The 70792-nt window shown below is 43.1% G+C and overlaps 3 protein-coding genes and 1 pseudogene across 4 annotated transcripts; all 4 read right to left on the minus strand.

Annotated features, from left to right (window-relative positions):
- Positions 1-12200: 12200 nt before the first annotated feature.
- Positions 12201-14623, minus strand: LOC133928833 (uncharacterized). Its single transcript, XM_062375330.1, has one exon. It carries the CDS (start codon positions 14447-14449, stop codon positions 12725-12727), a length of 1725 nt encoding a protein of 574 aa, XP_062231314.1. The 5' UTR covers positions 14450-14623; the 3' UTR covers positions 12201-12724.
- An 8774-nt stretch (positions 14624-23397) lies between these two features.
- On the minus strand, positions 23398-26259 carry LOC133928836 (uncharacterized). The gene is made up of 2 exons (XM_062375333.1): positions 26111-26259; positions 23398-24102 (listed from the first exon to the last, which is right to left on the minus strand). Exons 1-2 carry the CDS (start codon positions 26246-26248, stop codon positions 23803-23805), a joined length of 438 nt encoding a protein of 145 aa, XP_062231317.1. The 5' UTR covers positions 26249-26259; the 3' UTR covers positions 23398-23802.
- Positions 26260-26473: 214 nt separating this feature from the next.
- On the minus strand, positions 26474-31960 carry LOC133928834 (probable E3 ubiquitin-protein ligase LUL4). Of its 2 annotated transcripts, XM_062375332.1 has the most exons (4): positions 31286-31960; positions 29651-30137; positions 29442-29569; positions 26474-26610 (listed from the first exon to the last, which is right to left on the minus strand). In XM_062375332.1, exons 1-3 carry the CDS (start codon positions 31756-31758, stop codon positions 29456-29458), a joined length of 1074 nt encoding a protein of 357 aa, XP_062231316.1. In that variant the 5' UTR covers positions 31759-31960; the 3' UTR covers positions 26474-26610; positions 29442-29455. The 2 variants fall into 2 exon arrangements, with proteins under 2 accessions (XP_062231316.1, XP_062231315.1); XM_062375331.1 differs by lacking the exon at positions 26474-26610 and having other exon boundaries at positions 29174-29569.
- A 1018-nt stretch (positions 31961-32978) lies between these two features.
- LOC133928076 (preprotein translocase subunit SCY2, chloroplastic-like) lies at positions 32979-45440 on the minus strand (annotated as a pseudogene).
- Positions 45441-70792: the final 25352 nt, after the last annotated feature.

Below are 70792 nucleotides of genomic sequence, written 5' to 3' on the forward strand. Positions count from 1 at the left end.
ATTAGCATACATGATTCAGAATTGAAATATATGTGTGACGCACTTATGAGTCTAGGGACAACAAACATACAGGGAAAGATGTATAAAGTAGCATCAAAGGAAAAGGTGTAGTGAGATATATACAGTTCCAATAGGTGTAGTTGAAAGAAGTCGGGCAAGTTGAAGTGGCAGCAATCCAGGCCGACACATATCTGACAAGTATTTGTTTCCACCTTAGGAATTAGCTTGCATAAATCAGAACTGAAGTATATATATGACACACTTATGAGGCTAGGGATAACAACCATATAGGGAAAGATGCATGATGCAGCATCAAATGAATACAATCAACAATTTTGAGTGTCCAAGACCTATATTGCTTAGATCATAGTTAATGAAAGTTAAGATAATTTCAGTTGATATAGTGAGATACATACAGTTCCAATATGTGCAGTTGAAGAGACTCGGATGGGATTGAAGTGGCAACAATTCAAGCCTTACACATATCTGATAAACATTTGTGTCCACGCTAGAAATTAGCATACATGATTTAGAATTCAAGTATATGTGTGACACACTTATGAGGCTAGGGAGAACGATGGGGAAAGATCCATAATGCAGCATCAAACAAATACAATCATCACTTCTAAGTGTCTAAGACATCTAATGTTTAGATCATAATTTATAAAAGTCAAAATAATTCTAGCTGGTGTAGTGAGATACATACAGTCCCAATAGGTACAATTGAAGAGACTCGGGTAGGGTTGAAGTGGTATCAATCCAAACCTTACTCATATCTGACAAATATCTTTGTCCACCTTAAGAATCAACAACGGGATTGAGAATCGAAATATATGTGGAACACACTTAGAGGGAAAGAAGACAGAATATGCAAGGAAAGCTGCATGATCTAGCCTCAAACGAAAACACTCTAGTGCTTAAAAAACAGTCCCCGAAAGTGCCACAAGATTTTGTGGTTAATTGACATGTAAAAATGGCAAACAAAAATCATCTCGTTACATAAAGTACGTAGCTACTACCAGGAGAATGAAAACTAATAAGGATGCACTTTTTACTTTTCGTTTCCTAGTAACATCACTGATACGATCTCTCACCAACCGGTCTAGAAATTCCCACGCAGAAAACGACCAAAATATTAAATTAATCAGGCAATTTAATTCTGTAACTGAACAAGTATGCAAGTCGAAATTCGCAAATGTTCTAATTATATAGCTTTTCATTCGTGGCCATCATTTTATTCATAGAACTTCTTTTACCGTACTTTCTTCTATCCGCCTAGCTAGCATGTGATTCAATCCTCTGTTTCTAATAGCTTCCTCCCTCACAAGTTGGCACTATATTTGCCTTATGAATAAGGCACCGTACAACAATGGTGCAAGTTTTTACTTGTATGCTACTGTGTTTTCCTTAGCTGATTTTTACACAACATTGCTACATGGTCATACATAATGGGGCGTCACACATACTCAAACCAAAGAAAGAAATGTACAGAACACATCGATCATCTTTTGTATCTTGTAACATTCATGTACTGTAAGAGTGGATTCTGTGGAATTACTCATATAGTTTAACTAAATCATCACAAAACTATACTCACAAGGTACACGTTCTTTGACATAACTATCAAAATAAAACATGGGAATAGGTAAAGCTAGCCCCTTCAGCTTTAACGCACATGGGATTCTAGCTGAAGCTTGGTGCTGCAACGTAGTAAATGATACAAGGTTCGACGAGTACAACCAGAACAGTGTGATAGATTGGATGCATAAGAATGGATATGAAACACCATTACATATGTCCAAACTCGGAGATGAAATCCCAAGATCAAGAGGAAGGGGGAGTTGTTCTTCAATTGTTTTGAACTCGATTCCCATTACGAAAGAATACCTTTCGTAGACAAGGTATAGTACGTAGTTCTAATAGCAAGCAAGCTCTCGTGTGGCCCCAGTAGCTAGTCTTGGGCTTAAAGAGATAAGTAGAGACCCGCTCCCCAACACCTTGGCAAATAGGAATTGACGTCAAGAACAAATCTGTTTGCATAATGCAGCAACGGTATATATCTAGTAGGATGTTGGTAGTCAACGCGAGCAAAGAAATGAATTGATGCGACAACTAATTAGGTTAAAGATACACACTTTGGTAAACACAAATTCAAGTGTTCAGCACACACATATGTGAAAGTTGTAACCAATGTGGGTCTAGCACACAGTCCACACACTTTACGCATGTTTCTTGGTTGCCTATATTTGATGAGCTACCTCCTGTTTAAGTGCTGCCATAATCAAGGTCTTGAGATTTGCTTGCCTAAATATAATGTTCCTACACACATCCATTAACTGGGGCCTCTCATCAGCTGTGCTTCCGTGTGTCGACTGTCCGCAGAGCACTGCACCGCAGACTCAACGAACGGGTGAATCAGATGGACCGTGGCCGTGCCCCCGCCTGGGCCACGAGCACTTGTGTGCTTCCTGGCACCTACATGGGCTGGATGAGAGCTGCAGCCTTGTGAACGAACCCGGCGTTGAAGGGGTAATTAGGCCCACGGACCTGTAAATGTTCCTAGAAAAACAACAGTCTGTCTCAAAAAAACAGTCTGTTAATTATCTAACGAAATACTTTCACAGCTTCTCCTAGACAAATCACTCCAATTTTACTTGTTTCACCGGAAAGCATACTCCAATAGATTGTATAACAAGTACTCCATACAATCGTAAATATATGTCATTTTGAAAAAGTCTAGATCAAATTTTTAAAACTTTGATTAACAATAGTTTTTAAATTATTTAGTTTGAAATCTTAAAATCATATGTATAGATTTATCTTGAAAAATTCTTTCATAATATTACAAATTTAATAAATTTTATAAATATATTTCAATATAAATGATCACATCTATACATCAGAGATCATATTTTATCCAAAACAAAATATATATTTATAATTGGAGAGAGAGTGATACTCCAAAACTTAATGATAGGACAGCGCTGCGAGCTGGGGCAAAACGATTTGCAGGAAACACCACGTGCACATGCAGATAACTGTTGTATATTTTGGAAATTTCAATGTGTTCATGCCTTGGGCCGACGTATAAGCTGCTGGACCGAGCTGCTTCCTTTGCTTTCGGCCTAGTTCCGTGAAGAGTAGCTTTTAGTCGGCAGATAGGGTTGGATGAGGAGGATTTTTCTCGGAGCTAGGGGTTTCGATCTCTTCCTAGGTGCTAGCGGCGGCTCAACGGCCTGAGGCCGCATCTTCAGTGCGCCTCCAGGGCGGGTGCTGGCGGCGGAAAATCGGCCTGTGACCGCATCTTTAGCACCTCGAGGGAGGATTGAGCTCCTGGGTGCCTTGGCCGGCTGCTTCGGTTCCTGGAGCCGTCGGATCGAAGGTGGCCGCGGGAGATTCAGAGGTATAGCTATGGCCGGATGCCTGCCATGGGGCCGAACTCATATATATATATATATATATATATATATATATATATATATATATATATATATATATATATATATATATATATATATATATATATATATATATATATATATATGAGTATAATATGTAGCTAGCTATAATATAGGTTATTCTGCAGCTAGGGTACGGGACGCGTTCCGCGCCATTGCCCATGGCGCGGACCCCAGGGCTCGGAACTGGAGGGGAAGGTGGGTCCGCGTCATGGACCATGGCGCGGTGTTGGTCGTGTTCGCGCGCCAACATCCGCGCCATTGTCCATGGCGCGGACCCTAAAGGCTCGGAACTGGAGGTGACAGTATGGGTCCGCGCCATGGACAATGGCGCGGGTGTTGGCCGTGTTCGCGCTACAATATCCGCGTCATTGTCCATAGCGCGGACCCCAGGGCTCGTAACTGGAGGTGAAGGTAGGGGTCCGTGCCATGAACAATGGCGCGGATGTTGGCCATGTTCGCGCTACAATATCCGCGCCATTGTCCATGGCGCGGACCCCGCGGGTCGAAACTGTAGATCAAAATAAAAAAAAACTCACAATTTGAGCATATGGGTTGGATCGGGTCATTCGGCTTGGGTCGAATGTGTGAGTTGAGTCCGGCCATAGAATAGGATATTCTATAGCTAGTTATATATAAATACATCTATATATATATATATATATATATATATATATATATATATATATATATATATATATATATATATATATATATATATATATATATATATATATATCCTCTCCTCTCCCTCACATTGTTTTTTAGATGAGTTTGATTCACTTTTGCTTGTCTCCCCTGTGATTTCCCCTCTGGTGCATTGGTGTGTTTGAGTCCGAGTTCAACTCGTGCTTGTGAGTCGGTGCTCAGTTCGAGGGAAGATCTGTTGGTGTCCGGAGCTGCACTGTCGAGGCTCGCCCATACTGCAATGGCTATGCGGTAGAGATCTTGTATCTTCGTCATCCTTCACACCGGCAAAAACGGCAGGTTGTTGGATTTCTGGGTCAGCGGCATTTGAGCCGTGCCTTACCTCGATTATCAGTTCTCTTCAACAAGTTGCACTGTGAGCCTTTCTTCTCCCTTCTGATCTGATTGTATGGATCCCTGATTTATATGCTCTGTGATGATCAATTCTATTGAAATTGAATTAGAATAGTGAGTACAATAGAATCGGTCTTGATACTCTGATTATTAAAGCATATGCAGTGCTCTGTTTTGTGATTTGTTGAGTGGAGTTCAGCGTGCTATTTAGCTGATGGTGAATCCTTACTTTTCAGTCACTGCCTATTGTATGCAACACCTGGACATGAGACTTGATTATTGTTCTCGGTACATTCTGTGATCTTGGTTTGATATTCAGTAAGCCTTACCTGAGGTTCAGTTGTCCTGTTGTTCTTTGTGCAGAGGACTCTAGCTGTACTGAGTCTCTTTTCAGTATAGTTTTAATCTATAGCTCTGTCCAGGTTTTTGTAGCTTTCAGAGTATTGTATATCAAGATCGTTTTCTAGGTGTGATCTCATATTCTAGTTTAATTAGTGATATTTCTAAAGGACCAGTTTGGGAGTAGATCTTCAAGATTTGGGGCCAACTGATGTGAATGATCTGAGAGCCATTTTCATATAACATCATGTTCAGTACTGTTTCAGATACTTGCTAAATAATTTATGTAGTTATTTTCTAGTAGCCATTTGTATTATGATCATGTTTCTAACATTTGTATCATGCTGCTCTTGTTATATTTCCCTTGGGATATGTATATATATGCTCATATTATCGCAAATACTACAACAATCCAGAAATCCAAGTGCTTCTGTGATGGCTAGCTCTGGCTCCTCTGCCCTACCACCGTCGTCCTCGGACGCGATTAAGCCTGAGAGCTTTGACGGAACCGGCTTTAAGCACTGGCAAGCCCGGATGAGGCTATGGTTGATGGAGCTCGGATTATTCTGGGTCCTCACTGAAGAACCGTTCGCCCCTCAGGGGGAAACTGTACTAGACGAGGTCGAAAGAACGTGTCTCGACGCGTTAAGGGCCCGTTGGGAGAAGGCAAATACCTCAGCCCTAGCACGTCTCTTGGCCGTCCTGTCGAACAGGCTATTCGACATCTACGTGGGCTTCGGGGAAGCGTGGAAGGTGTGGACGGAGCTGTATGACAAGTATGCTGAAAGCGACAACGACAACGAGTCCTTCATGGTGGCAAGCTACTTGAACTTTCACATGGGAGATGGCAGATCAGTCATGGAACAAATCCATGAGTTACAGCTGATCGTGCGGGACTTAGGCTAGTACGGCTGTGTCCTCCTTGAGAACTTTCAGGTTAATGCCATTCTGGCCAAGCTACCTACTTCTTGGCGTGACTTTGTCACTGCACGTCGACACTTAAAGCAGTGATTGACTCTTAATGAGCTTATTGCCACTATAAATGTCAAGGAGAAGTCAAAGGCAGGCTATGGTGGGGTGAAGGCGCCCGCTCAAACTAACCTTGTCGAGCACAAGAACCATCCTGGGAAGAATGTGAAGAAAGAGAAGGCCAAACCTGGTTATTCTGGATCAAAGGCTAATGCTATGAAGAAGAAGAAGAAGCCTGAAATTGTCTACTACGTCTGCGGCGGGTTGGATCACAAAGCCAACAGATGCCGCGGCCGTAAGGGCAAGGGGCCAACACCTGACCAGCAGAAGGTTGCTAAAGCCCAAGTGCATGTGGCAATTGCAACAGTCGATGATACCAGCAAAGGCGACTCCACTAGTGGGTATGTACCTGTGGCCTTTATGGCAAATTCACTAGTAAGTTGGTGAGTTGATACAGGTGCTACAAGGTATATTTGTGCTGATCAGACATGTTTTACTTCTCTCTAGGGCGCAGACGGTGGATCCGTACTGATGGGGAATGGGGTCTCGGCAGCAGTGCGCGGAGTAGGACAAGTGAGCCTGAAGCTAACTTCCGGCAAAACTCTTGTCCGGAAGGATGTACTATTTGTGCCTGCCATGACCCGCAATCTACTCAGTGGATCGATGCTATGTCGGCGAGGAATAAAATTAGTCTTCGAGTCGAATAAAGTAGTGATGACCAGGTGTGGGTCGTTTGTAGGGAAAGGCTATGATTGCTGAGGCATGTTCCGCATTTCTATTCTTGATAGCTCTGCAAACATTTTCTATTCTTCATATTCTAATAAGAACATTGATATTTGGCATTCTCGCTTATGTCATGTTAATAATGAAGTAATTGTGCGTTTGAGCAAGATGGATCTTATTCCTTCATATAAGTATGATAAGAGCCATAAGTGCGAGGTGTGTGTGCAAGAAAAGCAGCCCCGTAAACCGTTTCATACGGTCGAGGGGAGAAGCACCTCGCCACTTTCCATTCTGATCTTTGTGAGATGAATGGAATATTAACCAAGGGTGGCAAGAGATACTTCTTTACTCTCATAGATGATGCCACTAGGTTCTGCTATATCTATTTGCTGAGAACAAAGGATGAAGCATTAGAATACTTTAAGATTTATAAGGCCGAGGTGGAAAACTAGCTGGGGAAGACAATAAAGAGACTGAGGTCTGACAGAGGTGGGAAATATATTCCCAAGGATGTCTCCGAATGCTGTGAAAAAGTGGCATAATCCATGAATTTACGCCACCATACTCACCACAGGCCAACGGAGTAGCCGAAAGAAAGAACCGAACAATTTGTGACTTGGTTAACACCTTGTTACAAAGTTCTGGTATGACTAACTCATGGTGGGGTGAGGCTGTTCTCACAGTTAACTATGTCCTGAACAGGGTTGTTCCTCGGAATCGCAAGGTAACCCCTTATGAAGGATGGAAGGGGAGGAAACTGAATCTGTCCTTTCTTCGCACATGGGGCTGTTTAGCTAAAGTACATGTTCCCCTACCCAAGAAAAGAAAATTAGGACCAAAGACTGTCGACTGTGTCTTCCTAGGGTATGCACACCAGAGCACAGCCTATAGATTCCTAGTGGTCCATTCTGAGGTCTCAGACATTGCCGTTAACTCGATAATGGAGTCTTGGGATGCGACATTCTTTGAACACATCTTTCCTATGCGAGTGAAGGAGACTGTTTCCTATGATCTTTTAGTTGATGACCATGTTCCTCAGAGTGCTGATGACACGGTTCCTGATCTGGAACTTAGGAGGAGCAAGAGGCAAAGAACTGGTAAATCATTGGGAGATGATTTTGTCACCTATATCGTGGATGATGAACCACGAAACCTTTCAGAGGCATACGCTTCTCCAGAAGTGGAGTACTGGAAGGAAGCAGTCCGTAGTGAGATGGATTCGATTATCACTAACGGGATCTGGGAGTTAGCAGACCTCCCAATTGGCTGCAAGCCGGTCGGCCGCAAATGGATCTTCAAGAGAAAGCGCAGACCCAATGGTACTATAGAAAAGTACAAGGCACGATTAGTGGCTAAGGGTTTTACGCAAAAGGAAGGAGAAGACTATTTCGATACTTATTCTCCTGTGGCCAGATTACCCACTATCCGTGTGCTCTTAGCACTGGCAGCCTCGCATAATCTCCTTGTGCATCAGATGGATGTCAAGACCGCTTTCCTTAATGGAGAGCTGGATGAGCAGATTTATATGCAACAGCTAGATGGATTTGTGGTAACAGGACAGGAGCGTAAAGTATACAGGCTAATCAAATCCATGTATGATTTCAAACAGGCCCCTAAGCAATGGCATGAAAAGTTTGATACTACATTGACTTCGGTCGGCTTCTGTGTTAATGAAGCCGATAAGTGCATGTACTATCGCTATGGTGGGGGTCAAGGTGTTATTCTATGTTTATACGTGGATGACATATTGCTGTTTGGGATAGACCTAGAAATGATTAACCAGACCAAGTCTTTTCTATCTCAGAACTTCGATATGAAGGATCTGGGAGAAGCTGATGTAATTCTAAACATCAAGCTCCTAAAGGACGAGAATGGGATAACACTCAGTCAATCCCATTATGTGGATAAGGTGCTTACACGTTTTGGTATGATAGATTGTAAGCCTGTAGCCACGCCCTATGATCCAAATGCTAAGCTGAAGAAAAATGTAGGCCATGAAAAAGACCAGTTAAAGTATTCATAGGTGATAGGTTCCCTCATGTACTTGGCTAGTGCAACTAGGCCTGACATCTCATATGCAGTATGCAGGTTGAGTCGTTATACATCCAACCCAGGAGATTATCATTGGATAGCACTGGAGAGGATACTCAAGTATCTAAAGGGGACAAAGAACCTTGCGATTCACTATTCTGGCATCCTGCAGTTATAGAGGGATTCAGTGATTCCAACTGGATCAGTGACTCGGATGATATGAAGGCTACGAGTGGATATGTTTTCACTCTAGCAGGCGGAGCAGTGTCTTGGAGGTCATCTAAGCAAACCATCCTTACTCGCTCCACGATGGAGGCTGAGCTAGTGGCGCTAGACTCAGCAGCCGTAGAGGCAGAATGGATTAGAGAACTCCTTTATGACCTGTCGATATTGGATAAACCAATTCCGGCTGTTCTCACCTACTGCGATAACCAAACTGTTCTGGTTAAGGTGAAGAGAAGGAAGGACAATATGAAGTCTTCGAAGCACATAAAATGGCGACTCAAGTCGCTAAGGCATGCACTAGAGACGGGTATAATCGTTGTGGATTATATTCAGTCTGAAAAGAACCTTGCGGACCCTTTCACAAAAGGAATGGCTAGAATAGTCATTCAAGCGGCGTCAAGAGGAATGGGATTATTACCCTCTGATAATGTTCACACCGGCAGTAACCTATCCTAGATAATCGGAGATCCCGTGAACTAGGCTCTAGGAAAACAAGCTGTGTGGATATAAGAGCAAATCGATCCCATTTGCTGCTATGCTCTTCTGCAGGAGAGGTTGAGCTGTTAGCTCTTAATGAATTCAGTGCCAAATGGCAATAGATGTCGTCCTACAGGACATCTAGGAGAATTCACCTATGTGAGTGTGATTGTGTGGTCGTAAGCATAGAGAAGCCGGGTACTTCTCTGAGTGGCACTCATGAATCAAAGGTACTCGGATATGACCATAATGTCCAAACCGAGAGCTAAAGACTTAGCAGCCTTGTACAAGGTGCTGTATAGGTAGAAGCTCTTACACCAAGATAGAGGATCAAGGTGCAGTCCTCCTCTGTCTGTTCGATCTAAAACCTATATGACTAGGTATTGTGTTCAAACCCGAAAGGTACACTTTACTCAATTCTTGTATATAAAATCGGGCACTACCAACATTAAAATATGGTGGGGACTGTTGTATATTTTGGAAATTTCAATGTGTTCATGCCATGGGCCGACGTATGAGCTGCTGGACCAGGCTGCTTCCTTTGCTTTCGGCCCAGGCCCGTGAAGAGTAGCTTTTAGTCAGCAGCTAGGGTTGGATGAGGAGGATTTTTCTCGGAGCTGGGGGTTTCGATCTCTTCCTGGGTGCCGGCGGCGGCTCAACGGCCTGAGGCCGCATCTTCAGCGCGCCTCCAGGGCGGGTGCTGGCAGCGGAAAATCGGTCTGTGACCGCATCTTTAGCACCTCGAGGGAGGATTGAGCTCCTGGGTGCCTTGGCCGGCTGCTTCGGTTCCTGGAGCCGTCGGATGGAAGGTGGCCGTGGGAGATTCGGAGGTATGGCTATGGCCGGGTGTTATTTAGATGAGTTTGATTCACTTTTGCTTGTCTCCCCTGTGATTTCCCCTCTGGTGCATTGGTGTGTTTGAGTCCGAGTTCAACTCATCTTGTGGGCCGGTGCTCAGTTCGGAGGAAGATCTGTTGGTGTCCGGAGCTGCACTGTCGAGGCTCACCCGTATTGCAGTGGCTGTGAGGTAGAGGTCTTGTATCTCCGTCATCCTTCACACCGACAGAAACGGCAGGTTGTTGGATTTCTGGGTCAGCGGCATTTGAGCCGTGCCTTACCTCGATTATCAGTTCTCTTCAACAAGTTGCACTGTGAGCCTTTCTTCTCCCTTCTGATCTGATTGTATGGATCCATGATTTATATGCTCTGTGATGATCAATTCTATTGAAATTGAATTAGAATAGTGAGTACAATAGAATCGGCCTTGATACTCTGATTATTAAAGCATAGGCAGTGCTCTGTTTTGTGATCTGTTGAGTGGAGTTCAGCGTGCTATTTAGCTGATGGTGAATCCTTACTTTCAGTCACTGCCTATTGTATGCAACACCTGGACATGAGACTTGATTATTGTTCTCAGTACATTCTGTGATCTTGGTTTGATATTCAGTAAGCCTTGCCTGAGGTTCAATTGTCCTGTTGTTCTTTGTGTAGAGGACTCTAGCTGTACCGAGTCTCTTTTCAGTATAGTTTTAATCTATAGCTCTGTCCAGGTGTTTGTAGCTTTCAGAGTATTGTATATCAAGATCATTTTCTAGGTGTGATGTCATATTCTAGTTTAATTAGTGATATTTCTAAAGGACCAGTTTGGGAGCAGATCTTCAAAGATTTGGGGCAACTGATGTGAATGATCTGAGAGCTATTTTCATATAACATCATGTTTAGTACTGTTTCAGATACTTGCTAAATAATTTCTGTGGTTATTTTCTAGTAGTCATTTGTATTATGATCATGTTTTTAACATTTGTATCATGTTGCTTTTGTTATATTTTTCTTGGATATGTATATATATATATATATATATGCTCATATTATCGTAAATACTACAACAGTAACCAGCACAAGAGGAATCGAGCACTGAAGTAACACCTACTCCAGAAATCAAACTCTCACAAACAAAGTGCTGTAGCCATGGCCCCTGCTCCACACTACTATCGCGAAGAAGTTCGGGGTATCGCTGTCACCCCATCCCCATGTCGCTTGTCAAATTGACACTAGGGGCCAAGCTATAATATCCTATCCCAGTGCACGGGGATTAGAAAAAAAATAAAATCTTACTTATTAACGATTTAATTTCACTTTTAATGTATCATCTAATTAAAAATATATGTATCATATAGATCTAGATCTAGATATGTAGAAGTGCGCAATTAGGTTTTGGAGCTCGGCTTCACCCCTATGTTTTTTTTTCGAAACGAAGCTTCACCCCTGATTGACACGGCTTCGTTTGGGATTAGTGTAAGCAAGACGACTGTCTGGTCCTGCGCATATTGATGTCGGTGCTATTAGATTCTCTCCACGTACTTGTTTATTGGTTTTAGTATTCTGCAAGATTACTCGTAAGACACTGCATAATTAACTCGTGGGCACAACGTCTGTCTGATCAACTACAGCTGTCAAACAAAAACAGCCAGGCCTGATGTTTAAACTGCAAACAAAAAGAACAAAACATAAATCCGTCCGGCACCTTTCGACTCATCACCTGAAGCCACTCCACCGTTCAGCTAGCATTTCTGCGCTTGATTGCTTGCTTTGGAACTTGCAAGCCACACAACGAACAATGAAACAGACAACTGAATGTTACACTACCATAGGATACAATCTGACCTACTGAATTTGTGCAGAATGCAATCTGACCAACTGAATTTGAGTATGCATATTAAGCCTCTTGCTGAATCAGTCTTGCTATGTTTTAACAACTATCAGATTTTGCCATGTTGCTAAGAGTTTTTATCAGAAAAGTCGCTCTCCATATTATTCTATTGCTACTAAGGTACGTACCACTACAAAATTTGGAAAGTAACAAAGCACACAAGCTTTACAGTCACATTTCTGATCACAGCTCTTGGCACTCAAATTTCTATGCCCTTTTCTGCTCATCACATGCTTTTGCTATACCAAAACCACATCAAGTTGGAGCACGAATACAAGCATCTGCAAAGCAATTCTAAACAGTTAACATTTCTGTACTTGCAAACTCTGCAAGTTGCATGCCACACAATCACGAAGAACAACGAACAACCAAACATTGACCAAGTAAGATAGTAGCCTAGTACCGTACATATAACATAAGACCTACCGAATCTGTACAGGATTATGCCCCCTCAGACAGTCTTGCTATATATTTACATGTGCCTGATTTTCACTCATAGGTAGCTCTGATCGAACTCGATCTTCCTTGCCTACCAGAGCAAGATCAGGCCAGTAACATAGCTGAAAGATTAGATGTTAACCATACAGAATGCTTCAGCTAAACCCTCCACTCTTCCCCCATCGGATTTACACATGAACTGCACTACAACGTGGTAATATCTCTCATCTCCCTGTATTCAGCTCCCTGACCATCCTACTCTTGTTTACACAATTGAGCACCAAAAACTTACAGAACATGGAACCAGCAATTCTCATCCATTGCAGATGGCATTGAGAAGCACATGCCCCAGCATTAGGTCCACGAAGTACTGGTGCCCAATCTTGCCGTCCCGCCACACCAGCTTCACCGGTGCACGCCCGTAGTGCACACCGTCATTGCAGCGGTTGTCGTAGTGCCATGGGAATGTCATGTCGAAATTGTCAATCACCCCACCAGTGAGCACCCCATGCTGCCTCATCTTCTCAACGAGCACGCCATTGAACGCCTCCATCTTACTTGGATTGAATGCCAAGTCCCTAGCGTAACCCCCAGTTGCGATCGTAGTGCGGTAGAACACTCTCGGCACTGCGTGGCCATGAGCCCGCACTTTGGCCATGACTCCGGACCAGAATTGTGCAGCAAACTCCGCACCCTGCGCGTAGGCGCGGACGCTGGTCCAGTAGCATCCGTCGTGCAGGCCGGAGTTCAGGACCACAACGTCCGGGACGCGGTCAACGGACATGAAGTAGGACCGGATGAGCTGCCGGAACTCCCTGTTCCGGAGGGAATGCAGGCCGAGGTAGTTCATGCTCATGTTCCAGTGGCCGTTGAAGATGCTTGTGATCCTCAGTGTCCCCGGCCCGCCGCTGGGGTTCGTGAACACGGCGTCAAACCGGCGCGTCACAGCGGACGTGTCCGTGACGCCGAGAACAAAGGTCAGGAGATTCCGGATGGTGTCGACGTGGTTGGAGTCGCCCCAGAAGAAGAGCCACTTGCCGTTCAAGCACCGCCACGCCGCGTCCGCCGCGAAGAGTTTGAACGAGCAGTGCGCCGAGTACACCCACCCGTTGCTCTCCAGCGCTCCCAGCGGCCCGTCGCACCACGGCGCCTCGCACGGGTGCTCGGGCTCCAGGCACCGGTACCGCCCGGCGGCGTCGACGTCCTCGCAGTTCTCGTTCTTGGCAAGCCGCGTCCACCGGCCGGTCCAGGCGTCGCGCGCGAAGTCTGCGGCGCGGCACGTCTCCAGCACCGGGAGCGACGCGTTGCCGAGCCGGAACAGAAGGGGAATGCGGCGCAGCTCGGTGCGGTACTTGAACCTCGCGGAGGAGAACTTGAGGCCCTCGAAGCTACGGAAGAGGAGGACGACGGTGAGGTGGAAGTCCCCCGCGGCGAAGCGGGGCGCGACCTGGAGACGGAAGGAGTAGGAGCCATCCCCATGGTCCACGACGGGGGGCCTCGACTTCCACGCGTCCCCGGATAGGTCAATCTCGAAGTAGTCCCCACCGAGGCAGCGCCGCTGGCCCGCGTCATCCAGCGCCCAGAACGTGAACCCGTGGATCTCGGCGGTGCCGAGCATGGTCACCCCTCCCCTCGCCACGGCGTCGTCAAGAACCGCGATAGAGATGTTAGCGGTGCGCGCGTCCCGGCACGGCGAGCCCCCGGGCGCGAGCCACCGAGCCAGGAGGTCGTCGGTGAAGTTGGGATGGCCCGGCACGGAGAGCCAAGAAAACGAGGCGTCCCTGCTGGCGCGGCCGCCGCCGACGTAATGCAAGTACTGGCGCCGCAGCCGGCGGTGCGCGCCGGTGCCGGCGAGGGATACATCGACGGCGAGGAGGACGATGACGCCGAGGAAGGACACGAGCGCGAGCTTTGCGGCGGAGGGTCCGGCCTTCTTGGGATGGCGCTGGTGGTCGCCGCCGAGGTGTGGTGGCTTCTTGGCGTCCCCAGCGGCGAGCGATGGGATAGACCCGTGGGTCGGCGGGAGGTGCGCCGACATCGCCGGGTGGGGGGCTACTTGGGGCTTGGTGTGGTGTGGCCTCGCATGCGTCCGCGTTTGCGAGAGCGAGCTGGTCGCGCGGGGCTGATTGGGGGTTGGGATTGTGGTGCGAGCAGCGTTTCTGCGGATGGATTGACTGACACTTTATTTGAGCGAGAGGAACGAGCTGTACGAATTTGTGGAGAAATCTGGTAAAAATTTAAAATTAGATAATATATGTGATCATATTTATCGAAATAAATAATATATCATCGTATTTACAATTTTAATATTCGTATTTGGTACTCGTTTACCTAAAATAGGCTACAGTGACATTTTTGACACAGCATGTGCCGAAAATAGCCCGGTCATAAACAGTACCGTGAATGAACAGTACAGCAGTGCATTTGAATTTCGTTTTCCCTCTTTTTCAAAACGGTGGTCTTCTGTTACTTCAGAAATTTTTTTAAAAAAATTACATGTTCCATAAACCATATATCGAATACGAATATTAAAATTGTAGATACGATGATATGTTATCTATTTCGCTAAATACGATCGCGTATGTTGTCTAATTTTGTATTTTTGCCGAGAAATCTTGGATGCTAATAAGTAAATAGATATAAACATATAAATAATAAATATCATCTTATCATCCCACTAGTAGATGGGTTAAAAAAAATTCAAAAGCCACTAAAACTTTCAAGAGCCACAAAATAGTAGATTATATTAGAAGTATGGAATTGACATAGTTTGTGATCGAAACCGGATTAAAAATCATACCAATCGTACGGTTTTCTAAAAAAAGAAAACTAGACCACAAACTCGGACGATAAAAGAAAGCAACTGAGACGACCAACTATGGCGTCTCACCACTACACACCCACAACCCACAAACAGCGGAACCTGATAAGAGTCGTCGTTACCAGGTTTGTTAAAAAACGATGAAGCAGCTCTGACTTCCTACAACGGACATCAATCTCAAACACCACGAGAACGCACCCAGACACATACAAATACCAAGACAATCGCGAGAAAGAGTTTGTCGTATGTCATCGTTGCCAAGCTCTATCGGTCCCCACTCCCCACGACAAAGCAGCTCTAAAATCGCACAGCAAACACCTCCTACTCGTGCTAGACGTCCATTGCGAAGCAAGATAGAACTCCTCCATTGCGAAGCAAGATACAATTCCGAGGTGGCAGAGGCCTCATCGAATAGCCCAGCTACCGGAAGCAATCGAATCTCTAAGGCGATGCCTTCAGGAAAGAAGCAGGCTTCCAGCAGCGCACTCGAGCAATGACAAGGTGAGAGGAGAGGTTAGGGGCAGGCGGTGACTCTACAAATCCCTGTATAAATATGAAATATTGTGAAATAACTTATCCACTCATCAAATGATAGAATTAATCGTAACCTTCAAATAAAAATTAGACATACGAACGGCATTCATGGTTTGGACGTTTCATATATTTGCTTGTTTCAACACACCGAGGAGAGCCATCTAATTGAGATGAGGTCTTCAAATGTACAAATCTGCACACCGGCGAGTAGGGACGGGAACTCTCTCATTTTTTTGCCCGACTCTCTTCACATTTTCAGAGATTTGTGCTCCTTTGCAGAATAAACATAAATCTAAACAACACTCCATTTGGCAAGGCCAAGGAAAACAACTAGCGGTTTGATTTGGCAACGCCGACGAGAGTTTGGTAAGCACAAAAAAGATCTAGCGTTCAGGCAGTCCGAGGCAACCAAATTGCTCGTTTGTCTAATTGCTTAGCCAAAATTTTGCTTGGCATGCTAACTATAACACAAGCAAGGTTGTTGTTACCACACCACACTGGCTTCAAAGCTAAATTAGCTTTTGCACAGGCATGCCTTAAGCTTCGTTTGACATTGAGGTTGATTGTGTCAATCTAGTTAGCGCTGTGGAACTGAGTTTCTGTATATCTAGGTTGCAAACTGAGATAGTACTCTTAATGTGGGCAGTATTGTATCACCCAGGTCCTGACGAGGGAATGGCTGCGGCCTCTCTCCTGGCACCAGCGACGCAGAGGATCCGATGCGATAACGGTGCTGGTGTCGGGCTAGCTGTCCGGTTCTTCTGTCCTGGTCTCCTCTCGTCCCACTCCCAGTGGGGAGGCAAATTCTATAAGGCCCGGCCCTATAGAACGCTCGTGAGACCCTCATCTGAGCCCTTCACGGGAGATCCGACGGCACACGCAAGTCTACCTCTGTGCACACGAGGACATGTGTCGACGCGCGGCAGGGGTCTCCGCGTGAGGTCGGACCCCATAGAATTTGCCTCCCTCCCAGTGGTGCCGTTGAGAAATAAATGTGCTTTGATGCGTGGTCCAGCCGTCGCCCATCCGTTTGACCCCCCTGACACGTCGCACAACGCTTTTCTTCAGTGCGCCACTCCGCCTCGTCTCCTTGGTCCGGTGATCCGCGCGCGGTCTCACGGTGCTGAGCTGCGTCCCATCAAATGGATTCGTCGGCGCGGCGGCGGCGGCAGGTGGCGCCGTGGCGGGCTCTCCGCTTTAGCTGCCAAGAAACGCGCGGTTCGGAAGTTGGGTGGAGGGGTTGGTTGGCATGAGACGGTGCGATTGGGTGTGAACGTAGTAGGGTGGGTGTGTGTGAACGTAGTAGGGTGGGAGGTTGGTTGGCTCCGCGGCCAAGTTTTGGTGGTAGTACGTTAACTGGTTGGCGGTTGCCAAACCATCCTGATCAATGCACATGGAGTAAAATGTAAAAATCTCTTAAAAGTCATTTGAATTTTGATTTTCATTCTCAGAAATTATTTTGTTGAAAAAAAACTATAAAAGTTCAGCTTTGTTGCAAAACCACCAAAAAAATTCAAAAAAAAAATCTAAAAAAAGTAGAGACAATTTTAAGACATTCTGTAAAAAAAAATTCGAAAATAATATACTTTGTATCATATTTCATCGAAAAATATTAAAAAATCATGTTATTTTAATTTTGTCGTGTCTATCATTATTTTTTATACACAAATTATTGTTTAAGTAAACTAATAAAAGTGGTTTTATTAATTTTGGGAGTGTGATAGATTAGTTATGAACTAATCTATCTGCCACATATTTATTCAATCATGTACGTTACAATAACTATTTTAAAATTTCATGTATTTTTAGAAGATAGAGGATCATATAAGAAGGTTTTATGATTTTTAATTAGTAAATAATTAACTATCTATTTAACTCGAATTAATAATGAGCTACACATTTTTCTTTTTTCTCAAACTTTCTCTCCATAAAATATGATAGAAAAGATATTATTTTCGAAAAAAATCACAGCAGGTCTTAAAATTGTCTCTAGTTTTTTTATAAATTGTTATGATTTTTTAATATTTTTTTGAATTTTTGAGGAGTTATTCAACAAAGCCAAACTTTTATGGATTTTTTTCAACAAAACTACTTCAAAGGTGAAAGTCAACATCCGAGTGACTTTTAAATTTTTTTTTAATTTTTTCTATGCACATAAAGTATCGTATCATATATGTAATAAGGATTTGTATCCTCTAACTTTGCTTCGGCAGAGGCAGATGTGCTACAGTAATTGACAGTTTGCTCTCTTCCTCCATCAGGTTATAAATAAGCTGTCAGGATTTCAGCGATACAGTATCACTACAGTATCTTTAAAACAGTATTTTCCTACAGATGTAATACGGTAGCATGGTTTGGACCTTGGGTGCTTAATTTCTTAAGCAGGTTATCACAAAGGAGGTTCCTGTTTTGTCAACCGAGAGGAAAGACATGGAATCCCCACGTACGCTTTCTGTCAAAGCAGAGAATGGCATCGACTTTCGATGTCCTAATCGCATGATTACAGTTTTAATTTTGAGAGAGCATGATTACAGCTTACGGGGAGAAGGAAAAGGTGGTTTCAGAAAAGGAGGGAACAGGACGGTTGAGGAACGGTACTGTGCTCTTTATGCCACGTTACTTCTGCAACTACCACCCCACTGATTACGGCGCTGAGTAGTTGATCTGCAACAAGGCAATAATGCCTTCTCCTGTGCAGTACTATTTCCTTGTCGATGATTTGCTCAATTTTTTTTTAAAAAAAGATGATATCTTTGTCTCAGATGACTGTGCGCGGCGCCGGGTGCCACACGTACAGTGGCGGATCTACTGGGAGGCTCGGGGGCTCAAGCCCCCCTACGCTGTGCTGCCCCTGAGGAGGAGAGGAAGAAAGAAGGGGGGCTGAAGGAGGAAGGAGGATGGTTGGAGGAGGAAGAAGGAGATCAGCCCTCCTTCCACTCAGATCTGGCTCCGCCACTGCACACGTACGTATATCATACGCGTCCAATTTATCTGTGACCACGGCCAGCAGCCAGTCTGGTAGATTTCTCAGTCTCAAATTCTGTTTCCTTCCAACTGCAGTGATCATCACATAGCAAGTTGGAGAGTGATGACATCGTACTAATCCTGCTTCCTAGTTTCATAGAGAAAACATTTTTGCCATGGATAACTCGCTCAAGGCTATTCGGTTTCCAAGGAAGGGGAAAAGGTTTTTTTTTATAAATTACCAGCTTGCATGGTCGAATTGAACATGGCAGAAAGCCACTACCTTGACTCGTGATACCCTAAAGTCGCAAAGCGGGATCCACGATAGACTCCCCGGCCGAAGTATTCTCTCTTTCGTCTCCTCCTCTTCCAGTCTCCTCTCTCGTCAGTGGACGTGGAGGACGGGCTTCCGCCGAGCCATTCGTACGAGTGGAGCCGGCAATCACCGATCCACATTACGTATTCTGTATTGTCTGGCGAGTATTTTTCTGGCTGGCCAAGTCGCTTGTCTTGCGGACGAGCTGGAGCTCGGTGGTAACGCTCCCGATGAAATCAAGCCGACGGGAGTTTGAACCCTCGTCCCGCGCCTCAAGTGTCCAATGAAGACCGCGGGAAGGGTCGTTAAAAAAAAAAGTTGCTTGGTCCGAAAAAAATCCGCGGTTGACAAGCCCAGCCCTAGCAGAAACATGTTTCCAGCCCAATCATATGCACGACCCAGGCTCAGAAGTGCCCCGACTCCATAGAAAGATTCGTCCTATGCAAGGCCCGATCATATGTAATCATGGGCCATGGTTGGGACGACCCACACCCACTGGGCCAAACGAAGTGTTGGAGGGGAGGAGAAAACTTTGGGCTCAACTCGGGTGGGCCCGCCGGATGATTCTAACATTGTTCCTGACACCAATGGCATGCTCCAAACGTTGCTGATTCGAGCTGATGACCAGGTCTGGTGACACGAAAACTCTACGTGCACGCCGGCGTTGTTCCGAAAGCATATTGCCACGTGGAGCAGTGTCGCTTAGAGGTGGGATTTGGGCCGGGTCGGGCGACCGATCCGGCCCCTTTGGGCTTTGGGTCTTTTGGGCAATGCTAAGATGGTCCGATAAACTGTTCGGGCTGGTCCAAGCCACCTTCAGCTAGATCCAGACACGGCTCGGATGTACGATGAGCCTCATCGGGCCGGGTTGGCACGAGCCCAGCACCACCACACTCCACCGCGCGTGAGGGCGCGAACCCATTTTTTACCAGGCCAGACCGCCATTGAACCCCATATCAAGGCCCGACCCGACCCATAAATCAGACCGGGTCAGCTCGGCCCATCAGTGCTCGTACCGGGTCGGGCTTAAGCTGAACCGGGCCGTACCAGGCTTGAGCCGGCCAAAAAAACACAGCTCAAAGTCCCAACTCTAGTGTCGCTCGATACGTGTCTATCGGAAATGTGCCGATAAGTTCCTGACCTGAACTCAAAGGTTGCCCAGTTTAGTGTCAGGGTTGTTCTGTCTGCCCGCTGCCACGGCTACGGCGCTCTCACGCACACTCGCCGTGCCGTCCATGCCAAGTTGGCACTTGGGTTCGTCACTGCGTGCACGTCCTTGCCGTCGACACCTGTTGACCTCGCTCAACCAAACGGCAAAATCCCGCCCGAATCCACACCACGCCGACAGGGACGGATCCAGCACAAATTTTTACCCCTGGCTGGTGCTCAGGGGCGGTCCCGACCCGGCGGATCCCTGCATGTATCTTGACCACAACGCCTATTAAGGATTAAGGAAGGTTCAAGGTGTAGTAGCTGGCTAGCTGGTCCAAAAGGTCCTTCGATGGCCTTGGATAGGAACTAGGAAGGATCAGTCATTCTATTGGGAAGTAGCTTAAAGTGTACTTAGCTTGAATTAGAATGGATGAACAATGTGTAGGGTTCAAGTATACCGCTGTGAAAAGCGCTAAGATGTGAATTGTTCCTCTGTACCACTACTGTTCTTTCTTTCTTCTTATCCTCCATTGTTTCCCTTCCCTTTTCTATACTCAAAATCAGAGAATTAAAGGTGAAATATTATCAGTTTCGGTAAATACCATCCTTCTTTGAGGGACTGGAATGGTGCTCCATCTTAGTATGAACAGCTCCGGCTAGAGCCTCCATCTCTTCCTCTGCTCGCTCAAGCAGATTGGGACCCTTCACCTTGTCCACAGATGTATTCTTGGCTCATGACACTTGCCATTCACAGCAGAATACTTCCTCCTCTGCACTCCACTGTTCCTGAAAACACAAGAACTTCCAGCACATAAGAAAACACAAGGCAAAACTTGGGACCTTCACTTAGAGAAGGGACACGCAAAGACACACAGTGTAAATATTCGACTTCACCCAGCGAAAAACACAAGGCAAAACTCAGCTCGCTACGCTGCCAAGAACCGCGGTCCCCGCCCGCTTGCCTGCTCTCTTGCCGAGTTGCCGCTCGCGACGCCGCCGGAATGTGATTTCGATTTGTGATCCGACTCAGGGTGCCGAGACATTGGCCGATTGGGAGCCGGAGAATGTTGGCCGATTGGGACTCATCCGCAGGCCTGGGCTGATTAATTCACGCCGGCCCCTCGCGGACAGGCTTGGTCGCGAACTCGGACTCGCCCACAGCCCGCTCGCCACTCTAGGCCCAGCCGCCCAGACGAGTCATCTTCTTCATCTTCCCGGTTCTCAGGGGCAGGGGCGCCCGCCGGCCGACGCCCAGCGGCCACCTCTTCACAAAAATTCAAGGGGGGCCTTGGGAGGGGGCGCCGTCACAGTACGGGGCTTGTGATTTTAAGATCATTTTTAACGATTTTTTGTTGAGATCTAAGATCTTTTTACGAAAGGATTTTCGTTTCTTCCAGCGTTCTAACGATTTTCTTTCACGGTTTCCATCATGAAGGGATTTTTAAGGTTATTCTCTTCCAGACGAGATTATCTCTTATTTCTTTTTACGATTCTTTTCGAAGAAAAACTGTTAAAAATAAGAGAAAATAAAAAGAATAAGAATGAGGAGAAGAATCAGAAAAAAAACGAAATAAAGAGAATACGATTAAAGATGATTTAAGATCCGTCACTGCACACCGATGATTGTCTGCCAGCCGTTCCATGCATGGATCCTCAACCCAGACTGCGCGTGTCCCCTTGCATGCGCTGGACGTGGCCTGTACGAGCTGGAGCCCAGGTGAGGGACAGCTAAGTCGGTCACCAACCGCCGCACGAACTCGATCCCCATGTTGCTGGGGGCCAGGCCCGTCCGCCCGCCGGCCGGCACCGCGAGACTCCAGGTCTGGCACTGCATGCGTACGTGTTCTGAGAATCCACGACCCGCGTGATTCCATTCCATCCGCATCGGCGGCACGAACCAGTGGGTAAAGAGAGGAAAGAAAGGAGATCGACACATCACCCAACACGACACACCAACTTGCACCAATCATTGCCCGTTTTGACATTTCCATTTTTTTCGTTTACTTACACCGATTGAGTTTTGACCGCTACTTTTTAACCATCATAAAATGTTGATTGGCAGTAAAGTACTTTTGGTTACGAATCTGACTATACCATTTTTACGCTACTAATTAGATATTTTAAAAACCATTGTTGGTCAAGCATTTGATCAGTCAAAGTCAACAGTATCAAACAAACGAAAACAGAGCGATTTTTTTTAAGAACGGCAGGAGCTCCGCCAATTTTATATTAGAAGGAATAAAGAAAGTTTAAATAAAAAAATCGGAACGAGAGATGTTCAACACCCGACAAACTATGTTGAGGTGATTTGCTGAGGGCTAAAGAACCAACCCTCTGCTGACTAAGGGTAGGGAGACTAGGGAAGTGCGAGCTAGCTGAGGATGATAAACAGCAAGCTATTAAGCTCTCAACGAGATCTAGTCATCGTTGGTGCTCGCGATGCCTCCCCAGCTCTTCGTCAAAAGCTCTCCTTCTTTGGTTAATACCCTCCTTTGACTTTGAACGCTACCTGCGTAGATGACAACACCTTATTTTGCGAAACGCTTCGGTTGCGTTCTTTCCAAACATTCCACCGAAAATAGATCGCTACGCCGTTGAATACTTTACGTAAGTTTTTGTGAACCTTTTTGTTTGCAGCATGCCACGATCTCTTGATCGTGGAATGATCCCTTAGGCTTGGAAGTCCTGTGATGTGGAGCCAATTAACAATTTCATCACATACTTCATTCGTGAAGCTGCAGTCCTTGAAAAGCTGCAGTCCTTGAAAAGGGCTCCGAGCTCGCCCTTGTTTTACTCCCTGCATCCTCGCTGAATCTCTGCATGAATTGGGGAATAGGGCAAGAGGAACTTCCAAGTTGTGCTTCCGATTTACTGGGCCTTGGACACCCTGCCTGCAATTTGCTATCGTCAAGGATGGGTGCTGCCCTCCCACACGGGGTCTTTTCGCGCACAGATCAGGCTTGCTGGTGCTGGAAACTTCATCTCCCGGTTGGAAAAACTCAGGAAAAAAGGGCAAAATCTGGTGGGAAGGAAGTGGAGCAAGGTTCTGGGATGCAGATCTGTGGTGGAGAGACGGGATTTTCGTTGGATTTGGTTTGGATTAGTTGATCTTGGGTGGCGCAAGCGGAGTCGCCAGAGGGGACGCCAGAGCGGCCTAACGGCTCCATCTATTCGGTAAAATACTAATCAAACAGATGGATTACTAGTACACCAATCCAATTCATTTCTTCATCTTACAAAAATGGGGGAAGAAAGAAATACAAGGAATAATGAACAAATCGAGCCAAGAAAAGCCACGGCACCACCTCATGCACACCAGTCACTAGCTTACTGTACATACAGCTTTTTTATTTTTGTGCGGTGGTGCCCCCCATATTCCTCCCCTAGGGCTCAGATTATACATTTGACCCTGGGGAGTAACAATGGTTATTTACCAATTACCATATCAGAATAGTACATAATTGACTAATTAATTGAACAGACTAATTAATCCCACTGATTCCACTGACAATTAAGCACTGCGTTGCGTTGCACTGCATCTGGAGTTAGTTGTGCTTCTTTTTTCCTTTTTTCCGTTTTGAATTCATGAGGAGATACCCCACGATCAAGCCCGTTTCTTGCCGGGCGCGCCGGCTGCTAGGGCGCCGCTCCCGGCCTTGTTCGTGGCGGCGTTGGAGCCGCCCTTGTTCTTGCCTCTCTTCTTGTTGTGCGCGGACCCCGGCGTGGACCGGGGGATGAACACGCCGGTGCCCTTGTTGCCGCCCTGCTGCTGCTGCTGCCACGCCCTGGCGGTGTCGCCGCCGCCGTAGCTGGCGGCGTGGTGGAACAACGTGTAGGCCGGTGGCGCCGCCAGCATCGACGACGCGCCCTGCTGCCGCGACACATGGGCGAGCGACGCGAATCCCTGTTCGTTTCCGCCAACCAAGAAACCGTTAGCTAGCGGTCGGGTGTCGAGGCGCACATGATATGATGTGATGCGATCATGACAAACTTCATTTATCGGTGGCTGATGGATAGCTGCAGGTGCAACGAAGTGGGTAGGAACATAACTCATGGCGACTTGCGTGCATGCAAAGATTTCAGTCACGGATCGAGAGCCGGGGGGGGGGGGGGGGCTAAGCAACAACAAATAATTCGCATCATAATAATGCTGCAGCAACAGAGACGGCAGGCACGGGTCGCATGCATGATGAGCTTGTTGTGTGGAAGCAAGAAAGATTGGATTGATTAGAGACCCCCAAAGTCCAAGCAACATCGATCACTACGTGGCCACAAACTCGATCGCATGAAAGCTTATTACTGCCTACTTGGTATGCGGACCGGACAAACATTGCGATGCGAAACAGAAGGTAAGAACAATTAAACGAATCTCGATCGGCAATCATGCAAGGAGAGTGATGACTAGCTAGCTTAATCGGGTGATTTGGAGCTATGCTGATTAGCGAGCCTAACTAGAGTTTTGGAGGTACTAAGCACAGTACGCGTGCGCGGAGGTTAGGTGATATCTGTAGCGACGCGGGTCGTCGACAACCATGGGTGGTGGGAAGGCGTGCCTTGCAGGTTTCTAATTCAGGAACAGCTAATGAAAGGGACACGGCTGCTGGCGCTGAGCGACACCTGTGCACGTCATGGGGTCCCTGCCTGTTGACGCCTTCGAGAAAAAGAGCTGTTCCGTTGCAGATGCTCTCGTTATGGTGGAATTTTTACATTTTGATTCTTATTAAAATATATTTACAACTAGATCTCTATGAAAATAAATTTTGAAAATAGACATTTGTACGGCGCTATAACATTTGACGCTATAACATTTGACGTCAAACAGTATAGCGTCGTGATAGCTGTCAAATGTAATCTTATATATTGTACTTGCAAGATTATACGTGGTTATTATCATAATGTTAATTGATATGATGTCGTACTATTTAACAATGACATCAATAGTCATGATGCATAAAAATAATGTATTTTTTGATGCTGTTTCCCATACGTTCACACGTAGAAAAAGCTTTTGAAAAGAGCCACAATTTAAAAATTCCACCTCGTTATGAACCGGAAGTATACTGCTGCTGCTACTACAAATAAGAGAAGAGGCAGTACACATACGGCCGACTTTCAATCTCGGGTCGACTACGCAGGAATTCTACAGGAAACAGAATAATTTTATCATGCTTAAAATGGAAAAATTATAATTTGCAACCTAGGCCCTCTAAAGTTAAGAGGCTTGTCCACCGGTATTCACTACTGAGGCCTGTGGTGGCCTAGCAGAATCTGGCAGTAGCTACACTACTACCTGTAAATGGTCAATTTCATACAAAAGGTGTTTTGTTTTTCTCTTAATGCACAGGCACTCACTGATGTATTTTACGAAAGATACATCTGCGCTTATTACGAGCATCGCCAGTAGCTCCTGGGTTATTGCTTAATCGCTTATCCTCCGAAACCGAAAATTCTGCCAGGTAGGTACTCCAAATATACAGAGTGTAGGATGCTAATCAAGCTGGGTCCGTATCCTCAAGCAAAGTCAGATGCGCTACAGTAATTCACGTGATGATATAAGTATCTGTGCAGTTTTCACTATCTAACAATTAGGAGTTGATAAAGTCATGTTACTGTAGCACCTCTGAGCAAAGTCAAAGAATGCGAATGCAATCAAGCTACCAATTGGCCAAATAAGAAGAATAACAGCTTGTTCATGGCATGCCATCCTGTTCTTGAGGCTTGTTCGTCCGGTACTAATTGGTTGGAGAAAGAAAAGGTATGGTTTGGTCAGGTTGTGTGCAAGTGCAACCATGTGTTGGTTTTGCAACAACCAACCAACTACCGGGACCGAGAAGCTCCAAGAACCCAACAGAAGCCATGCACATGCCTGATGAAACGAAACGAGGAGGAGGAGGAGGGGAGCGGAGGCTCACCGGGATGGGCGTGGCGGCGGGGATGAACTGCGCGGCGGCGGCGAAGTCGGTCTCGTCGTCGTCGGTGATGAGCAGCGATATCCGCTTGCTGAGCTCGGCGAAGAAGACGTCGTCCTCCAGCATCGTCTCCACCTCCATCTTCTTCTTGCCGCCGGCGCCGCTGTTCTGAGCTTGCGACGAGGTCGGAGAGCAGCAGCAGCAATGGAGATGGGCAGAGCAGGGGAGAGCAGAGGCTTTCCGGCTGTCTCGCGGTGGCCTCTGGCGCTGTGCTCGGCCTTAGGGCAGCTTTAATAGAGAGACCCTTTTCTGGTGTCAGTTCGGTACTGGCGAAGGACCCCGTGGAGCCGGCGGAGCAGTTGGCCAATCCCTGCTCGGAAAGATCGCAGGTCCCACGAATGTGGGGGCGCCCCCTGCACATGTTCGCAATCTGCTCCGTGCTCGCCGCGGTCCAGCCAGTGCGCGCCCTCATCTCAGCCGCGGGAAGAGACCGTGGGCCTCACCTGTCAGAAAAAAACACATGAGCATTTCCATTTTCTTCGTTTATGAGATGCGAGAATTGCGCAGGGAGCTGAGGCCGCGGGAGCTTTATCGCAATTTCCACTGCTACGACTGAGCCTACGCGGCCCGACATGGTTGGTAGGTAGGCACTCGGATTAGGCGAGTTTGAACCGCAAACCGTTCGTCGGCGTCTGGTCTGGACACCACACAGCACAGCAGCGAACCTGATCATGTTGCACGATGAACCAAAAACCAGATACAAGTCGATGGCATGTTTACTACTCGTAATGGACGTCAATAGAAAGGCCGGTTTCTACGATTCAAATTTCATCGAAATTTTGATGAAATTTTATTAATTTCGGAAATATCAGAGAAGAATGATATATTCAATTTTAAAATTTTCTTTTATTGATATGCGTGACCAATAGAGCTGATAATGAAAAATGATTGAAATTTTATAAATTTTTAGTCTTTTTATCGGTGAACAAAAATTATAAAACAAAATTAAAATCCCTAGCCGGTATTATCCGTTCCTTTACAGCGCGATCGGACAAGAATATGAGGCGGCTTCGGCGCCGCGTCGGCCACCGAAGCCAGCCGTCATGGAACCCGCAGTCGGGGCCCGGAGTCCCACCACTCACATGGCCCGATGGCCGCTCCGCCACGACCAGGGTGGCCGCACTGGGCTGGGCACCTCCTGCCGCTTGCCCAACTGCCCCCAACCGTCACGTCCAGCCGTCACCGCCAAACCGCATGTGGATGCATCTCTGAGTTGTACTAGTGAACTGACAGCCGAGGTGGTGCTAATTATTGGTCCCTAATCGAATCATCAGAGAACCCGAGGAGGCAGTGAAGAATCAAGCAAGGATCAAACGGAATTAGCCGGGAGAATCTCTCACGGGCGAACAGCACAGGCAGGGGCAGCGGCAGCGGCAGCAGTTGCCATCAGAGAACCCGATTGGCTCTGCCGGCCCCCGGTTGGTTCCTATCCGAAACGGAATGGATTGGATGAGTTTGGATCAGCGGATGAATAAACTAGGGCGAGGGGGGCCAAGCTGGGGCCGCGCGCACTCCACGTCGGCCTGCTCCTCCCACTTGAGGTCAGCATCCGATGCGGAGCTGGAGGCGCAGGCCACCAGCTCGCTGACCACTACGAACGGGCGGCGAGCGTTTGTGCGGCTGCCGACCTGCTCCGTTGGTTGGACAGCCAATGCGCGCGCGTATACGGCAGCCGCCGCTGGGGGATGCCGACGAGCAACAAGTAGGATGATGGCTGCGGTTCACGTACCGCTACCGCTCCTGCTGCTCCCTCCGACTTGAGTGCGGTTGACGACACTTTGAATCCATCCGTTCCGAGAGGATTTTGATCCAATCTTAAGATTGTCTCTAACCATATTCTCTTACTTTCATTTCTTTTCTGACTTCTCTTCTCATTCTTATTCCTTTTATTTTTCTCTTATTTTCAATAACTTCACTTTAAAAAAACTCGTAAAAAGAAAGTAGAAAAAATTCCGTTTTAAAAGTAATAATTTTAAGATTCCTTTAAAAAAATCGTGAAAAGAAACCTAATAAGGGGTGCAAGTGCTCCTCCGCGTGTAGTTCGTGGAGAGCGTTTCGTTACAAGCACATCAGCAGTCAGCAGCGTAGAATTTCTACCGACTTTGCCATGCTAGGAATCAATACTTATATATTAAAGCTCCAAGAATGGGAAGGATTCTAATGTATAAGTTACAGCAGCTACTGTTCATGCGGATCCTACGTATGTATATATGTATATACCGACATGCATACATATATGTGTATATATACATGTATGTATGTATATATGTACCTGTATATTTACATATATAATATAATTTTTTGGAAATTCCAAAAAAATAGCAAAAGGTATAATAGTTATATTGATAAATCGGTTGAAATAATCTAAAATACACAGAAAAATATCTAAAACTCAAAAAGTATGAAACAAATTTTGTTATATTTGTATTACTGTCGTCTACCTATTAAAATTATGTGCATGCATAAAAATAATATTGTTTTCCCTATAATCAAATGAATGTCTTAAATATTAATAAATTCATAAATAAATATTTAGATGTTCAAAATTGATGAACATAACTTTTTTTAGACTTCTTTTGTCATATTCTGTGCAAAATAACAGGGACGGTGTAGACGCACCAATCTGCCTAAGTATATTTTTGTGCCAACAGCCAACAGAGAGTTTTGTGAAGCTGACTGGCATGTGTGGACGTACTACCAAACCGCACTATGCAGGGACCGAAATGACAGCGGTGCATTTTCAGAGCGCCACTTCAAAGTTTGCTGTCTAGCGTCTCTAGATAGAAACCAAAGGCACTAGTATAGCGAGATACGTTTTTCATTTCGATTTTTAATCCATGCCACTAGTCAAAAAAACACATGGATTCCGCCAATGTTCCTGATAATTGGTCTAGTGCCACTCAATTTAAGAATTTCTTCGAATTTTGCCACCTCAAGATTTTCTCTGGATTTTGCCACTCCGACATGGCTAAAGGGTGTTGCTAAAGTATAAAAGTATACAGTTGATGCAACAGAAAAAGATGTACCTGGTAAATTTAGCTCGTTAAAATGCAGGGTTACAAAACTATGACAAGGTTTGGTTTCAGATACCATGTTCTAGGTACACCTAGATAACTACCAGCAAAAAGCAAGAGTCCAATTGCCAACTGACGATTTGAACAATCCGTTACTAGATCACGTCATCACAACCACATCATTACTATACGTTTTGAAAACCGAAGTTATATTACAGGATTATGGACAATTAGACAATACAATGTAGCAACAACCATACCAGTAAAGTCTCCTTTATGGCTCAGGACTTCTAACTTTGATCTCCATTAGTTTCTCAACAGGCTGTCTGCATATGGGGCATTTATTTGACTGAAGTCTTAGAGCTTTTGCACATTCACTGCACATACACTGGGCAAGAAAAGATTATCAGACAGATGAAAGATAGATCTGGCAGATCAATAGTACAAGTACAGAAAATCATGTACTTACCAAATGCCTACAAGGAATAACAGCAGTGTCCCTTGGCTCGGTCAAGCAGATGACACATTCCTTCCCCGTGTCATCAGCATTGGGAACATCAACTTCTGTTGAGTTGACAATACCAAAAATTTCTTGTAGCTCATACCGCACTCCTTCAATCCACAAGATTTGCTTGACAACTTTGACTTGAAGTTCACTGTTATGCTTCTCTATAACAGCAAGAGTAATTTGTGCACGAGTGGAGTTTAATGGTTGATCACCTTCCTCTGGAGATGAATAAGCTTTAGCGTAAACTACCAGTGGGAATACTTCCCCTGAAGGATTTGAAAGCTCATCCAGAGAAAAGAATCCCAAGTCAACACCAGATCCAGAGGGCTGGATGAACCTTTGGGCCAACCCTTTCTGGAAGGGTATCTTTGTTGGCGTCTGTAATTCTGGATATACTGAAGAAAAACTGCAGCATTTTCCTTCCTTGGCAAAGTAATATATAGTAACACTGCAAAAAATAAGGATAAGTTCAACTTGGTCCATGATATATGATGTTAGATGGTAATTAACCACTTAGATTAATGGGAGAGGAAAACAAGCCCTAAACTTTCCCTGCTATAATGCCCTACTTTTACAGCTATTGTAAAAATTTAACCCATGCTGCAGTAGTTCGAAAGGAAAATGTTGCAATCAGGTTTTCCAAAACCGGAGTTCAATAATTTCCTAGACACTGGCTGTGAGAATACTGGAATCCCAGTCCAAAATCATTTTCCTCCAATTTTCAACAATTTTAAACTTCCAACAAGATCTAGTAACTGGCTGTGAGAATACTGGAATCCCAGTCCAAAATCATTTTCCTCCAATTTTCAACAATTTTAAACTTCCAACAAGATCTAGTAGCAAGTAGATTTGAAAACATTAAAAAAAATAGAAATGTCATACTCTAGTTCCCTGTACCCACTGGGATTTCCAGTTCCCAGCAGTAACACTATGATTTGGAACGCTGGTTACAATAACATGAACAAAATATTGTAGTTACCATGGTTGAACATTGAGTGTTATGTGATTTGTAATATTATAGTTGCAAAAGATATATATTTCTACAGAACTTGGACAGAACATTTAGCTTCTTGCTGTGGATTTTAAGTTATAAATAACACCTCCTGTTATCGGGCTACACTCTAGGTTTATCACTCTTCCTGTTCTCCTTAACAGGTAACTCATTGAACTCCAGGGCAATGCTTAAATCTTCGTCTTCTTCTCTTCCTTCAAGTGATTTATTATGAAGCTGAACGACAAGATATTGATCCACGAGATTGAAGCATTATACCCAATTGCAACAAGCCTCCAATTGTAAAGAATTACCTATAATTTGCTAAAAGAAAACAGAGATCCATCTTCACATAGGTCCAGTTTTGGTGTTCTCTTTGTATAAGTTGCTGGATTCCAGCTCGTCATTTCCTCTTTTTCGTGTATTTTCGTCTAGATAAAGTATGCAAATGTTACTAAATTCTACAAATATTTTGCCCCCTCAATCAACCAAAACAACTCAACTTCCAGTAAGCAGTGGCCACAAAATTCAGAAAAGCCAAACAAATCTAACACCCCATTACAGTGTTACGACTTACGACACAAGGCACCACGATCCGACCTCACCTGCCGTCGTTCACGGCGTCGAAGGTGAAGGCGACGAGGCGTCGGGAGGGGTCGGCGTCGTCGGGCACGAGCCTGATGGTGTCCTTGTGCAGGTTGACGTCGTTCTTCACCTTCCGCGCCTGCTGGTGCTCCACGAACTCGGGCGGGGGCCCCGTCAGCGCGGGCGGCTGCGGCTGCGGCTGCAGGGGCGCGGGGTGCCAGGGGCCGTGGTACGCGTGCGGGGGCGGCGGGTGGTGGTAGTAGTAGTATGACGCCGCGTGGGGCGGTGGCGGAGGGGGATGCCGGTGGTGGTGGTGCGGCGGGGGAGGCGGCGGGTGGTGGTGGTTCGGTGGCGGAGGTGGAGGCTGGTGGTGGTGGTGGTGGTGGTGCGGCGGCGGAGGTGGAGGCGGGTAGGAGGAGTAGTGGTGCGGAGGAGGCGGCGGGGGCGGGTAGTAGTCGTCACGGAGGCGGCGGCGGCTGGAGGAGGCGCCCATGGCACCGTGCGGCGCGGGTAGCAGCCGAGTTGGTGAGAAGGCAAGGCGGGTTCGGAGCGGCGGAGAAGAGGGACGAGGACGTCGAGGAGGAGGAGGTTGCTTAGGCGCGTCGCGGGGGAGGAGGTGGGCAGCCGAGGGGAGGGGAGGGGAGGGGAGGAGGATTGACGTTTTCACGGCTGCTTCGTGGTGTTTCCGGGGCGTTTTCCTGTTTTCCCAGGTGGTGGTTGAAGCGGCTGCCTGGCGGCCCAGCGACGGTCTAACCTTTTTTTCGTCGCTGCCTGTCGCTGTTGGAGTGCTGGGTGCATCGACCGATGGCGACGGGAGAGGCGCGGTGGGGTGCTTGGAACTGTCGAAATGTGCTGTGGACGCGCCATGCGCACACACGTTTTGGCGACGAAAGTGTGACGACGGGGCTGACAACGTCATAATCCACGACGTGAGAACGTGGCAACTACGTATTTCAGCTAGCGATTTTCATTTGCATCTTCTCTTACTCAATGCTATAAAATTAGCAATTTTCATCCAATCATAGTTACAGGTACATACTAAGAGATTTTTGGCCATTTTCAGACACAAGAAAAATGAACTTCACCGTGCTGCTCTGCTGCTCTATATAGAGCCCGGCTCATCTTCAGCCCTAGGCGTACATTCGAAATATCGGCTGCTTCTACATACTATCCAACAATTTGTGTTCAGGTCTACAAGAAACTGACTTTCCTGAGGTCGTTCATTTCGACTGCCCCAAATATTTGTACCGTGGGGAAATTACAAATCCAAACTTCCAGTTAACAGGTTAGCAATGTGATTACCGGAAATTCATACTACATGGTGAACAGGATTTAGAAATTTCGGTTCACTTGCAACAACCGTTGCGATGGTGCACACCATCCTTCATATCCTTGTTGGTTCTTCAGTTCGCGTTGCCAAAGAAGACCGATGAAAAAACCATGTTCCGTTCCAATCCAATCTATGAATCTAACAGAAGCTTGAGTTATAAGCTTCTCATCACAGCTCGCTATACTGCAAACTGTCGGCACCAATTAAGGTTGCAACACCGAAAGTTGTAACCCCAGAAGATTTTCCGAATCATGCTCTTCTTTCTAAAAGACCAAGAGCAGAAATCAGGGTTAGCTTCAAATATTGATAAACCTTAGCAGCGAAGTAAAAAAAAGAACCTAATGGATGGCGCCATCATCACCAACCCTGTTGCTTACATACTCTTAAGCACAATATAGCCTCAAAACTTTGCTTAGTGCTGGCATCACATTGTATGCTTGATACGACCTTCTCAGCGCGATAATTGAGCCCACCTGCATCATCATATTTCATATAATTTTGTTATCCTAAATACATGCCAATCATGTACTGTTTTCGCTCTTTTTTACTTGTCGTCCAGGACAACGGTCTCCAATACATGTCTTTGGCCGTTGTTTTTTCTAAGTATTTGTTATCCAAAGTTATTGAAAATATAATCATTTGAAAGTATTTTCCATTACATGTCTACTAATATTATTTTCATGTGACAAACCTTAATACTTTTGTTTATATTAATGGTCAACATTTCTCAAGGTTGACTGCACACATCTCTAAACATAATCTATTTGAGAACGGAGGGAATAGATAATTATCAAATCCAAATTTATTCCTAAATGTCCAAATGAATTTATTCCAGTTTTCAGTGCTAATGTGACAATTGCTAGCAAGGATCCCCATGCTGCATGAAACCATGCTTCAATTGCATGACCGGGAGCTGCTCCTCCAACAAAATTAAAATCTTGCTCATTTTTTTCTTCTACACACACTGTCCAGTTTGACACATTTTGCATGATTCCAGGATGTGAAGCTTCACATTATGAAACAAAAATATGCAAAGCATGGATTTCAAAATTCTCCTGGAGAGCCATAATCAGAATTCTATAACTGAAAAATTAGCCAAATCCCAGAAGTCACATGAGCAGGTATCGGTTCATTAGAATTTTAGATTCAGTGGCCTAGATCTGATTCAGGACCAACGCATCTAAAAGGTCAACATTAGACAAAATGGCTGATGAGGTCAGCATAAAAGGTGCAGTTCAACAACTATTTTTTCATGCTAACAAATTATATGAAGAATGTGCTTGAGATGCACTCACAATAATCAAGACCGATGTGAATCCAACAGAAAACCCCTCGTTTTTTTTGCCAGAGATATCGGTCAAGCAATAAAGACGAAGTTGCCAACAAGCTCAGCAGTAGATCTCCTGGAATATAAGAGATGATTTTTTCCTTAAAACAGAAGGCATAAAAATGCATAAGGACAAATCATGACAAAATTTGGCAATGTGATGAACATTCTTCAAGGACACCTACCCCAGAAACGTGTTGATGTTTGTATCTTTGTAAGAAAATCTACTGTTGCTCTTCCAGGCTTTATCCTTGGTAACCCTCGCACTCATCTTATTCAGGTAGTCAGATATTTCTTTTGGTAAGTTGGCCTGCAATGCTCGCAGATAAGGTATATTTCCATAGCATATGCATAAATAAGCATGCCTCCTAATGAAAATGACTATTAATTCCTGAAAATACGTGAGTCCAACTATGAAATTTTAGGACTAAGATCACTATAAGTAGCTGCCATGCGCATTGTCCTGCAGTGTTTCATATGTAATAGTTGTACTTGATTCTGCAATTAGACTAGTCATATTGTTGGACTCGGATCTTGCGAGAGGTGGGTTGATAGAACACACACGAGAGCACACTGGATACATGAATTTTCTTGCTGCCAATAGCTTCTGATGTTGATTCAAATACCCAAAAGATATAGTAACTGGCGTACTGTTCCGACAAAATCCGAGATAATTCTGCTACAGTAACCGTGTTGCTGTTGCACCCGGTGGAACACAAGGATTATCCTAACTCATACAGATAGCAAGCAACCATAAAACAGCAATCACCACAAGATAATAGAAGGCACAGTGTGAAGAAAATGTCTAAACATTAAATATTTAAGTTCAAGCTTTGCAAACAGACAGCATTTCCTTATGCATTTTGATATTGCTTATCGAAAACTAGGGAAAATACATCTGGAAGTATATAGCCATTAGATACATAACAAAAAATAGAGCATCAATGGAACTAAAGGGAATATTCAAAATAGAAATTGCAAGCAACAGTACCATAAAAGTACAGATTTGTTGTCTGATGCTATTGAAATGCATGAGATTATCCAAAAGGCAGATTGTTATGGAAAGAGTCAAGTTCATTTAAGTAGATTATGTTATGGAAAGAGTCATGTTAGTTTAGGCAAGTTATCTATAGTGGTGTAATATTACAGAAAGAGTCAAGTTAGTTTAGGCAAGTTATCTAGTCGGTTCGTATTAGGTAAGGTTAGAGAATCCTAGGTGATTGTCTATTTCCTAGTTTTTATAAGTTAGTTAGATGGCACCTCTTATATAAAGATAGCCTAGTCCTTATTCGAGGGAACCAAGCAAGAAGAATTCAGTAAATGGTTTTTGCCCAGATGGTTAGATCAGAGCCTCTTCTCTGCAGGAGAAACCTGTCGATTAGAGGGCGATCTACCCTTAGCATCGATCAGAGCTTCTGGTCTCCTGGAGAAGCCTGGGATTAGAGGACGATCTTCTCTATCCTACCCTTTGTATCTACAGTTACATTCGTTCCATAATACAGATAGATAAAAAGATATAAAATTTGTAAACTGCAAATGAAGTAGAAGAGATTTAGAAGCAACAAGCAATTTTGTAAAATATAATAGCATTTGAAGTCGTAGACACATTCTTGGATTCAATAGAACATGCACATGTAACACACTTATCCTTATTACTCAATCATGGTTATTAAGACGAGAAACAGACTTACAATGTCAAAAATGTTGAAGACGAAGACAAAAAAAGCGTAGGTCAAATAATAAACCCAGGGACTACCACCAACTAAAGTCCTTGGATTTAAAATTTCCTTCAAGTTTTCCCAAAATGGCGAGCCAAAAATGCTGCACTCATTCCATATTAGAATTGTAGGAAAAGTGAAAAATCATGAAAGAAAAAAACAGATCATGGTTTACCTGGCTATGATGCTTGGAAAAGCTAGGAGGTATGAGGTTGTAAGCAAGGGCGGCATTCCAGTTGGATTGATGGAAGGGGATATATGGCTCAACCTCTGTAACTGGGGTGCTTTCATTCCTACAAAGAAAGGGTCAAATGGATGGGAAATAAAAATCTTCAAGGAAATTGAAAAGGAATATCAGAAGGTTTTTCATTAGAACAAAAGGTGATGATGTAATATTATTTTGGAAGTTAAGAGGATAAAATTCAGAGCATATTTTTTCCACATAATGTACCACATATTGCTCTAAAAACAAAAAGTTCGTAGTCATAGTAGTAAGTACTAGTAAGTAGCATTCATTGGATCATCATATCCCAACCATCTGGCATGTTGTTAAACAATGCTGTGATAATAATGATCCTTTCCGACTTAAACAGATTGAACAGAAAATAATGTCACTGGACACTGATATGTGGAACCTTGTCAGCATCACATTAGACGATATTTTCTAATTAATACATCTTTGCAACGGTGCTTTCATGTATTTCCTATCCCTCCTCTATTTGCATTCCGCTGAAGCCGGCTGCCACAGCAATGCCCTCCACTCCACCGCAAGTAGCGTTGCTCTGCCCTGTGATCCAGCGTTGCCCCGCCACCTACGTGCTCCATCGCCACCCACGCCCCCCCCCACCACACACCCGGTTGGCCCACCGCTGCCCGATGTTCAGCCCTCAAGTCACACCACAGCTCCGTCTTCGTCGCGCCACACCATGCCGCTATTTTGTAGGTGCATTGCTCTTAGATAATCTTCAACAGTTATCTCAAATTTTCATTCTCAAAAATACTATTACAGCATCTTCTATCACTATTACAACATCTCCTATCACTATTACAGTATCCCTTATTTTTTTTTATCTCCAGCAACTACTCCATTTCCTACCTTCTACTACTCCTTTTCTCTCTCCGCTCCCGCTGGCAGCCTCTGTAAACAGTACTGCTACAGTATTTCCTCCCTTCGGACTAATACATCCCCTGTAAACAGTACTACTACAGTGATGCGTACTGCTTTCCTCCCTTCGATCCCGCTGGCAGCCTTATAAACAGTACTGCTACAGTATTCCCTCCTTTCGGATCAATGGCATCCACTATAAACAGTACTGCTACAGGGTGCGTACTGATACAGTACCCAAAAATACAGACCACTGCTCTCTCCGCAACACTATAGCAATACTGTGCAGCACTGTAGCGTCGGATGGAGTATCTGATTTCCACTGCTACAGTACTTTGCGGGGTACTGTAAGTACCGGATAACTTCACTGCTAGAGTTAGCCTTAGTCCATAGCGTAGTTCCACCGCCCATACACAGATACGCTAGAAGCATTCAAAGTATATGGAACGAAACAAGTCTAATTATTATGTACAAAATTTTTCCATTGATCTAAAAGCAATTTGAGTGGTATGGATTTAAGTGGGCACATGCCCATGTGCTCACAAAAACCGCTCTTTTTTAACAAATTAAAACTCTTCCACTTAAAATTGTGGAGTAATTGTGGCACGGAACTTCTTTTTGCCCAATTCTTTCTACTTTAATCAGCCCACGGTAGAGCCAAAAATTCTCCCACGTTTTCTTAAGTTCCTTGTCAAATATTTATTTTATCTGGATAAAAAATACAGTAATAAGCGTAAGAAAAAACTTAATAGCAAATTATTTATAGCTTGTGTGAAATACGAATAATGTTGTACTGTTACCTGAAGATTTTTTTTTTCAAATTCAAAAGAAACAGAGAAGCAGTAAAAGCGTAAAACTATTCATGCAAACAACATCTACAAATAAATTTTAAAAAGGCAGAATTTATATTTGTTATTACCCTGTACCAGAAGCCAAATTAAATCCATAGTACTGAAGTTTTATCTTCCTACATGCTTCAGTCACCAGCACAACCCCCATGGTGACCATCAGAAAAATTCCAGCTACTCCCAAGATGTAAGGCCAATACATGGAAAAATTCCCTGTTTCAAAAGACAAGCTGGATTAAGAGAAAATAGCACAACCTACAGCTCTCACTCTCTCAGTACGCACATAAATAAGGTACAAAATGTCAAAAGTGGTATGACAACGTGGTTTTGGGGCAAGTGCCTTGAAAAAATGTTCCATGTACTTCCAAAAAGAAACAGAACGAGACAAATAAACAACAAATAAAGTCATAGTAAAAAAGCAGTTACTGAAACGCATTCAATTCGAAAGCATAAAAAAGCAATTAACGAGTTCTCAGTTGACAAACTCAAGTTTAGAGAGATGACCTGAAAACTGAGTTATCATCTTGTGTAATGTATCTGTGTAACCAGTCAAAATTCCCACACAGATAATCAAGGATGAGCCATGACCTGGACAAAAATATAAAAGAAACAATAAATATGAAAGTGCTAACCAAGTATTAGAAGATAGGCATATTGATAACAATAAAGACTGCATGTGCTTTATGATATTGACATCATTTCTAGAAAAAATATTTACAGAAATGAATCACGTTGTGCACATTTTCATGTTGAACAGCTGGGACTAGAGCCCATCAAGCCATTGAAAGCTCCTAACTCAAATACGTAACTTATTTTTTCATGAGAGACCCAGTACCAGTAGAAACAGTAGTTGACTAGTTGGAAAGACCAGTCAGCAAAAAGAACAAATAGGGAATTTTTTGTATTATTCATTTCAGCCTTTCTGGAATGACATACACTACAAACTGATTAGGCCTTCCACAATACTACCTTCGTTATCAAATATATGTCGTCCTATAATTCATGCAGTTAAATTTTAGAAATTTTGATCACTAATATATATAAAACTATTAAGATTTGTCATATGAAAATAATAGTAATGAGTTTGTCATGAAAAATACTTTAATATTATCTAATTTTATAAAATTTTATCAAAAGATAGTTGTCAAAAGTAATAATTAAACGTGCTTGTTAGAGATCGTATCAATATGCTAAATGATAAGTAAAATAGAAAGGAGGTAGTACAAACTTGCAAACAAAATTACCCCCCCCCCCCCCCAAATAGATTGCCCATATGGATGGAGTTTAATCAGCTCATGTGGTCCAGTTTTTGTGAACAAAGTTCAGTTTATTTGGTACCAAAGTATGCATGACCAAAACATATGATTCAGCAAAGAAACTAATCAAACAAATGGACAAATACAATACATAGACATATTATTGCTGTGTTACTAAAAAAAATAGGAGACGCACACATGCATATATGACATGATGTGTTGTAGTTCATGCAAGATACAAAACATTCAGAGCATGTTCAGGTGATACTAAATTACAAATATGCATGAGGTAGAGTATTACCAAATCCAGATTCCGATATGGTGTCACAAATCCATGCCATTGACATTGCGCCAAGAACAAGCAAAATACTTGTTATAATTATATGCTTAACCCTGTAAGAAATGAAGTAAAAATAAATAGAGCTGTAGAAATACTAAATGAGCATTCCTCCTGTTCAAACAAACTAGGATTAATAACAATTTGGTCCCTATAATTTTTCATCGGCTAGAGTTCATCCCTCTTTTTCAGGATGGTTAAATTAGCGGTCCCTCGCTTCTAAAAACAGGTAATGCCACAGATAAAATTAAATTACGAGTAGTACGCAAACTCCAATCACAGCATACACTTGCACGGATTCTAATCCTAAAGCACCACACCCATTTAACAGTTGATAAGACAATGGAGTGAAAAACAAAGGAACAGGTATAATACGCTAATGGTGGAGTTTGCCAGCCTTCTCAGGAGGGAAGGAGCGCTTTGAAGAATAGAAGTCTTGCAGTAAAAGGTAGTTTACCTGTAAATTGCAGCATATATTGAATACTGCAGCGAATAGCATGACATAGTAAAAGCAGCCACAGTTGCAAAGCCGAATGAGAACCACCATCTAAACACAAATAGCGGGACTCAAACTAGAAGAAATGGTATATCAAAAGTCAATTAATTTCCAGGAAAACAAAATCGGTCTCACTGTTCAAGATAGACAACTAGACACGCATATAGCCTTTAATCTTCTCGTGCCTGTCTAACCCTTCCTTGCGAAGCTTTTCAAGTGATGGAAGAACATGACAGAGAACCTAAAATAGATACCTTTTGTTAAAAAAAACTTTCAATATAGAGAGACCAGTTGCTATTGTTTACAATGGTATCAAAATAACAAGTTGCACTTTTCTTGGATGGAACCAAGTGTCAAAAAAGATGCTTAAACTTGCAGTGTTCCAACTAGGTCCATGGAAGTGAACAATAGATCCATCTAATGTCTATTCTGCAAAAGGTCCTTAAACTTTCACTTATTAGGTTAAGTGAAAATGTGAAACACAGAAGTTTGGGGGACCTAAACGATTAGTTTTTGAAACTTGAGCTCATAGATATTCATAGATAAACAAAACTTTAAGGGATTCAAGGTACAGTCTACTCAAGGTTTTAAATGCAGGCGATTTTCCTAGCCTGAAATAGCAGTTTCCCAAGTCTGAATGCTGTGAAAAACAAACTTCCCTGACCAAGGCTAAAATGAAATGCTCATAGGCAGAGTATGCGTACTTAAACATCTATGATAATTGAACAACGATTTATCTATGAAATGTAGCAGTAGCAGGTGGTGGTGAGTTTATCATTGATGCTAAAGTAGAAGAACTGAAGTATGACAAACACGACAACAAATGCAAACGTACTTTTCAGTTGTTGAAGCTCGAAAGCTATGATGTGATACTAGGGGCTGATTAGATATATGAATACAGTCCCAATAAGATTAGATTGGCAGAAGAGGATATTCTCCATTAACAAGAGGGTAAGGCCGATAACTCTGGATGATCATACCAGCCCTGGGCCCATGTACATGATCAATGCTCAGAAACTACAAAGAATGTTGAGGAAAGGAGTGATTGGGTTTATGATACAGATAGAACTGATACCAGAAAGGGATGAGAAAGAATCTAATCAGCTACCTGCAGAAGTTGACAAAATACTAAAGGATTACTCTGAAGTATTTGAAGAACCAAAAGGTCTTCCACCAAAAAGGGACTGTGATCACAGGATACCTCTCAAGCCTGGTTTTGAACCTCCAAGCCTAAGACCTTATAGGGTGCCTTGTCATCAAAAGAATGCAATGGAAGAGATAATCACCAAAATGCTAAAATCAAGTGAGATCAGACCCAATAATGGCCCTTATTCTGCCCCACTAGTCATGGCCAGAAAAAAAGATGGGTCTTGGAGGCCTGGAGGTTATGTACTGATTACAGACAATTAAATGCCCAAACTATTAAGAACAAGTTTCCAATGCCCATAATTGAAGATGTCTTGGGTGAACTGCATGGAGCTGCTATTTTTTCAAAGATTGATCTAAGGTCTAGTTATAATCAGATAAAAATGGCTGAGGAAGACATTGCAAAGGCAACATTTAGAACTCATCTAAGCCATTATGAATACACTGTCATGCCCTTTGGATTAACTAATGCTCCTGCAACCTTCCAAAGTCTAGTCAACTCTATTTTGCTGCGAATCTGAGAAAATTTGTGTTGATATTCTTTGATGACATTTATCTACAGCAAGAATTTAGAAGATCATCTAAAACACCTCAAACTTGTATTGGAAGTGCTGAGAAGTCACAAGCTTTTTGCTAAAGCCAGCAAATGTACTTTTGCAACTGACAAAGTGGAATATTTGGGACACATTATCAGTGAAAACTGACCCAAATAAGGTGAAGGATATTCTGAACTGGCCACAACTTGACATAGTCACTAAACTTAGAGAATTTATGAGATTGACTGGATACTATACGAGATTTGTGAAGGGTTATGGAAACATTTGTAGACCACTCTTTGATTTTTTAAAGAAGGATTCATTTGATTGGAAGGAACAACACACTCATGTTGAGCATCTCAAAAGGATTATGACTTCTTGTCTTGTGTTGACACTTCCTAATTTTCCAAGGCTCCACAAAGATTCTTATGAGGCATGCTTCTGACGGGCTGCCACGCGGGAGGTACTGGAAGACTTTTCAAAGGGCTAAGTATAGGCACCGCCGGGAAAGAGTGGCGGGCTTTCATATTGGAGACTGATGCAAGTGGGACTAGACTGGGAGGAGTCTTGATGCAAGAAGTTCAACCTATCGCCTATTTCAGCACAGCATTGGGACCCCAAGCATCAACTAAGTCAATCTATGAGAAGGAGGCCATGACAATACTAGAAATGGAGGCACTATTTGTTAGGAAGCACTGTGATTATAAGAACAGACCAAGAGAGCCTTAAATACATTACCACCCAGAGGCTTACAGAAGGAATACAACAGAAGTTGTTACTCAAATTGATGGAGTATAACTATAAAGTGGAGTACAGAAAGGGGAAAGAAAACAAGGCAGCATATTCATTGTCAAGAAAAGACTCAAACAGTCAGGCAGTCCTGGAGTGCCAAGTTATGACCATAGTATTGCTTGAATGGATGGACAATGTTAAGGAGAGCTATATGAATGATGAAACCTGCCAGTAGATATTGGACAGGTTACAACAACAAGGTTTATGATGATAAATAATAGATAGTTACCATATTCGGGTACCCCAGGGTTTCTCATAATGCTCAGAGTATATCTTTATCTGTAGGAAGGGGATCCCTGGAAAAAAGGAAACCACCTATAGGTGCCCAATGCGATCCGTAACTGGGAAGGTTTATCTCCAAGAACAGGAAGGAAGAGTCCAGAGGATGTCCAACAACACCAATATATATACAGAGCTGAGGGACCCTATGGAGGACAAGCCAGAACAAGTCGAACCAGAACAACACAACAAGATAAGCCAACAGAAACCAAGGAAAAAATCATTGATTAGGTTTAGATCCATCTAGGCTAGCTATACCCCCTTGTTACAGGCTCAGATCAATACAAGATAAACTAGTGGTTTAGATTCACCTAGGCTAGCTACACCCTCTTGTAATAGGCTCAGATTAATACAAGTAGGGTTATTATCCCCAGGGAGACCCGAACCTACCTAAAAACTCATGTGTGTTTCTTTTGTGATTCGTCTACTCAAAACATCCCCTAATTCTTCAAAAAGTTCGTTAGATCAACGGATCAACAATCGTCAATAGCTGATGTCGTCTGTGGGGATCATGAAAAAAGGCATTGAAGAGTCTACATATGACATGCCATCGACATTGCCCAAAGCTTCGCCATAAACTGGTTTTTCGAATGAGGGGTTATACAACAACTTCACCTCTCTCCCCGATGAACCGGTGGTCGATCAAGTAGATTTCAGCAACAAACTTTATGGATCAATGAGCTAAAGATTACGGTATCGAGTTTGAAACACTGGGCTGCCAAGATAACTGCGAATGTCCAATTCAAAACAAGTCGAGATCAATCCCTGTAGTTTCTGATATGGATTGTCAAGATACCAATCTGGAGCAATTTGATAAAGCATCCATGATGGATTTAGAAACCTCCTCTAACAGAGATTACCCTCGAGAAGTTTTCACTATCGGAGATGGGGGTGGTGATGTAGGTCATCATGACAATGACCCAACGAACAATTGGGGTCCACCGGCCCCAGCAGCAGGCAATGATCAGCTTCAGGTGAGCACACCACCTCCTGTTCTTATCAGGGCCCTAGCCACATAGTCTCCCAGTTATCAACAGGGAGCTGACCGCTTTAAATCCATGACTGCTAAGAGGATTCTCCTACAAGTGGCCCTTATGCGCCGTCCGACTATGGATCTAGCTACCCTAGCCAGTAAGGGTTGGGTGAACTCGGCGGTTGATTTAACAAAGGAGATCACTATCCAGGCTGAGAACTCTCACCAAGCCCTAGCCAGAAATAGTGCTCATCGGGCATACCAGATAATTCCCCGTCACGAAATGCGTCGGACCTAGAGAGGCGTAACCTCTAGGAACAAGACTTCTTGGATGACAATCGGGCAAATAACCATCGTTGGACCTCACTGGTCAAAGGTCATCCGATCAATGACTTATGTCAGGTCATCGATAATCGGTGGAGACACCCGGGGGCTTCTGAGGAGGCTTCTTCTACCTCTCATCGATCTAATCAAGAAACATCCCGTCGGTGATCAAATCAGGACTAATCTTCGATCCCCGTGGGAAGGACTCCCGGGGGTGCCGGAACCAAGCAAGGTGCCATCAACATATGTCTTTCCTTCTCTCTAGATCTACGAAACATAAGCTGGCCGGCAAGATTATGCCCTAGGATGATCGAGAAATACAATGAAACTACAAATCCTATTGAGTTTCTCCAAATTTATACCATGACCATCAAAGCGGTGAATGGGGATGAGAAGGTAATGGCGAATTACCTCCCCACGACCCTTGATGGGGCAGTCAGAACATGATTGACCAATCTATCGCTAGAGACAATATACTCTTGGGAGCAGCTTTGCAACACGTTCTGAGGTAGCTTCCAGGGTATATACGTTCGCCCCGACACAAAAAATGGTATCCACTATTGTGAACAGATGGGGAATGAAACCTTGTGTAAGTTCGTGCGTTGCTTCAACAATACTCGGAATACCATCCCTAAGATCTGCGACTACAATATCGTCCAGTCATTCACTCAAATGGTTAAGAGCCAGTGTTGCTTTGAAAACATCACCAAAAAAGGGTCCAAAATGGTTAAAGAGCTCATGCAGATCATAGATAAGTCCACGAGGGCCGAAGATGCACTTCTCTACGTCAAGGGAAAGACTCAGGGTATTAAGCGTCCTCAACCTGGGCTCGGTGGCAACATGGTCTAGAGCAAGTGAAAGAAAAACACCAAGGGAGGTAAGGGAAAGAAAGCTAAATCTGACAAAGTTTTTGCAGATTTGCTCGACATTCGTCTCAACCAGTGCTCCGGCACTTCCTGAGGCAGAAGCTTTGCACCAGGCTTTGGCAAATGAAACGGGAAGCCTTAGTGCGACTTCCACCAAATCAACAACCACAACATCTATGATTGCCACCTCTGGAAAAAGTTGGTCAAGGCAGAGGTCAAACAAGTGGCTAAGGGAAAGAAGATCCTGATCGTGACCCATAGCAGGGATTCTGACTCAGATGGCAGTGAGGACAATACGGACACAATGTCTTTCCATCCGGGCGAGAGGACATTTGGCCATATGTTCGGTGGTTCTGCGTCCTACGAGTCTAAGCATGTCAGACCCGTTCAAAACACACTCGGCTTAATCGACAATACCAGCTATATATAAAAATAAGAGCTAGCATGCACCCATGATTCGACGTGTCGAGGGCTAACAATTATCTAAAAACATCCATTGTAGCACTATTCGATTAAAATGAGAGCAATTTCGGCAGTCCCTATATATGCTCAACAAAGCTCAAGATCACAGCATATATCGTTTACAATATAGTTTCATCACAAGATATAATAGAGTACGAAGACTTTAAACTTATACTACATACCTTCTCCACGATTCCAGTTTCTACTTACTATCAAAGTTTTCATATGCAGAGAAAAGATATTAATAAAATAAAAGACCAGTAGCGCCATTGCCTATAAGGCACCACCAGGATTAGCTTAGACATTCCTTCTCTACTCTTACCCACCGCCGGCATCAGCGGGATAAAAATATACATAAACTAGCTTGTCGTTACCTGCATCGACTTAAAAGCAGCATCCTAAGTATAAAGGTACTCACTAATGTTTTCACATTTTTAATTGCACCCAATAAGGATATAGGACACGGACTCCTTCAACCTCAGTTTGCTTATCAGTCATCCCTACTCATCAATGAATTGCATTCAACAACACCCTAAAATTAATTGGCAAAGCTCTAAATATCTAATATGCGATGTTTCCATTATTTGTCAGAATTATGTTATGCTCCCGTGATCAAAACTGTGATAAACTGAATGTGACCTGTTTCATGGTTCTAATTCACTGTCACATGAATTGTAAGATTCTAACTCGGATCTTTACTCTCACGCTAATAGGCCAAAAGATGACAGGTAAACTGAAACTGGCACTAGAGAGACCCAAAATAGAGACAATAAGTAATTAGCTACTGGTAATCTAAATAACTATGCAGTTCACAAAGAATATTTACGTAGCAAAAACATCCTATAAAATAGCACGTTGGCAAGGCGCACATAGTATATGCACTTTCTCGGATACTGTCCAACAACGAGTTGGACAAGATAATCATCACCATTACTTGCAAACAAAAGGTTACATTAATTTCAAAACGAACAAAAAGAAAAAAATGTCACTGACACGGGAAAGGTTGATCTTTTCCTTAGAAAAGTAAAAGTAAGGATATACTGCTTAATAAAATTTGCAGCCCAATTGGCAAATACACCATTTTTTAGATAAAGAGAGTTCTATTTCATCAAAACAATGAAAATATTCTAGCCTCTACGTACGTAGATGTATATGGCTGATATTTATAACACGGTTCAACCAAACATGCAACCATAATTGATTCAACAAAAGACCCAAAGTTACCATCACACAATGTGGGTCCCTACCCAATTAAGCCAAGCTGCTAAGTTCGACTTACCTTGAGATATTGCACGAGCTGTACCAATATCATCTGCAAATGCAAATGCATGAGGTGCCCTTTTAACACAAGAGTATGGGCATCCTGCAGTAGATATCAATAATTGTTATTTGTCAGATCAAGTTGCCACATCATGTCCATATGATTTATATTGAACAACTACACGAAACAAGAAATTCGTGTCGTATATATTTTTACTCTATAAAAACTAGGAAAATAACCAAACTCAATTGCTTCAACAAAGGTAAATGTATTCTATCACATATGTTCTACTGAATAATTCTATGGAACATAACTTGTTATAATTCTAAAAGAAAAGAATATTGCATTTTTCAAATAAAAATGATACCTTTTGCTAGTAAATCAGTTAACACAACAAGATAATTAATCTATTGTAGTTAGGGTTGTCACAAAAATGTGCTGCAGTGAAACTTTAGTGTCTTGGTGAAGCAGTATGGCACCAAACCTCACCCTTGACGCAAACTATGGTCAACAGAAAGAATAGAGCAAAATTTGAAAACAACCATTGAATCAATATGAGCGTGACAAGTATCAGTGCCAATGCATAGAAGTTCATTGACAAATATGTCATAGACTTCACACTCAGGTTCATCAAATGGGCCAATGTTGCTCCTGCACAATATTGTTGTGTACATATGAGTTGGACTTTACTGAAGTTTTACCAAAACAAGGGGCTCTATTGATCTTTAGATGCACCAATGAGGCCTCATAATAAAGCATTAACAATTGCAGAAATTACAGTATCTTAATAAATTTAAAAGTGGACAAAGAGCAAAAAGGCCTCATTTGGTTTGGAGTTTGTAATATGGATTAAAAACGCACTATGTGCTGAGCCCAAGAATCTATCCCAACACATAGTAACTTCATTGATGATAATTATTACAATATTCATACTTAATCGAATTAACCGTCTTACAAAAGTGACCTTCAAGGGTCGAAGAACCAAATAAATTGCAGCGAAACTAAACGAACTACAAAGACTCTAATCCTTTACGACTCTCCCACAAGCATCATCGACGTAGAAAACATCTTAGAATGATCCACCTTCAGCGTATTCCTCGATACCTTTTCCAACTGAGTGTTTAGTGATAGCAAGAGTGAGCACTTGTCGTACTCAGCAAGTTGTGAAGAAATAGTATGCATATGAAGGCTTGACAACAATAAGGCTATATGGCTCACTTGCATAAATCAATGTTTAAGTAAAAACATTTAAAAAGCAAATATAATTAAGTGAATAACAAACCATCTGAAGATTCCATCCATCTTGACTTAACCAACTAACCAACACCTCAACCAAAGTTCCATCCACTAAAGTTGAACCCTCAATCATAGTTCCCATCACTATGATTGATCACCCTCAACTATGATTCTCACCATCACAGTTGACCCTACTAACCAAAACATCCAGATATAATCATGGTAGGTTTTCAATGCTGCTCATGACCATGAGCACGACTGAATATTCAGTTTTAACTCTACAGAGGTTGTACTTTACCCACAAGATGTATCATCCCGTTTTGTCGAGCATCCATTGGCCGACGGATAACTCTTACACACTACCAAGGTGTGCGCTAGGAATCCACTATAAAGCCTTTACAATGCTCCCTCTCAGCATATGTCTACCCGCTAAGGTTTCATTGTCGCGTGATTCCACCTCAACAACGGAAGCCCTCTCTTGTGCCTTTAGATCCCAAGAAATCGTCCATTCACCGCTCTTCTGTCTGGTCTACACTATGCTGAGAGTAAGCAAATTACTTGGCTAGGCCCGTTCCATTTCAGACTTGTGGTTGTACTGCAAACACAGAAAGGTCACCCCACGAACTGGTTCTTAGATTTGAGCAAGGCTACCACTTTCCAAACCATACATCTCATCATACCATATGCTCAAATCCCTATAGCATGTTGCTAAAAAAGTTATTCCATCATATTTTATTATTGTTGCATAGGACCATTTTCCAATTCATAGAGCATTAATCACGATTACCATCCCAAAGTAAGGCCAAGCATCATATACCCATCCATAACCCAAAACCATACTATGGTGACAAGAATGATAAGGAAAGAACTAGGGTAAATTCTAACACTTGGGATTCCTAACAATTATTAGCATGCATGTTTATAACACAAAATATTTAAAAATTGGGATAAATATGATCAAGAACACAACTTACTTTCACTGAACTCAGTTAGGTCTTCAAAATCTTGATCATGCAAACTTTCTAGCTCCTCTGAAACGTTGGCGTCTACTCGCAACATACGCAGAAAAACAACAACACATAAACACCAAGATCCAAAAAGAACCAAACATAACACAACAAACATTATCATCACAAGATTACACTACTTTGGATAATTCGGTGAAAGAACGGGTCAAAACGTAGCTATAGTTTGCAAGTTACGATTTTCCAATGATTAGAACAGGATTGAAAAGATTATTTATAAATGAAATTATGTTGCTAGAAATTTTCTAGGATTTTTCCAAAACCATCTATGATATTCTGGGATTTTTTGGAATTTTCTAGCATTATTTGAATTATAAAACTATTTAAACCATTAAATAGAATTAAACCTATAAAACATTTTCAAAAATTAATTTCCTATTGATTATTATTTTTAGAATTACTTTATACTGAAAACTATTTAATGTAATATTTAATTATTATGGCATCATCAAAGCAATTGAAACAATTAAAAAGAGAAACAAATGCTGACTGGGCTACTGGCTGAGCACTAGAGCTGACGTTGCATGACACGCAAGTAAAATCGCTGACGTGGCTAGGTGATGTGGTGTGGTTGAGCTGACTGGGATTATGTGAGACACGTGGCGCGCTGCAGTTGGCTGGCAAAAGGGTATGAGGGCTTTCTAATCTGGACCCTCGGCTGCGGATCAGATGGCTGACATGTCTTGGCGCTCGACTTCGGCGGACAGAGGGCGTCGGCGTCTCTCCCATGGCAGCACATGGCCGGAAGCTCGCCGAAATGACGCTCCGATGAACTAAACTCGACGGCGAGCAGCGGAAAAGGTTTCGGGCGGCACGGGGAACTCATCTAGGGCACGTGTCAGCGTCGGAGATGCTCCAGAGAGGCTGGCGACAACGAATAGTGACTTGAAGCTTCGGAGCTCGTCGGCAAAGGGCTCCAAGCGACATTTTTCTCTCGGCGACTTGGGCAAAAGGTGTGAGATGGTCTGGGGAGGGCGTAGGATCACATATATATAGGCAGGAGGCTACCTAATCTCTAAATCGAATTGGATTTGAAAGAAACCAGCGATGGCTCAAACTTGATTCCGATTATTCGAACGCGCTTGGGACTCTATCTCTTGGACAAAAGCGCACGTATAGCTCCTGAATTCTTTCCCTTTTTGATCCGTAGCCTAACTCTGTCTCTAACTCGCGAATTTGATTGGGATTTGGGGTGGCCGACGGATTATCTTGTGTGCACATCTCGTGATTGGCTCGGGCTCTAGCAAAACTAGCATGGGCTCAAGCTTCTAGAGGCTTTTGCGACTCATTGGGCGCTTGGGCTATCGATTACCATCTCGGACACTGCGGCGACTACACGGGTGGTGATGGCCGGCTGCTGCTGTTGTGCTACGATACCGAGCTAAGCAGAGAGGGAGGGAAGAGACGAGAGAGCGGGATGCGCTGGGCCAAAATAGAGAAAAAAGAGAGGGGAAGGAGAGATGGGCTTCGGCCTTTTTCATTTTAAAAGTTTTTTCCTTTCAAAATTATTTCACTCATGTATATACTCATGTATATATATACATACAAGGTATATACTACACATATATATAGCTCACATAAAAAAACAATCAAGCAAGCAATCAATACACATATATATCCATAAACATTCTTTTATAGGAAAAAGCCCACGTTGCATATATGTATTTATACATATAACACACATACTCAGACATATGTATATATGTATAAAGCACACATACACACTTAGATTTATTTAATTTTGCAAAGCTCTTTTTAGTTTCTTTCGAAAAAGTTTTTAGTTTTTTGGTTTTAAGAATTTGGGCTCTTACAGTCCCGATCTTCCAATAGGTAAGGATAAACTCGATTTGGTGGAGTGTGACATTGACGTTTCGGCTTCTAATCGAACAAGACCAGCAACCCGCAATCACTACATCACAACCTCCAAGTTATTATCAACCATGCCAAAAACACAGCTGACCTGAACATGAGGTTCTTGTCCCTGCAAGCAATCGAAGAACAAGCAAGAACAAAGGGGAGGTTCAACAAACATTAGGTGGTCTAGTCAACACAAGCACGATGTGGTAGTCTCAACACATGGGGAGAATTAAAACTCAACTAAACTTAAATTTGAAAATGCCTGCTACAGCCCTATATATGGAGGAGAGCAACGGGGAAGTAGTCACCAGGAGTGAGGAGGCGTCCTAGGGTTTCCTTCCATCAAGGGTGGGCGCCCACAACTTGGACCGGGTTCCTCTCTAACTTACAAGGCTTGAGTTGGCCTAAATAGGCAATGCACCACATCTCTTTTACATCTATGACTCGTAAACTGTGATTTTGAAGGTGGAGCTAGATCAGTGGGAAAGGTCTCATCGTAAGCTTTCCAACGAGTGCTCATACTCCTCCAATGGACTCTATATGCGAGAGTTATGCATGTTTTAAGCTGATGCTGTTAGGCGACTAGAAAACTTTACTCTTGTAACCTAGAATTTAACAAGAAACTTGATAGGACAATATTGCAAATGTGACCGGAAAAGGTTACTCCTGATAACAGAAAATGTTGCTTTAGTTACCGAAAAACATTACTCTAGTTGCCGGAAACAAAACAAGAAATTTGATAGGAAAATGTTATTAATATGATCGAAAAAATGTTACTCCTGTTACGGAAAATGTTGCACATTTAAATGGAAAACATTGATCTAGTTACCAGAACCTTGACTAAGAAATATTGCAAATGGGACCGGAAAAGGATACTTCCGATAATGGAACACTTGACAATTCAATTGTCTTGCATGAGATCTTGTGATATGATAAGTCATTTCTCATGAGTGGTTATATCCAGAGGTAGCATGTTCAAATCAAACTTGGTGAAGAATTAGGGGATGCTTTGAGTAGACGAATCACAAGGGAAACACACAGGGTTTTTTAGACAGGTTTAGGCCTTCCTGAGGATAATAACACTACTTCATGTTTGTCTTGTATTGATATGAGCCTGTTACGAGGAGGTGTAGCTAGCCTAGAAGGATCTAAACCTAGTCGATGACTTCTTCCATGACTTCTATTGGCTTGTCTTGTTTGTGTTGTTTTGGTTTGACTTGTTCTGGCTTGTCCTTCGCAAGGCCCCTCAGCTCCATATATATATGGGGGGTGTTATACGTCCTCTGGACTCCTTTTTTCTATTCTTGGAGATAAACCTTCCCTGTTTTGGATCTCCTTGAGCACCTACAGGTGGTTTCCTTTCTTTCAGGGATCCTCTTTCCAGAGATAAAGATGTGCACCAAGAATTGCGGGAAACCTCGGGGTATCCAGATATGGTAAATATCCATTATTCATCGTCAAACCCCCCATCAGTACATGAAATGAGACTTCGACGGTTCAAATGCATAGCAAGCAAAGATGAGCTTTTTGTCTTACCGCGTCATCGAGTAGGACTCATATTTTCGATTAGAGTGAAGAATCTAACTTGTTGTCATGGGTTCTAAGATTGCCTACTTGGGATTCCGAACGCCTCTGAGTTCCCAAGAGAGTTCTCGGGAAGGTATTCCATTTGGATAGGTTTTATTAGATTTAACCTTTAGAAGGAAAAAAAAAGGTTTGCTATAGTGAATTTTAAAATCTGAAATGTCACAGCGGAGATTTCGGGTAGTGGAGAGAATCTTTCCCTGCCACAGTATCATGATTACGATAGCAGTACGATGTGACAAACTCCTTGGGGTACAATGCCAACTACCCCGCATGCGCCTGACATTAATTGTGATGTGACGGTAAAGAGAGAAATTGTGGCCTCGAGTCATGTCACGTCCTCAGCCAAACCACCATTTTCTATATCCCCCTCTCTGGATAAAGACAGAGGGAGACCCGCTTCAACATCCATTCTTTCATCATCAACTGCTTTTCATCACGCTCATCATTCTCCTTGCGCCCTGTTTCAAAAATCCCCAAAAAAACCCTCTACCCCCAATCTCTGAGCCGCCATGGGCAAGAAGAGGATCGAGAAAGAGAGCTCCTCTGCCAACAAGATGGTGAGTGCCATTCCAGAATGGTAAGAGTCAGAGATCATGGAGGAGGCTTTGGAGAAAGCTGAGAGTGAGAAGGTTATTCCTCCCTGGGTTCTGATCCTTTGCATGCTGGTGGTAGGGAAGACAATCCCAAGCTCGAACACCCATAGCTTGGTGGTCTTCCTTGACTTCTTCTGCTGCGGGTCTGGCTTCCCTCCATCCAACGTCTTCCTCAAGGTGCTAGCCTTCTATGGCCTGAAGCTCATCCATTTGAACCCCAACTTCGTCATCATGTTGAGTGTCTTTGTGCATATGTGTGAGGACTTTATTGGCTTCCGTTCGTCCCTTGAACTTTTCTGGTACTTCTATATCCTAAAGAGGCTCTAGAATAGAGTCACCGGTAGCCCTGGATTCAGGCTCCGAGAAGGCAAGTCGGCAAAATATATTGACTTCACCGCCATGTCCTCTTGGTCATGATGGCACAAGATGTGGTTCTACTATCAACCTATACTGAAAGGACTTCCTTACCGGGGCCTAGCACTGCTGTCAAGGGCTGTCTGGACAAAGGAGCTTGTGATGACCACCCTTCATCGGAATCTTATCAAGGAGATCTTACTCCTGAAGGAGAGGAATCTGATGGCATATGACTTTACTAGAGATTTCATCAAGCACCGCCTTGGTCCTCTAAAGTCAAGGATTATTGGGGCCTTGCTTTTTCCAGCCGGATTGTATCTGGCCTGAAATGATGAGATAGGTACTTCCCAACCCTAAGTAGCCATATGTAAGGGATATGTAAGATTCATCCTGATTGAATGTTGCCTTAGTACTCACCGAAGATTGCTTATAAGAAGTCTAGGGTTCTTTTTAAAGCCATCCCTTCTTCTAGCAGTAAGAACGTCCCAACTCCCATCATAGAGTTGGACCCCGAAGCTCAAACAAGAATCTTGTCGGTAAGTACCACAAAAAACCTTCTCAATTCTTGTCTTTCTTTTCGAGCAGTTGTACTAGTAGTGACGATTATTGATGACTTGGGAAGCTTCTCGGACATGGAGGCCATGACTTGGAGGCTGAAGAACGCAGGAGCCCTAGCTACCAACCCGGACGATGTTTTTATAACATGGAGCAGGGGTCTGAGCGAGACTAAGAGTGGCACACTGCAAATTGTATCTTTCAACAGTGGCATGGTGCTGGAGAGTGATGACTTCGCGGAAGTGGACTCGACGATAGGTGGTATTAGGCCACTGATTCCAACCACTCTTGCTTCTTTTGCCCTCGCTGACCTAGTGTCGCCTTCAACAATGGCTTCGGTCCTGGTAAGTTGAGAATTTGCCCTATTCCTTTGCAATCGTGTCAATCTTTTAGTCTATCAAATGTATTTTAGCCTTTGGCCCAAGAGAGTGATGTAAAGAACCATCCAAACAGTATTCTAATTAATCATTAAATCGATCATTACTTAATCACGACTTCAATGATTAATCAAAATACCGCTCTGGTAGTCCTGGCACGTGTTTTGTGCCCAAGATTAGAACACATGCCTTTCCAACATATCATATCACAACAAAACTTAACAAAAAGCGAGTAATTAAATTATATTACAAGTTCTTAAGCATCCATAATTTCTTACAGTTTACAGCAAAAGAGAGCTAGAAAGAGACTGAAACTAAACAAAGACCAAAGAGAACTATGCCGTGAAAGCTAAAACTATGAATAGCAAAAGGAGGATGGAGCCACATGCCCTTAGGCCCCATCACAAAAGTACAACCTCCGTGTAGTTGCCTACTCATGCCCACCATCACCCTCGGCAGGCGTGAAGTAGCCAAAGACCATCTCCTCTTGGCTGATAGCACCTGAAAGAGCACCGTGAGTACGAAGGTACTCACAAGACTTAACCCATATTGGGTACTTATAAATAACCTGACTCCAAGGATTATGAATTGGAATGTTAGCAAGAATACGGCACATGGTTAAGTAAATTTATATGCGAAAGCAAAATTTGACAAAAACATGTGTGAGCATCTAGACTTAACCAACACAACTATCAAACCCATAACCATCAACTGAACTGAACATATATGTAAAAAGAACCATAGTAATAACATCTGTAAAGAACCATCTTAGCACAACAACCAGCTCAAACAAAACTCGTAACTCTACGACTGCTGTAAATGGACAAAAGCATGCTTATGATCGAGAGTTTGGCACTTCGAAATGTTTTTACACCCTGCAGGGGTACATATTACCCACAAGATTCGAGAACCATATAGCTTGAGTGACCACACAGGTCCACCCAAGGTGTACTCGTGCCAACCTTTCCCAATAAGCCCTAATTTGAATCAAACATCGCTCAGTGCAGAGCCCACTTAGGTTAACTCCCGAAGCGATCTCAGGTGTCTCTTACAAGCCCGCCCACTCACACTGTCGATGTGCAAGCTCAAATGATTACAGCTACAGAGGTATTCAGCTTTATCTTACCATTATATTGACATGTGGTAAGTACGGTAAGTACTAGAGCTAACTACAACAATGATTGGTGCTTAAGCAACGCAAGCGGTCTACAGTGTACAGGTTGCTCTCTCGACCTACCCCAAGGAACTCTACATCGGAGCAAGAGAAACATCCCTAACACCGCCCATATCTCGCCTCATCCTCACTACTCAACCAACAATACCGTCAACCCAATATTATTATCAATGTGATTGTAATTAAAGCCTATAGCTCGCGAACGGGGTTGAACTACCGCTCGGCTTCTACCGAAGAATCTATGCATGGCTAAGCATTTCAGTTAACTTTTAAACTAGACCATCATCAAGTTAAACTCCGGTTACAAGGAGATGGATCACCAATGACTCAAGACGGGGTGTAATGCATCAACGTAGGTTCTACTCATACAAGACCCGACATCAACTTAACAACATGCATAACGTACATAAACCATACGTTATCATATTAGACACATATGATCCAAATTAATGGGAGAAATATGCTTAGATATTTGCCTTGCTGCTCAGGCGGCTGTCTGATGCTATCCACACAGAATTCACAGAATTCGTGTGGCTCGATGTCACTTTCAACCACACCCACGTCATGCTCCGGATCCTCGCTCATTAAAGAGGAACGCGTGCAATGATGAGTATGAATGAAGTGCAACAATGTACGCTACTATATGCATAACAACAAGCTAACAGTGCAAGACATACAAAAATAATAGCAAACTTTGCGATCTAAATGACTTCGGAAAGTTAACAGGAGGCCGGAGACTCCGGGTTGAACACGAAACTTCCGGGTTTTGGAGTCTCCAAGTGAACCTCCGGGTGGGGGTCCTCAGGTATTTTTGGTTAGGATCACCCGGAACCTCTGGGTTGAACTCGGACCCTCAGGGTTCCAGAGTCTCTAGGTGAACCTCCGGGTGGGGGTCCTCAGGTATTTTTGGATAGGATCACTTGGAACCTCCGGGTTGTGACCCAGAATTTTCGAGTTCCTGTAGAATACATGTTTTGCGACATTTTTTTCGACTGACTCAACTTGCATGTTAAATCTATCCTATACAAACACACATATACACTATACAGAGGGTTCTAGACTTAACTTGCACTCTAAACCCTAACTATTTTTTAGCACAATTCATCGGGGTTTTCACTGGGCTACCCGGACTATTCGGGCTCTACCCAGACTATCCGAGTTGTCCAGAGATGTTGCTTCGAGTGGGAAAACTCAGCCAATTTGATTTGCGAGCCTCTCCAAACCAAATGGAAATATGTTTGAGATAGTTCATGGACTTTATAACTCACTCACCAACCTAGCAACACAATTCCTAGCACAAAACTCATCTGAATCCTCTCGTTTTGCTCCAAAGCTCAAGAACTCGAGAACTTCGCAAACTGAGCTCCAAACTCGAAATAGACCCACCAAAATGTGCATCCTTGCCATGGGAACCTAGGAGACTCACCCAAGATACTTTGCCGAGGTTGGTGACCATCGGTGGAAGGTGAAAAAGCTCGGGAAGAGGAAGAACACCGGTACTCCTCTTGCTTCAACCAAGAACACTAAAAGACATCAAAACTGGCTCAAATCCTTCGGGAAAATGAAAAATAATTGGATGGATGAGGAGCTTAGGAGATAAGGATCGCATTAGTAACACAAGCATATCTTGATTCCTTCTCTTGAGGTGGGATTTTAGGAAGAAGGAGAGAGTGCTTGAGAGAGGGAGGGGCTCCTTTGGCTCGCTGGTTGGAGAGGAGAGGGAGCTCGGATGGGAGTGAGGGGGGGGGGGGAGAGAGAGAGAGAGAGAGCAGGTGAGCTGCTGCCCAAGAGAGTGAGGGGTGGTTGGCCCACTGGATGTGGCCCACGTATTAGAGAGTAAGTCCATTTCAACTGCGAATTCATTTCTTTTCTCTCCAGAATTTCCTTCTCTCATCCAATTGACATAAAACCAAGTGCTATAATGCTCCGAAACAAAATTACTCAAAATTATACCTAATGCTTATGAAGCATGATTAGGCTTAATTACGTATTTATGGCTTTGGGACACGACACGTAGGAAGGCAGCAGTCCCTGTGAGTCTGTCGGATGATTCTCCTTTTACCCAGCTAATGTCAAGGAGTAAGAGATTGGCGCCTCTTCTGGGCCCGATGAAGCCTTCAACAACCAGGAAATGACTCAGGTATGCTGAGAATTATTTCCCACGCTTGGTGGAATGCATGTTTTAAATTTGTCTCACCCACCGGCAAGTCAGAATAATGCCGATAGTACCTAAGCCTCGAATTCCCCAACCTCCAACCCCTCCTTACTCTGAAGGAGATGACAGCAAACCTGATGAGCTCCCGGTCTCAGTGGAGACTAGTCAGGGACTGGAGGTAGCCAATGTTGAGGCTGTAGCTACCCTTTCAAAGGAGGAGTATGGGATTCCATTGGATGCATCTTGGGGGGGGGGGCATGCTTGAAGGGCGGGTAGGCCATCATAGGGATTCGGTGTTTAACGCCTTCTTCGCGGTAAGATTCTACCTGTAGGTTAGAAACGTAATTAGAAAATTGACTTGTACTTACCTTGTCATTCTTTGAAGTTGGCCTTGCACCACTTGGACAAGACCCACTGTGAGGTCGAGAAGACCACCACCCAAGTCGCTGAGGTTGAAAAGGAAAACACTGAGCTACATCAACAGCTCACTCGAGTGACAGCCAAGAAGGAGAAGGCGGACACCGAGTTGGAGGACCAGATGAAAGGTGAGCCTCCAATATCCTGACAAGCTACTTATTCTCCTTTGTCTTCTTAACATATCGCCCTGCAAAACTCTCCACGACCCAAAAAGTTGTCGCCCAGGAAGGGATCCAAATGCCAGCCACCTACCAATAGTTTGTCGCGACGCTCGATGTTTTCCAGGAGGCACTTACCGGGGTTGGGTCCAGACATAGGCTACCGACGTAGAGGATGTTCCAGGGCTGGTTGTCCAGGTTACCAAGCTTGTTAAGGCTATCGGTGGGTTCCAATAGATGGTCACTGAACACCTCTCGAGCCAGTCCCGACAGAGTGCGGAGCTGACACTAGCCTATGCGGTGGCTATCACGAAGACCCATCAACCAGAGTTTAACAAAAACATCCTCCTAGAAGGTTTCGGGAACGAGTCGGAAGATTCGTCAGCCAACAAGGTTAATGCAGCGACCGGCATAGACAAGGCTTTTGTGGATGCGATGGATTTCTTGCCCTTGGTGTAATCCTTTTGCTTTTAACCTACAATTTGTAAAAACACTTGGCAGATTTTGTTCATTTTACTCAGGAACTTAAACTTTTTTCCTGCTCGATGGGAGTACTCCGTGCTGGACACTTTTCACATCATATCGTGATTTTCTTTTTAGCTTTTTCCTTCAATTAGTTCAGGATGCATTGATGACTAGTCTGAGTGTTTATTATGATCGCCCTATGGTCTGCTTGAGTGGGAGGCATTGTAGCCCCCAGTCACCCGTGGAACGCGATAAGTAGCCTTTTCGCAACCTCGAGTTCGCAACGCAACGATCCTTCCCTTCTCGTTAGAATCTGCTTGCAGAAAGTACACAATATGTTATTTTTGGTTTCCAGTGCCTACTACTTATTAAGTCCTCGACTGTCTATTCAGAATTAGAAATTCCTGGAAGATAGTCAAAAATAGTAAAAGACATCTTTGAAGTAAAGGGAAACTCATATTGCCTTTTTGATTGAGACAAGCTTTTCACCGCCCCGGGTGCGTGTTTGGGATGAAGGTGCACGAAAAGATAATTAAGGCAGAAAAATAAAGTTGATCCACTTCATAGGCAATATGATTTTTATTATTATGAGAAGGCAATCTTAGGAATTACATTTAAAACTTACAGAGTTTACTGACGACCCATGAGCTATGTAGACCTATTGTCCTAAACCTAAATGATACATACTAGATTAAGCTGATAAGCAGTGACTCTTATTGCCTCCGGAGTACCGTAGGAGCTTTTTCATGAGCTCCAAACTAGTCGTGGAGTTGAGCCCCTGAATTCCTGGGTTTGCATCTTGAGGCACTATAATGGCGGCTATGACTGAGACTTTCTTTCCACCTTGGTCCATGAGTTCTTGGGTTTCTCGCTTGGTTGGTATTGAATTGTCATGTCAAGACTCTGCTTGTCATAACGGAGACCAGCTTTGGTACAACCCCGGACGATGATGACCCCATCGGGTCTCGTGATCTTCACACACTGATAGGTGTAATGTGTGGCTGCCATAAATTTGGCAATAATAGGTCTTCCTAGGATGACATTGTATGCCGTCTTGAAGTCGTCCACACCGAACATAATTGTTTTGTTTGGAAATTGTCATACTTCCTGAAGGTAATAGGTAGCGATATCTGGCCGATGTGAGTGACCAAGGACCCGGGTACTATGTCATGAAAGGCTTGAGTAACCGGCTTGATAGCAAACCGAGATATTTGCATACCTTAAAGTGCGTTAGTGGAGAGGATGTTCAGGGAGCTTTCTTCATCGATAAGGACACATGTAACCTTGTATTTATTTATCGTAGGCTTAACCACTATCGAGAAGTAGCCTAGTTGTACAAAATTATCAAGGCAATCTTCTTGGTTGAAGGAGATTTCGGTATCCGACCACTTCACGGCCTGATGACCCTTAAGGATAGCGGTTAGGACTTCTCGGACCTCCGTCTTTTACCATTGCTTTGTAACATCCCAAAATTCTTAAACATGTCATTAATCATTCATGACCTTCATTAGCATCATAATTGAAGCCTTGAGCAAGTAATTAATACAATTGAAATTAAACTTGAATTGTTAAGTTTAATCAGAAATGATGCTTTGTGAAGGAACTCAAAAAATTGCTATGTAGCCTAGGGCTTGAAACAATTTTAAAAATTAATCCATGTCCTATGAGGAATATTAGTGAATTTTTCCATATTTTTGGGAATTAAATTGAAGCCTTAAAAAATGTATGCAAGTTAGAAAATGTTGCAATTTTGAATAATTTTAATTTTAATTTGGCTCAGGAGTTTTGGATCAAACCAGTTAGAATAGGTTGCACCTGAATTATTGTATCCCAGAAATTTTGGAGCTTTGGAAGACCTGCAGTTGGAACAGAGAAGGGTATGTGATATTTTCACTTGGTCGATCACTGTTCACATGGGCCCCACTTGTCATCCCCTCACCCTCTCTATTCTCTACCAAGCCACGTCACCGGTGGCTACCGTTTTTGTTGACAATTGCGGCCGGCCATCGAGCCTGCTTCCAGGGAGTTCGGCTGCCACCCTTATCCCTCCCCTCTTCTCTCTCTTGCACGCATAGAGCAACAGAGAGCATAGCAGAGCAGCACAGCCACCACCGCCCAGTTTCTGCACCTCAAAGCTCGAATCCGCCCCTGTCAAGCTTCCAAGAGCACTGAAGGGAGATGCTGGAACCCTCACCGAGCTCCCCTCACCCGATCCCCATCGAATCTCGACCGGATTTGGTGCGCCGACGCCTTCTTCCTTGGCTTCAACGCTTCTCTCCGCCCCTCACTGACATGCCACCGTGCCACAACCTTTCCACCCCAACCGAGTGCATAGTGAGTTTTGCGGGGTTGCCCTCTTCATTTCACGTGCATCTTTTTCTCTTTGGCCTGAAGCTGGCATAATCGTCCACGTACGCCCTGCGTCGCTGCCTCTCTACGCACACCACCGGCCGTGCTCTGGCTGGGCCTCAGCCAATAAGCACACTATCAAGTTCACAGGCCTACGTAGATGCTCTAGGTGCCCTCAGTTGGGCCGTTTGGACCATCATTTCACCGCCGGCATGCTGGACCGAGCCGCTGCAGTACTGATGCCATCGTGTGTCGTCGTCGGCCGCCTTCTGGTCATCGTGAGTGACTCGAACGGGTTCACGTGACATGCTCATGCTTGTGATAGCCTCGGCTAGTCCGAGATGGCCGCCGCTTGTCGCCGGTGAGGACAGCCCGAGTTGCAGGCCATGGGTGAGTAGCAGACACAATATCCATTATTACAATGTACTTTATTACATCAATAACCCAGGGGTCTAAAAGAAGATTACAAAGCAGCGAAAATTAAACTTAGCATGATGCCCAACTCCACAAGAAGTCGACAGAAAAGCCGCATGCCTAGAACTCAGTTCCACCTTCTGGGAAGTCCTCGTAGTCTTCAGTTTCTGAGCCGCGACAAGATTATAGAGGAGAGAGCAAGAGTGAGTATATAGAATACTCAACAAGTATGAAAAAATTATGACACGAGGGCCAAAAGTCAAGATATGCTTAACTCAAAGGTTCATTGTCATAAACGCTATTTTATTTGTAAAACAGTTATAAAAGGCAAACTACTTCTATGTGAATAATTTCTCTAAGACAAGAGCTAAGGTTCCCACCACCTTGCTCCACAACCGAGGTTCCAACCACCTCTAAACAAAGCTAACTGGAATCACAGTTCCCACCACTATGATCCACCAAAACCAACCCAAGACCAACCCAAAAAATCCACCGACTAATCATGTGAGGAGTCCATACCGCTCATGACCGTGAGCATGGCTGATATATCAGTTTTCACTCTGCAGAGGTCGTACACTTTACCCACAAGACATGTCCTCCTTTTTGCCCGTGTCGATCAAACACTTACACACTTTTGAGGTGTGCAGCCAGGATTCCACTGCAAAGCCTTTCCAACATCTCTCTCAGCACGTGTTAACCCGTTGAGGTTTCACCACCGTACATAAGTGGAGTACACCCTCCACCCCAGAAGCCCCCTCTTGTGTCTTTCAGTTCCAGGAAGTACACCCTTCCATCACTGTACCACCAATTGATCTTCACAATGCTGAGAGAAAAGCGAATTACTGAGCTAGACCCATCCCATACTAGGCTTGTGGTTGTACTATTTTCATGGGTGGTCACTCCACGAACCGGTCCTTAACATGGTCTGTGCAAGACCACCATCAACCCAACAACAGGGTAATAACCAATTATTCGAAAGCCAACAATTCTGTCTGTAACACATCCACAGCCCAACCAACATGCTAACTTGCCCAGACCCTACTATATTAGGCTAAGCACTTTTACCAAAGATCATCAATATTAACATAATTCGCATATGCTACCCATGAGTAAGCATAACTAAGCACATTCTACCCAACATAAAAATCAATCTACGGTTACAAGAAAGATTGAGGAAAAACTAGTAAACCTAACGATGGGATATCATGTTGACGAGCATGCATTTGTAAAAAATAAACTTTATAGAAGTAGGCGCAAAATATTCAAGGACACTTGCTTTCTCCAATGAGTTGCTCGAAATCTCCAAAGTCTTGATCCTGGATGTTCTCGAACGCTTCCAGAACAGACTCCTCTACAAGCGAGCAAACAAGCACCACTAAGAACAGACACTAAACAAAGCAAACACATAAAACGGACACTAGAACAAGCTACGACACACTTTCAGGAAGATTTGGGCGCAAGGATCGCCCAAATCAGTGCAACGAAGCAAAAACTACGGCCAAACGAAATTCTAAGCGACTAAAAACGACAAAAACTATTTTCAGGAATTAAACCTAATTTTTAAAAGGACTAAAACATTTATTTAAAATTTTGTAGAATTATTTTATAGCATAGAAATGATTAAAACAATTTTATGAAATTTATTTGCATTATTCTATAAATAAACTAAATTTTATATGCATAAAAAAATTTAAAGCATTTATTCTATCAAAGAATTTATTTCTAAACATTATTATAATTAATATATATTTTCTAAACCATTTTCCAAATTAAAAATTTATTCTAACATTTTTGCAATAATTTTTAGACTAGAAAAACATTAAATAACATTTACAGAAATAAAAACAGAGCTAAAAACATTTATAAATATTTATCTAAACTATTTTCTTTTTTCTAGAATTTTTTTCTATTAAAGAAAACATATTTTCGAAATATTTGGATTATAATGAATTACTTTCTAACGAGAAAATCATATTAGTGCACAAGCAATGACGTCATCGGCTGACTGGACCGCTGACTCGGAGAGAGAGCGCTGATTGGACTTGACACATAGGGCAAAACGACGATGTGGCTGCACACGAGGCATGCTGACTAGGCAACAGAGCTGACGGGGCACTTCATTAAATCGGAGCTGTTGATCTTAGATCGGACGGCTGAGATTGCCTAACACGAAAGGGTACACTACTTCTAATCTACACCGCACAACAATGATCCAACGGCAGAGGGAGCGCCTACCTCTTCTCCGGTGATTCGACGACAGCAGCGACGGCTCGGGGCGACGAAGGACGGCCAGAGATGGCGGAGATGGTGCTGCGGTGGTCGGACAACATCGACGAGCAGCGGAAGAGAAAGCAGAGGTTGCGGCGACTCCGTTTGACGGCTTATCAGGCGTCGGGGAAGACTAGGGAGGCTCTGCGACGACGGGGTTTCAACGGCGAGCTTCGGCGACCTACAGAGCTACGTGCGATGGTCGGAGCTCGACGGCGAATGGTCAAGGACGATGATGTGTGGACGGAGAGCATCGGCGGAGGCTCGAACGGTGTCAGGGAGGCGTTGAGCGACTTAGCACCGGCGGTGGGGTCCAGAAAAGGTCCAGTGACGACACTAGGGCTCACTGTTTGAGGAAACTCGACGAGGTTTGCAGAATTGGGTGCGGTGGAGTGCGAAGACGCTCGGTCGAGGGGTCAATTGAGGTTTTATAGAGGGGAAAGGGAGAATTGAATCGATCGGCGGAGATTGAAGGCAGCAGCGGAAAATTGGGCTCGGTTTCCTTGATTTCATCCACTTTCCATCGCGAAATTGAACTGGCGTGACTACCCTCTTCATTGCAACGTCGGTTTCCAAACGATCGTGGCTTCCTTCCATTACTCACGGGCGGTCTTGAAGAATTTCCAACGGGCGGATGCAGAGGAGGGAAGAGCGGCGGAAAAGGATGAAGCTGACGGCTGAGTCCCACACAACAGAGAGAGAAGAGGGAGGAGAAGATCAGGCGTGACAAAAACGGTTTCAATACTTTGCGGTGGTGTGCTGACAAATTTCTGCATCACAATAGCATAATATTTTCATTATACTTTTTTGTTACCATGCTCTTATTTATCCTAGTTTTAGTGCTTACTGTTTACGTAGCAGGTAATTGTAGCACATATAAAAATGCTATGATATGTATAAAAGTCGTGTTGTCGCACCTGTGAATGCCATAGCATGTAGCAGAAATGGTGGCTGCTATGTCTCTTGTGCTTAGATCAGATGGGCCCAAATTAGGATAGTCTTCTAGATGCGAGTACAGGATTTATATGAGTATAAACTAGTGGAAGATTACAAGTTTTTTTGTTGACATGGAACACCTAACATGATATCACTACATTGTTCCAAAAAGCCCTTGGCACTAGATGGGCGGTGGGGTGACGTCTAGCGCCTAATCGCTGATTAGACAGTCTAGGCGCTGATTAGGCATTAGGTGGGAGGGTGGTGCGTAGTGCCTAGGTGGACAGGGAATCTTGTTTTTTTCATAAAACAATAATATGAATGTGGTATCCTAGTATGTGTATGCTCATGATTTATATTTTTGTTTTGCACTGTTCGTGTGATAATAATGTATTAATGTTATCAAACTGAAACTCCTACATGAAATTTTAGTTTTGCTTCATGGTTTTATGAAATTTTAGACACAATAGTCAATACTACAATTGATATTTTAAAATAAATGTAAGAGTGACTATGGTGTATCTTTCAATCTTCCTGTATTTTGTCCAATTTATATACACTCCTTTCCTTTGTTCACTACTCAATAAGTGGTGACTTGTGAGTGAGGAAGAGGAAAAATGCGGAAGTTGAGAAACCTTTTGTGGCTAGAGTTTACCATAGCCATCCCTAACAATTGTTTACGATAGCTTCTGTGATACACAATCAGAAACGGTTTTCTCGGTGTCACTGGAACAGAAGAATAATAAGAAATTTGAATATTTATAGTTTTACCACTGCTATTTATGTTTATAGAACTAAAAAGTTTACTTAAGGCCTCCTCAATACGCCTGTGGATATCTTTTCATTCTGTCAGAGGTCCTTAAGGCAAAGTCACCATTATGGTACGTGATGGGTTGTCCTAATCACCAATTTTTAATTAGTAATAATTTATATTTCCGAAATTAATTAAGTAGGAAACATGAGCCAAGAATTACAAAGATAGAAAGGACGTTGTGAAGAGTGTCCTGCTCCGGATGCTGTTGTAGAGACAACCACGGAAGCTGTTTGAAACTCCCACCTGTGGTCCACGCCAAAGCAACGATCCATTGGATCGCACTCATAGCGCATAAGCTAAAGCAGCAAAGATTGAAACAACTTTGTCAGTTTCTTCCTGCCACTGAGGCTTGCCGTTTGCTCATCGCAGAGAAAGTCTCAAAAGTTGAAACTGAAAGGAGACAAAAAAAACGAGATCAAGCTTCAACTCTAGAGTGGGGGCAGTCTTAAGTTTAATTGCTGATGATCAGTCAATTATAGAAAATATGAGCTTAGCGTTCAACCTGACTCCTCATCTTAGCAGTCCTGCCAATGCTGATCCTATTGACTCACAGGCAGCTATAAGTTCCTTTTTGAGTTCGTCCTTGTACCTTCCAATCACAAAAGAGTGTCATTTTGGATATTGGCACGGTCACTAATACATTACTTTGACAACTAATTACTAGTAGAGAATATATGCAAAATATTATAAAGTTGTAATATTTTGAAACTATTTTTCAAGACAAATCTAGCTACACCATTTTCAAAAGTTCAATCCAAATATTAAAAAAGATATTGATGATGAAAGTTTAAATGCATTGACTGCACGCAACCCACACAACCCAAAACAACACTCTTTTGTGATTGAAGGGAGTAACCGATTGGCCATTTAGCATTTCAGCCACCTAAGAATCAATCTCAGCGGTTCATAGGCCCTAATAATTCTGCTGTCAAAGATCCTGGTACTTGGTGCACATAGGTCACTTGGGTAGTTGGGTGCCTGACTACCAGCTAAGCCAGCAAATATTTAACACGTCACCCATATCAGTAGTATTTTGTCCCACTAGCAAGAGAACAACTATGTAAAAATAACATAGTCCGAATTCAGGAAACAAACAGCATTTCAGTGTTTGAACCTGTGTCCATTATGCACAGCTCATAGATCTCACAAAAAATAATTGTTTCATGGATTCATGGACAAAAAATACATGCTGCCAGTATCCTGTATCCACTTGAGTTTATGGACAACTAATTGATTCAGATCTCAAAAGTTCCATGAACCATAAGTCCTAAGAAACAACTTAGCCTATACAGTAGCCTTCTTGTCATTGGGTCTGATCACACATTAGGAGGAAGATTGTGGTGTTGCTTCTGAAAAGATTCTTGGGCAACTCATACATGACAAGCTTATCCCAGTCTAATAAACAGATTTAAATGACTGGATACTTTCCAATTACAGTAATGTTAATTTTTAGAATTTTTAGTCTACTTTTTTTAACTTTCTAACTACGGTAATGCTAGTTATTATTAATAACAATGTGTTCCTAAGCTATTGATGATATTTTTCATCTAAATCTTCAGGGCGATTGTGCTCCAGAATGAATCTGTTGATAATGGTGTTGAGCATTTTGAAGACATTGTAGAGAGTACTGAGGACCCTTCTACTGCCTCAGCAGTTCTAGATGAACATAATGACAAATTAGCTACTCAGGAGAACCACAACTCTGATGATGCTGATGGTTCTGATACTACAAAACAGTTAAAACTGGTGAAAGATGACGAGAAGGATAAAAATAACACAACTGAGGGGTCAATGTTATATGACCCGCGACACAGAGAGCCTTCTTACTGGTATTGTCTACTTAATCTCTCATTTTTCTTGTGCATGGATCCTTCAGATTTTTTTTATATATTAACGCTTTTGCTAATGCGATGTGTGGAATATTGGTATTTGTTATCACGTGAGTACTCCCAGAAAAAATATGGGTATACATAGATACGGGTTATATTGCTATCTATTAGACCTGAGTTGGCCCGCCCTTTTCTATTCTTTAGATTATTTCTGTTTCTTGTTAATACATATTATAGTTTGCTATACTAACGTAATAGGCGGTGCATAGCTGCGAACTCGCGACCTAGTCTGTTCAACAGATTTGTTAAGGGCTATACAGAATACTACATATGTTTGGCTTTACCTGTCAAATATACAGTATTCGTGTATTGAATAGAATAATGAGCATTCAACTTTGACACCTGTTTTCCAGAAAGCTGTAATTTGATATAATATTCAGTTTTAGTTAAACAAAGGTCCATCATATTACTTGTATCTAGTGTGAAGAATTGACCCCAGTCTAGTTTAGCATTGCCCTGTGATAGTGTCCGGTAAATGTATTGCTTTTAACTGGTATGTACTCTGGTTAACTTTTTCCCGCGACATAAGGTTGAAAACCCAAGCAATTGAGGCCTTACGGAATACGGACATACACATACCTTGTCCTATGATAATTATGTGCTTGCAGTCAGTGGATGAAAGCAGATGGGAGGCACAATAGTGGTAAACTTAACATTTTCCTAACTGAAAACAGAATAAGGCAAATTGAACTGGCAAATTATTCTTTTTCTAATTTGTACTCAAATTTCTTATGCATCTTCATGGTATGTTCCTGATTTCTAGTTTTCCTCGAGTTCTTTTGATGGTAATTTTCCTTGAGGTCTTCATCTGGGTCTCCAAATTTTCTAATGAAATTGTCCTGGAGTTTGATGTGAGTCACATAATCAGGATGAATAACATTATATTTCTTGAAAGTTTCAAAAGAAAAATATGTGGACTTACTATAGATATTAGGGTATGTTTGGTAGAGCTTCAGCTCTAATTTTTTTTAGAGTTGGGTATCCCTAGCTCTAAGAATTTGTGGAGTTGGAGCTGTGGGTACATGTATTAGCCTAAAAACTCCAGATCTGAAGTGGAACCGAGATCCGGAGCTCTGCCAAACATGGTCTTTGTGTTGTAGCTTTTAGAAGACTATGAAAATTAAGTTATGAAACCATAGAATTAAGTTATGAAGCCTTTGTATAATTAAGTTATGAAACCGTAGAATTATGAAAAAATGATGAAATTAAAAAACTATGATACTCAGTGAAATTTAAAATTCTTGAAGTTACGAAAATAGAATTATTATTGACCATGTAAGGCTAAATTCTCACATAAATTGTTGTAAGCTTAGAAACCTGAGGACTGCATCGGTATGCATCTTGGTAAAACTTAGCTCTACGGAGTTAGTGTTCATATTGTGATGAGAAATCTATAAATTATAGTAATACTACTATGTCATTTAAATGTGTAGTGAACAATCATTTATTTATCAGGAAGTGCTATGGTAATGTCTTCTCATCCTTTATTTCAAAATCGTAATTCATCTTGGAACCGTGCTACAAGTCTAATCCAATTTCAAACAAAATATAGAAAACAATAGGTATCTTGCTGTAAAAGTTTGTCGCCTAGTGGACTGAGTTCTACCATACCCCTAATGATTTTATATATGCATCTGTTCTTCGTTTTTGTAGTATTTTCTCTCCTTTTTCATTCACTTTTGTTACAAATGCAAAGAGTGTTGCTGATCAGATGTGCCTTCTGCCTTGTCAGCTATGCAGACCGTGTCACATGTGCACCCATCGGTATCTACTATGGCTAGGACGTTGCTATCTGGCAGCAATATTGTTTATAGTGGTGACCCATTGACAGACCTATCACTTGCTGCCTTCCTTGACAAATTCATGGAGAAGAAACCAAAAGGGAACCACATTGCTCAAGGAAAATGGCATGGTGGATCACAAATTGCACCAGCTAAAAAGGTTTGCCTTTGTTACCTTCATTTTTTTGGTTTACTCGGAACTGTTTGTCCTGTGTTGTTTCCTTTTTGAAACTGCCTGGATTTTTTGATGACTTTCTCTGCTATTTAATTGCCTGATCTTGTCCCAAAAAAATGCAAACTGGTGCAGTCATGTTTCTACAATAGGACAATGCATTAGTATCATTTGCTTCTCCAATCAGATGCTGGGGCATGTGTCAGATACACTGCCTTTTCTAGTTAAATGCTGATCTCCAAGTGTCAAATACACACGGCTTCTAGACCCATTGTATTTCTTTTCTGCATAATTAATTTGCACCTCATATTATAATTTGGCTTCTGTCTTGGTCTTGACAGCACGTCCAAGCCTTATGTTCAACTATGATCTTTCTTAATTTGTTGGTTCTTTGCGGAGGCTCCTTGTTTGCATCTGGATGTTTGTCACTTCCTCCATAATTTACTTTTGTTTCCATTGTCGCATTTTCATCGGCTGAGCTGATCTAGGTGTCTGCAGATTGACCTGAATCCTCATCTCATTGGAGAAGAGCTTCTCGAACTGGCAGAAAATGAAGTGCCGCCTGAAGATGTTGTTTTCCATCGTTTCTATATGAACAAGACTGGCCCTATAAAACCCAAGGCAAAGAAGGCCTCAGTTCTTGATGAAGATACTGGAGAGCTCCTAGCTGATGATGTTGACGATGCTAGTGACGGGAGTGATGATGAGATGCAAGAGGATCTCCCAAGAGGATCTTGGAGATGGATCGACGGAAGAACATGACTATGACAACCTGGATGCCGATGCATTTGAAGAGGATCAGGATTTGCTTAGAGATGACAGCGATGTTGAGGTGGATGACATTTCAGATGATAGCGCGTCTGGGGATGGAGGAATGGAAAATGATGATGATGATGATGATGATGCCTGTCTTGAGAGTGTGGGTGATTCAGATGACAACTTTAGTGATGAAGAGATGGTTGATGTTGGTAACGGTGGTCGTGGTGGCTCCGATGCAGAGAAAAAGGCAGGCAAAGCAGAAGCAAAAACATGGTGCAAAGAGTGGTCCATCTCCATTGGCAAGTCTGGAAGGCTATGAACATCTCATGATTCGGGATTCCGATAAGCCAACAATGAAGCGGAAGCACAAGGTAACTGGGACAGTGGGTGGCAAAAAGAAACCAAATTCGAGATCGCAAAAGAAACGGTTAAAGAAATTAGGTTGAGAAACAAGGTTTTTTACCTTCAACTTGGAAATGTTTAGCACATGAGATTCTTTAGTTCGTTAGAGCTGTAGATTACTATCTAAATATCTCTGTTACCTATCAGATCCTCTTAATTGTATCTATGACTGTAGCCTTAGCTGAAAGAAGTTTATCAAAATTAAAATTATTAGAAAAACTATTTGAGATCAACTATGACATAGGAAAGATTGAATGATTTGGTTATGTGCTACGTTGAGAAGAATGTCTTGACAACATTGATCTCCATATTATCCTTAATAATTTTGCATCAAGAAATGCCTAAATAAGTTGTTTTTTATGAGAGATATTGGATGTTTGTCGTCTCCTCTTTTGTAAAACATTGTTAATGGAGTCGTTGAAGTTTGATTCTTATTCGAGGTAATCATACTAGTTTTATTTTGCTATTTTTTTAGTTTTTCTATTGTAGTATCGATATTATACATCAAGAATTAAGAATATATTGGAAATTAACTCTTACTAATTACTATTTGATTTATCATGTTAGCAATATTTATTTGTGACACCTTAGATAATGAATTATTTATAAACTATACAAATTAAAAAAATATTTAGCATTAATGGTCTACAGTGCTGAGTTTGTCCTAGGTCCCTCGAAACTGTAGAACCGGCACTGGGCTGGAGACGGCCTCCGTCATGATGCCATGGCCGGCC

The sequence above is a fragment of the Phragmites australis genome, chromosome 9 (assembly GCF_958298935.1).
Source record: "Phragmites australis chromosome 9, lpPhrAust1.1, whole genome shotgun sequence".
Taxonomy (NCBI): Eukaryota; Viridiplantae; Streptophyta; class Magnoliopsida; order Poales; family Poaceae; genus Phragmites; species Phragmites australis.

Bases quoted from the DNA above. Each gene is read 5' to 3' on its own strand.
- LOC133928833 (XM_062375330.1), bottom strand. From the start codon at position 14,449: ATGTCGGCGCACCTCCCGCCGACCCACGGGTCTATCCCATCGCTCGCC.
- LOC133928836 (XM_062375333.1), bottom strand. From the start codon at position 26,248: ATGGAGGTGGAGACGATGCTGGAGGACGACGTCTTCTTCGCCGAGCTC. The intron at 24,103-26,110 runs GTGAGCCTCCGC...GGAAACGAACAG, and splicing joins CCGCCGCCACGCCCATCCCG to GGATTCGCGTCGCTCGCCCA.
- LOC133928834 (XM_062375332.1), bottom strand. From the start codon at position 31,758: ATGGGCGCCTCCTCCAGCCGCCGCCGCCTCCGTGACGACTACTACCCG. The intron at 30,138-31,285 runs GTGAGGTCGGAT...TATTTTTTGCAG, and splicing joins GACGCCGTGAACGACGGCAG to TGTTACTATATATTACTTTG. The intron at 29,570-29,650 runs GTAAGTACATGA...TTTCTTGCCCAG, and splicing joins TTATTCCTTGTAGGCATTTG to TGTATGTGCAGTGAATGTGC.